Consider the following 72,089-nt stretch of genomic DNA (forward strand, 5'->3'; position numbering starts at 1 on the left):
ATCACACACAAACAAAGACAGACCAGACCCCTGATGAATATAGATGCAAAAATCTTCAACAAAATACTAGGAAGGGAGTTCAGCAACGCATAAAAATGGCTAAGCACCATGACCAAATAGGATTTATCCAAGGAATGTGAAGCCCGTTCATTGTATGAAAATCAATCAAATTACCTCTTTTACAGATTTCTCTCAATCGGGTTTATTTCAGGGGTCATGAAATAACAGCTGGCAACAAAAGACAGGGATCCTGGCAATACTGAAAACTAGAAAATTTTTTTCTACTGAGTCTCTGCCATTGCCTCTGGCAAAACTGGGTCCTGGGTTCTGGGAACATCATTTTGCTTGAAATAACTGCCCTAGGGCTGAGGATTTGCTTATTTTCTAAATTTCATGGGTGTTGGCTATTGCTGTGACAATCTTGTATATCTATTAATTCTTTTGACTCTTGAAAAAAATAAAAAGGTAGGTACATGAGAGCCTTCATGGTGAATTAACACAACTTCTGAGGCCATGAAGGCTTCAGTTTCTGAGGAAAAAAAAACTCTTGATTTATTAACTGAGTAGAATAATAAATCAGAGAGGATAGATTTCAGATTTAATTCCTTTGTAGTTTAACCTCACTGAATTCTCACTTATTAAGGAATTTCATCTTTGGACTTGATTTCTTCTTAAAAGATTAATAACAGAGCAGATTTTTATTTAAATTTGGGGCACCTCTCTGTTGGTGGCACTTTATTATTAGAGCATCCTTATGTAGGTATTTAATTGTATTGTAGAATGTCTATATTGGATAGATGTATGTGGACATAGTTTGAGTGAGGAAATAGAATAAGGAGTGAGATTTCAGCTTAAGGTTATTTTTTAATGTTTATTTTTGAGAGGTAGAGAGACAGAGACAGACACAGACACAGACACAGAGAAAGCAGGGGAGGGGCAGAGAGAAAGGTGGATAGAGGATCCTCAGCAGGCTCTGTACTGACAGCCCAGTGTGGGGCTCAAACTCAGGAACCATGAGATCATGATCTGAGCTAAAGTTGGATGCTTACCCTTATTACCATTTGATGTCATAAATTTAATTTCCAAAATACAGAGTAGACCCTTCTCTGTCTATTCACTTCCTCAGGGAACTCATCTGAATTATCGCTCTAAATTCCATCCTCACAGGGGTGACTCCCAGATCACATCTATTCACATTTCCACATGGACTCCTAAGAAGGATCTCAAGTTCAATATGTCCAGAGTTAAGCTTCTGATTTCCTCTTCCTTTTCTATGCTCACCCCTAAATCAACTCTCATGGCAGTCCTTCTGTGATGGTTCCAATAAACGGCAACTGCCTACTTGTCATTACTCAGGACAGAAGCCTTGGAGTCACCCTTGACTCATCAGGTTCTCTCATACCCCATGTCCACTGCAAGCTCACATCTGTGTTTTGTCTAAATTATTATATCAATGTGGGCACTTCTCACTAACTTCATCTCTAGTATCTTGCTCTAAGCACCATCTCCCTCACATGCACTGTTTTTAAAACCTTCCTATGGCACAAAAACAGAAACATAGACCAATGGCATAGAATAGAAACCCCAGAATTAGACCCACAAAAGTATGCCCAACTAATCTTTGACAAAGCAGGAAAAAATATCCAATGGAAAAAAGACAGTCTCTTTAACAAATGGTGCTGGAGAACTGGACACCAACATGCAGAAGGATGAAACTAGACCACTTTCTTATACCATTCACAAAAAATAAACTCAAAATGGATAAAGGACCTGAATGTGAGACAGGAAACCATCAAAACCCTAGAGGAGAAAGCAGGAAAAAAACCTCTCTGACCTCAGCCACAGCAATTTCTTACTTGACACATCCCCAAAGGGATGGGAATTAAAGGCAAAAATGAACTATTGGGACCTCATGAAGATACAAAGCTTCTGCACTGCAAAGGAAACAATCAACAAAACTAAAAGGCAACCAATGGAATGGGAAAAGATATTTACAAATGGCATATCAGACAAAGGGCTAGTATCCAAAATCTATAAAGAGCTCACCAAACTCCACAACCAAAAAACAAATAATCCAGTGAAGAAATGGGCAGAAGACGTGAATAGATACTTCTCTAAAGAAGACATCCAGATGGCCAACAGGCACATGAAAAGATGCTCAACATCAGTCCTTATCAGGGATATACAAATCAAAACCACACTCAGATATCACCTCACGCCAGTCAGAGTGGCCAAAATGAACAAATCAGGATGGACAAATAGATGCTGGAGAGGATGTGGAGAAACAGGAACCCTCTTGTATTGTTGGTGGGAATGCAAACTGGTGCAGCCGCTCTGGAAAACAGTGTGGAAGTTCCTCAAAAAATTAAAACTAGATCTACCCTATGACCCAGCAATAGCACTGCTAGGAATTTACCCAAGGGATACAGGAGTACTGATGCATAGGGGCACTTGTACCCCAATGTTTATAGCAGCACTCTCAACAATAGCCAAATTATGGAAAGAGCCTAAATGTCCACCAACTGATGAATGGATAAAGAAATTGTGGTTTATATACACAATGGAATACTACGTGGCAATGAGAAAGAATGAAATATGGCCTTTTGTAGCAACGTGGATGGAACTGGAGAGTGTTACACTAAGTGAAATAAGTCATACAGAGAAAGACAGATACCATATGTTTTCATTCTTATGTGGATCCTGAGAAACTTACCAGAAGACCATGGGGGAGGGGAAGGAAAAAAGAAAATAAAAAAAAGAAAGGTTAGATAGGGAGGGAGCCAAAACATAAGAGACACTTAAAAACTGAGAACAAACTGAGGGTTGATGGGGGGTGGGAGGAGGGGGAGGGTGGGTGATGGGTATTGAGGAGGGCACCTGTTGGGATGAGCACTGGGTGTTGTATGGAAACCAATTTGACAATAAATTTCATATTTAAAAAAATAAAAAATAAAAAACCCTCCTAGCTAGTTTCCCTGCCCCCACTTCAGTTTATTCTTTTTTATCTATTCAGTCTATTCTCCACAAAGTGATCCTATTCAAATAGAAATCAGATCCCGTCACTGTTTTTTTAAAATTTTTTTTAGTGTTTATTTTTGAGAGAGAGAGACAGCATGAGCAGGAGAGGGGCAGAGAGAGAGAGAGAGGGAGACAGCACAGAGCCTGACGTGGGGCTTGAACCCACGAACTGTGAGATCATGACCTGAGCTAAAGTTGAACGCTCAACCAACTGAGCCACCCCAGTGCCCCTGGATACTGTCACTTCTTTGCTCCAAACTCTCCAAAGGCTTCTATTTCAACATGAACTCCAAGGTCCTTACATAACCTATCGCATCACTGCTGATCACCCTTGCTCCCTTGCACACTGCAAGAGACACACATAAAAGAGCTTCCTTGTTTCTGAAAGATCCAAGCATGTATCCTTGTCAGGGCCTTTGCAACTTCCCTTAGCCTGGTTTCTCCAAGAGCAGTCTGAGACAAGGCTTTCTTACAGCAGTTTGTGTGGACAGAAAGCAGAAAGGGACGAAACGCAGGAGGGACAGAAGCAGTGTCACAGGAGGAAGGAAGGCAGATATAAAGATGCATGATTGATGGGATCACCTCTGTGGGAGACAGGTACTCAATCCCACAGGATCATCCTTATGAAAGGCTTAGGAAATGCATTTCAACTGTCCACCAGGGAAACAAAAAAAGGAGCAGAATTTATCTATAGGCTCCAGTTTCCTGTTGGTCAAGAGTGGCCCCGTGGGCATAAACCCTCTGGCACAGCTGGGTTTTGCATGCATGACTATTGACTGGGTTTCTGCTAATACCCATGCTATTGCAACACAGAAGCCCCAGGTCAGGAGTCAAAAGTATGGGAATGTATGTGTCTCAGGCCCCAGTGAAGGCACTATCAGATTAGACTTCCATGCAGCTGTTGAAGCCTGAGGGAATGGATACAGCAGCAATAGCTGGAGTAAGTGATAGGAAGAGAGGATTTCAGGCGGCACACAAGCCATGTCCAGTTTGAGCAGGCTCCTTCCTCTGCCTAGAACACCCTACCCCCATATATCCTAATGGGACTCTCCCTCAGGGCTCAAATGTCACCTTATTAGAGAGGCCTTCCCCCAAGCATTCAATTTAAGAGAGTAACACACACACACACACACACACACACACACACACACACACACACACACACCAAGATCCTCCATACTTAAAATTAAAATCATAACTCTGTTACGAATTTAACTGATATTCTAATTCAAAGGAAATGAACAAAGGGAAAATAATAAAAAGATTCCTACACATAGCCTAGAAGATTGTGAATCATTTTGAAGTTTGTGGAAAAAAACAAACAAAACAAAAAACATGGGCATATGGTTGTCTGATAAGACTTTGCTAAATCCTATTTAATATCAGCTTTAACTCTATAAAACCAGAATATTAATCAGACAGCAGAAAACTAAAACTTTCATTATACATAATTTCCTAACCTGAGTGAAGGATTTTATCACTAGGACAAATATAAGAAAAAAAATCTCTTTCCCTGAACCACCTAGGTCCTTTGTAGTTACAGATCTATCTGAAACCACTGAAATATAGTATTTAAAACATAGTAAAATAATTTCTCTTTAAGAAAAAAGTATTTGTAGAACTAATGGTCTGCAAACAGGATATGATGGATTCAGAAATAAAAAAAACAGCATGAAAACTTAGCATATTGATTGTTAGTGAACGCAATCTGTGTAATCACACCTACCACCCCTTCACTGTAAACAGTTGTTACTCAGAAGCCATAAGTGGGAAACAGGTTCAATTCCACTTTTAGGGTCTTAGAAGGAATGCTGAGAGTATCTCTCAATATTTAGAGGTCTCACTTGAGGCAACCTGGCTGGGTAGCCATCTTACTTTAAAGCCTTCTGTAGAAAAAAGGACATTCAAATGCCCCATTTAGGAGGCTGTATCCTTATTGAGAAATAATTCTATTTTATATCTAACTCAACCCTGCCAAAATGCAAGTCCACCATATGCAGACTTAAAAAGCTAACATGCATGTTTACATCACTCAGTAGTTCCCATTTTTTAAATGCTACATGATAATCATTTCTTTCATCCTTTCTTGTAAGATTAATTTCCTCTCTACTGTATCTCTGACTCAAAGTTTCCTATGTCCTTTGGTCTGAGGATTCAAGAAGCTAACCAACATGGACTTCTATAACAGCCCTGATGATTTCTATGTCTGGTATTTCTAAATTCGGTATGGTCTAGCCCCTGGCTACTACTCAAAGTCTGGTTCCCAGACCAGCAGTACCAGTAGCAACTAAGATCTTGTTAGAAACGCAGATTCTTAGACACCCCCCCACCCCAACTACTGACTCAGAATTTGCCTTTTAACAAGATTCCAGGTGATTCCTTGCACACCAAAGTCTCAGAAGCACTGTTCGAGAGAAGTACAACTTGAGAGTGCCAACATCATCCCCAATACCCTCCAAGGACCTGCTGTTTTGACCTCTTACAGTGTTGATTTTTTTCTTATAACCACATTTCTAGCATAAATTAGTAATTTGTCTGTAAAAATTAGTAAAAATACAACACTTTTTTAGAGGCTTGAAAGGATAATAGTCTTGATTTTAGGAGCGCCTGGGTGGTTCAGTCAGTTAAGCATCTGACTTCAGCTCAGGTCATGATCTCACAGTTTGTGAGTTTGAGCCCCACGTCCGGCTCTGTGCTGACAGCTCAGAGCCTGGAGCCTGCTTTGGATTTTGTGTCTCCCTCTCTCTCTATCCCTCCTCGACTAGTGCTCTGTCTCTCTCTGTCTCTCAAAAATAAATAAATGTAAAAAATAAAAATTTTTTAAATAGTCTTGATTTTAATTTAAAAAAAGTTATTTCTTCATGGTGCCATTTACTATTTACCATATGAATAAAGTTCAGAATAAGCTCCTCTGCACTGTTACTTGTTTATGTTGGTTGTTACTGGTTTATGTTACTTGTTTATGTCGGTCTCTCACTCCCTAGATTATAAGCCCTCTGAAGGGCAAAGACTAGGTTTTCTCTCTCGCTGCAGCCCCAAATCAGCATATATTCACATTTTTATAAGCAGTTGTTAATGACTGCAAAAAGAGGGCATTCTCTTGCATCTTTTGTCCTAAACAGTTAATCCATGGATGCCAAAAAGTGGGAGTCAACTGAGAAACTGAGAAACTTCTCAATTTCATTGTGGAGAAACAAAACCAAAATTCTTGTTAAAATCAATACAGATAAAATCTGTCATTTCCTTTTGTCCTACCAACTCCCTTACCTACCACACTGAGAGATAAGATACTCTGAGCATACTTACAACCTGGCTATCACCACCCAGGGCTTCTTCAAACCCATGATGACTTTTTTCCCTAATAGCACACTTTTAAGGGTCATACTTTTTCTGAATTTTGGATCTATTTTTTATTATAGGCAAGTTCTTAATCAGTGGCCCCGCAATCTTAATTAGTGCTTGTACTACAACATGCTGGTGTTCTTAAAGCTCTTAAATATGAGTAACCAAGATCAATTTACTTAATTTTTCAAAAGGCAAATTCCCTTCTTCATTTTGGTTCCTCTTTCTACAGAACTTCCTGCAGGAGTAGAAGATACCATTTTTTTCTAAGGAATTTATCTACATACTATGATATTGCCTTTTTCATGTCTTCTTTTGGAAGTTCCGTCTTAAAAAAGGGGGGACAAAACTCTTTAAAAGCCTTCAAAGTTTATTTGTATTTCTTTATAATCTCCTCAACTGTCCCACTCTTTCTGGCCAACCCATTTGCAAAAACCTTATTAAGTATGTTATGGAAGTATATAGATTTACCTGCCTTCTTTTCTTATTTTTATGTTCCTAACATAATGTAAGCTCCACTTAGCAATACACTATAAATAAGGAAGTGCTAGATTTATTACCACAGCACCTCTCCCTACCACGTACCACCTTCTCTTCGCTGATAAAAAAAATAAAATAACTCCCTGATTGAGTTAGGAAATGTGTCTTCATGCAGGTGATTTTCAAACACCCTAAGATTATAGTAGCACATCGCCATTATACTTCAGGCCACAGATGTCAAATGAACAAGTGCACCGCTGGACAAGATCCCATAAAACCTCAAACCCAGCTGCTCTGTTCTTACTGATATCGCCATAGCTCAGGTCCATGGGACTTAACATGCACCACTGCATGAAATTTCTCACTGTCTTATACTGTGCCCTGATTGTTTCACACGAAACATGCGCATCAGCCTCCCATAAGCCACTTACAGGAAATTACACTCTCTTGAGTGCTTATCACCACCCTGAGCCCCTTACACAAGTCTGTGCACCTAATACAACCTTGATCACTTAAACACTTCTTTGTGGATTGATCCATTGATTGGCTTTTAATCTTTCACTCATAGATAGTCTGTATCAATACAGATAATGTAAAACTGAGGGCTGAGGTAATTACGTGGCTAATTAAAACAAAAGCCAATCATTCTCCCCAGCCTCCATTTTCCTCTCATAATAAAACTTGCAAAATCAGCAGATTGGATGCTCCCAATATGAATCTACACATACTCACTAGAGTTACTTAGCCCTCTGTCAAAATATTTTGTTTAAAAGTTGCCAGATAGCACAGAGTTTTGTATAGCATACGGCTCGAGTCTATAGCTATATTAGATTTTACCAAAAAAACTTTTGCAATACTTGGATGTGTGTATCCACATGGATTTGGAAATTGAGCAATTTATGTATTATTATATTTAATTTATAATCACCTCATCCCCCAAAAGTATTTAAGGCCATATACAGAAATGCAGAACTCCTGTCCACACACTTAGAAGCACACACACATACACACACACACACACACACGCACGCACACACACACACAGATAATGACACCTACTATGAGGCAGCCTAGGCACTACTGAGAATCAGTTTCACAGCAAAATTCAAGCTTTAGTTCCTGTTTGATAATATACATTTCATTAATAATGGAAGGCAGCATATTTAAATTTTTATTATTTATGTTATAGGTTAAACTGTACTTAGCTTCCTTTGGTTAGCTTTGAGGGAATGCAATTGCAGACTTATATTTCAGGAATGTAAGTAACAATATACTGTGTCATTAGTCATCTTCAAAGACTAGGAGTCCTCACACCTTTCTCTCAGTTTCCCTTTGCCAAGACCGAAAAAGGATACTATAAATGTCATGTTGTAAATGATAAATCACATTTTTATGGACTTGGAAGTTAACTTTGCTTGGAAGCATTTTTATGGATTTTGGAAGCTAAAGAATAAAAGCAGCTAGGTTTATAAGATCAAAAACTTTCTTTCCAGGGAGTAGCATTTGTTCTGTGTTCCAGGACATTCACCATTGGTTTCAGTTTTCTCTTGGTATTTTTTCACTACTAAGAGGTATAAGCTGAAAACAATATCTTTAATGAAGGTAGCTGTGCACTCAGCCTCACAACTAAAAGAATTTTTGTTGCTGTTGTTGTGTAGTGTATGGGAAACAATAAGACACTACTGGAAAGTCTTCCCCACTGGCCATTGCCTTTTCTTCCTTGCTGATGAGACCATGATTTTGTTCAGGTATCCACACTCTTCCTAAGTATAGGCCCGGGTCTAAGGGGTGAATTTTGTTTAGTCTGTGGCATTCATAGTAATAAATGATGAGATTAGGAAAAGACACATGTCCTCATTCTGGTCAAGAAGATCCCATTTCTGCCCCTACCGATTGTTGCACCCCAAAGGGACTGTGAAAGTACCCTGGCTATCTTGCTACTGCCAAGGGAAGCTAGGCCACTTGGATGAAAATGGTGGAACAGAAACATGGAACCCGGATCTCTGGCGACACCAGTGAGCCACTGAATTAACCAACTCTGAAGTTGCCCTTCTTCTCTGAATGCTCTGTAATATCAAATAATAAATCACTGATCTTTTAAGCCAATTGAATTAGGAGTTCAAGTTATTTGCCCCTGAAAATTAATATTCTCTCTTCTATCTCATCCTGGATAGAGTAGGGGGAAATTCAAAATGTAGAGAGAACTTGTTGATATTTCACTACACAGGGAGAAAGAAGGAAGATGAATACAGGACCTGAGCATGAGCCCTCCATTTGTGTATTAACTGTCTCATCAATTCCAGTGTTTACTCCCTCATTCCATAGTCTGTCGTAGAACACGACATTCCTTGGCATTCTGCTGGGTACTAAGAATATGGGCATTTAACATACCACAAATCTCACCCTCATAGACCAATGGATGATACAGATGTGTCTACCAAAATGTTTACCTCAGTATGATTGAAGTATGTATATATATCATCTGCCACCAAAACCCAGTGGCACCTAATTTAATCTGGGAAGAATTCCAAAAGAATTTGTTTTTCAAGTTATGAGAAAACCCCATTTTCCTGTAATTTATCCAAACATTTCACATGCATGAAGTCATGTATTTCAGAGTAAATCAAGTAACCCTCAGAGTTGACCCTGAAGAAAGAATCAGCCTTATCCAGGCAGAGTAGAGAAGGAACCATCGAAGAAGGGAACAGTGTGCACAAGGGCACAGAAGAAGGAGAGAGCACAGCTGGGGAACTAAAAGTAACCTAGCATAACAAGGCAAAGACACACCTGGGGAAGTGGTGAGCCATGCCCTGAGAAAAGGGCCAGATCATAAAGGTCTTTATCCTGGGAGGATTGCAAGTGACAGAGAGACATAACCCTCTATGTTTTTTAAGGAAAACCACTCTGGCAGTATGTGGGATGATAAATTTGGGAAGGGAAAAGTTAAGAGACAGGGATAAGACTCTGAAGCTATTGCAGAAATCCACCCCGTAACGGTAAGGACCCGAGCGAAGGCTGGGGCAGTGGGAACACAAAGAGAGGGAATGTGAGGATGATTAAAAGGAATTGATTGATGGAAGAGTGTATGGAGGAAGGGATAAGAGGTGATCTGAGCTGACTCCCAGCAGACTGGATTGGACAATCAGGAGATGACTGTGCCAAGACCAGAGACAGGACCTTCCTGGAGAGGAAAGTGTGGCACTGCATAAGCAGGAGACACTGCCCCAGCCAGTAGCCATGAGAAGGGCTGCCATGTCTCCTCATGACAAATAGTCCACCCCACTGTCACCACAGCAATCTTACTCCAGCTGAACTGAGTGCATCTCAGAAAATATGTCACCTGTAACTGTGAAATTGACGACTATGTCAATGAATTCCTATTCCTCACTCCTTTTGATTCTCAAGTAACAGAATACCTCGGAGGTTAGGTTGATTTGATCGAATATATGGATTTGTTTTATGGTACGTGGATAAAACACAAGGAAATGGAAGAATGTGTTCAATATCTTGCTATGCCTTACAGCATAAATAAGCTCAAAATTAGAGAGAAATATTTGAAAGTGATTTTCCTTTTTTTAAATTTGGCTAGGTGGTCTGTGCCACACTGCAAATGCAACAGTTAATTGATCTTATTTACATTTCTTTATTCATGTATGCTGTATAGGAAATAGGAAATATATAAACACATAGATATTTTTTTTTTTAATTTTTTTCAACGTTTTTTATTTATTTTTGGGACAGAGAGAGACAGAGCATGAACGGGGGAGGGGCAGAGAGAGAGGGAGACACAGAATTGGAAACAGGCTCCAGGCTCTGAGCCATCAGCCCAGAGCCTGACGCGGGGCTCGAACTCACGGACCGCGAGATCGTGACCTGGCTGAAGTCGGACGCTTAACCGACTGCGCCACCCAGGCGCCCCTAAACACATAGATATTTTTAAGGTACCTTCGCATGGTATCCTTAAAGCCACAGTTGTTGCGTATGAATAAATTCACTTGCAGCCTTCAGTGACATTCTATAGGAAAGGGAAATGGGCTTCTACAAATAGGAGAGAAGGTAACCACCCCCCACCCCGCCCCCGCAAAGCAGCTTCTTTTGGCCCAAGGCAGGTGTTGGGAGAGCAGAGTCCTGTTTCTGCCAGCTCCCCCTTAGCCCTGGCTGAGAGTCCTTAGTGCTACATTAATATCACTGTCTGACATATCTGGGTTATATAACAAATAACAGGTTGACTATTCTCCCACTGCTTACCTCAGAAAAATTCTTCTGGCGGGCGCCTGGGTGGTTCAGTCGGTTAAGTATCTAACTTCAGCTCAGGTCATGATCTCACGGTTTGTGAGTTCGAGGCCCACGTTGGGCTCTGTGCTGACAGCTCAGAGCCTGGAGCCTGCTTGGGATTCTGTGTCTCCCCCTCTCTCTGTCCCTCCCCTGCTCGTGCTCTTTCTCTCTCCCTCTCAAAAATAAATAAATGTTAAAAAAAAATAATAACAACAGCCATACTATTAGCATACCTCACAAAATTAACAATAAACCTGGAGCCTGCTTCAGATTCTGTGTCTCCCTTTCTCTCTGCCCCTCCCTCGCTTGTGCTCTCTCTCTCAAAAATAAATAAACTGTAAAAAAAAAAAAGAAAGAAAGAAAAATTCTACTGGCTGTGCAGAAGTGAGGCAGCAAGAGATGTCTATTTGCCTATTAAAAAAAAAATTCATGGAGAACCTACCGTGGGTGAAGTGCCTAAGAAGACATGGTTCCTGCCTTCAAGGGGATGACAACAGTATTACCACCCATAACAAAGGTGGAAAGAATGAACTAGAGCAGCACCAGAAGTTGCAAGGCCTATTGCACAGTCGAATGAGCATTTGAGTGAGCTCTTAAAACTGGGCAAGGTTTTTACCAGGCAGAAACAGGAAGAGAAAAGCATATTCAAAGTCAAAGGAACAACTTGAGCAAAGAAGTGGAATCCAGAAAGAACATAATATATGCATATGCAACAGAGTTAAGTGCATAGTAAATGAGGCATGGCTCACACCTCTCCTGTTTGGTGACTTCCTTCAGGCCGCTGACACCACTCAGGTGCCTCTACAGCACCCACCACCTGTCTTGCAGTTATTTCCTTACAGATGCCTCTCCCCACCTGGAACGCTAACTCCTAGAGAGCTGACAGGTGCTTTTTCATCTTGGCATTTACAGCACGGGATGCCACACCTGGTGCCTAATTGGTATTCAACAACATCTTGCTGAATGAATGCGGTGCGCCGGTGTGCCCCAGTGGAGGCAATCCCAGTTAGCTGGAACCAGGGTGAGTGGGAGTAAATAGGACAGAAGATGAAGTAAGACGGGGAGCTTGGAGCCAGATCATGAAACACTCAAACCCCGTAATTAACGAGTGTAGACTTTATAGAGAATGTGGACTGTTTTCATGAAGGAGTGGCATTGGACAACCAGATAAGAACTATTATGATAGGCAAGAGGCAGCGAAGATCAGAGAATAGGAGAAACCATGTGAGATACAGAGAACTCGGGAGCTCTTTAGAACTCAGGGTTTACCAGGTGCTGGGCATCCAGACACTGCGCCCAGCACTTCGCACATGCTATTTCGTTACGTCTTCACAGCACTCTGAAGCAGGTACCATTATTCCCAATCGAGAGACGATGAATCTGAGGCCAAGGAGGATCCCTATGGAACCTAAGATTCCTTCCCAACCACATCTGACCCTGAGAACAAAGCATTATTTTGAGCAAACAAGTGGGAGGAACCCCAGATGGAAGAAAATTCCAGCACTGATCAAGAAGAAACACAGGCTTCAAACAAGACTGGGGGAAGTCCTTCCCAGGCCTGAATCTCTCAAGGGAAGCCACAGCACGTGTCCACTGGCACAAACATAAAATTATAACTTTGCAATGATTTAACCTTATAAGGAAAAATTTTAGTCACCAATGTGAAAATGTGCAGAGATGGATAGTTTAATTTTGCTTTATTCTATTTAGGTGGCACAAGAGCAGAAATATTTGAAGACCTTTGCCCTGGACTACATTTCTGCATAAATTTTCCATCCAGGTATTTATGCAGGGATATTTGCTCCTTGAAAAGGCATAGACTTGCTCTTATTCATTTTTGTACTTGATTTAACACATTCTGCACATGGTTGGAGTTCTATAACGGATGCTAATCCAACCTCAACTTAATCAGTTGGGAACGAAAGAAGGTATGGCTGGCAAGGTGATCAAGATCAAGTGATAGGCTCAGAATCTGAACGTTTGTGTTATGGGTCATGACTTTTAGGAATATTTATGACAGGAAACATTTGGCAGGTGAAGAAAGAAAAGAGGTGGGGGGGGGGGGGAGTAGAAGAGAGAAAGACCACAGTCTTCACTTTGCAGTATATGGTTATTTTCCTGGAAATAGCCTCTTACGGCAGGTTGCTGTCAGAAGGCAAAATCCTAACTGAGCATGAGTTAAGGTTTATTGCCCTGGTCAAAAAACCAAGGCAAGCATGCAAAAAGTAAAGATCTTTATTGTCTGAAATAAAAGCATGCAGCAGGGAGATGTAGAACAGAGAAGGGATGCCTACATCCTTTTTGAAAGAAAACAAATCCCCAGGCAATAAAAAAAAAAAAAAAAAAAAAAAAGGCCACTAACTTTAACACTTTAGAGAGTGAGGAAATAGGGATTGAATTAGAAGAAACACCGATATGGAAATAAGGAGATGTTTTACAAAGCAGTATTATGATTGTAAAGAAAATAATTAGAAAATACCTTCATCTCTAAAAAGATGTGGATTTACTGATTTTCGGTGTTAAGGAACTTATTGATGACATTAAATAACAACTTAATGAATCTGTGTTCCCAGAACACATTCATATCAAGTGTTCGTCATTTTTAAATTTGTTGCCTTTTTTTTCTTCATTCACCTGAAGAGTCAGCAAAAGTCTCTGAAAACATTAATTTTAAAGAACCAAAATCAATTTCCTGATCCGTTCATTCTTTGTACAAATATTTTTCCTAAACATGTATTAAACATAAGCACTCAATACTAGTGTGCTGTGGGTGATGTGATGATAAATGGGACATTCCAGAATGCAAGGAGTTTTAATCTTGCAGGAGAGGTGACATCTATACAAAGAATAGAATTCAAGGTGTAAGTGTCACAACAGAGATATGAACATATGCCCCTAGGTGTTCATTTCACATCCAGCCGAGGTGATCAGGGATAGCTCCATACATGAGGAAATGAGTAGGTTCCTGAACCTACGAACACCCCCCCATCTGGCTGCAGAATGAGATTTTACCCAATGCCAAATTCTTTGCTTTCCACTCTATGCTTGCTGGTCGACCGGAAGAAGAAATCCCGACCTGCCTTCTTCAGGATTAGGAGGTTCCTACAATAAATACAAAAGCACACAAAAAGTACCCACCGAAAGAATTCCCAAACATGTCCTCAAGTTAGTGCCAATCAATAGAAGCAAAATGGGTAGTTGATACAGTTGCATGTTGTCAGATTACCCTCCCTGCCCTTCCTCTCTGCTTTCCCTCACTCCTACAAGGGAGTTGTTTTCATTCAACCTAGCAACACACCTCAAAAAGAAAAACAAATTATAACAAGCAAACCAACACCCAACAGTACTGACCATAGTGATCTAAACCTTGAATATCAGTGATGATGACACAATGTGTGGTTTTTAACCCCCCGCCCGCTTTTCTGTCTTAGCTAGAAGCCCTCCTGGCAAGGGGAGAGGGAAAGAGGGAAAATATTCCCTCCCTACTCCCTACCTCCAAATATCTGCCTGGCTCTGTCCCTTTGTATTCTTCACTTTTTAGTGGAGTAGGGTATGACAGCTTTCTCATAATGAGAGCATTGCACATAAAAATAACATAGGAAGCTTTTTAATGACAAAGACAAGGTATCTAAATTTTATGTCATCTATATTTTACCACATTAAAAAAAGTAATGGGGGTGCCTGGGTGGCTCAGTCCATTAAGTGTCCAACTCTCGATTTTGGCTCAGGTCATGATCTCACTGTTTGTTAGATCGAGCCCCGCAATGGGCTCTGTGCTAGCAGTGCATATGCTTCTTGGGATTCTCTCTCTCCCTTTCTCTCTCTCTACCCCCTTATCTCTCTCTTTCTAAAAATAAATAAAATTTAAAAAATTTTAAGCAATGTATCTACATATTATCTCTTTTTAAAAAGAAAAAAGACAGAGTTGGGGTGCCTGGGTGGCTCAGTCGGTTAAGCGTCCGACTTCGGCTCAGGTCACGATCTCACGGTTCATGTGTTCAAGCCCCACGTCAGGCTCTGTGCTGACAGCTGAGCCTGGAGCCTGCTTCAGATTCTTGTCTCCCTCTCTCTCTGCCCCTCCCCTGCTCATGCTCTCTCTCTGTCTCTCACAAATAAACATTAAAAAAAATTAAAAGAAAAGAAAAAAGAGAGAGAATCTTAAAAAAGATTCTAAATTTCCCACCATTTTCTAAATCTATTCACTTCCCCCCAGACACCAACGTTCCGTTCAATTTCTGGTATATCGTTTTTTTCATTTTTTTTGTAAGCAATATGTGGTGTCATTTTCTTTGCTTTTTGAATTTCTAAAAATGGTATCACAGTTTTTCAATGTTAATTCATTTTTTGAAAGAGAGCGAGTGAGTGTGAGCTGGGGGGGGGGGGGGGGGGGCGCGGCACAGAGAGCGAGGGAGACACAGAATCCAAAGCAGTTTCCAGGCTCCGAGCTGTCAGCACAGAGCCTGACCCAGGGTTCAAACCCACAGACTGAGATCATGACCTGAGCCAAAGGTGGCTGCTTAACAAACTGAGCCACCATCACATTTTTCATGTCATTCTGCAACTTGCTATCTTTCCTCTTAATATTGTGTTTTTAAGATCTAACCATGTTTGTTTTGCATATAAAATCGGATTCATTATTTTTAAGGCTTTGTATAACTCTCTGGGCCCATTTCCTACTGATGGGCAGTTAGGATGTTTCCTGTTGTTCACTACTGTAGTGCTGCAAAGATCCTCCTCTGTCCCTGTGCAGTGTGAAACAGTGTGACGTTGGTACCACGGCAGCTTGGCTAAGCGAGGACTACATTTCCCAGAATTCCCTCTCTGCACTTCCCCAGGTTAGCATGTGCCACAAGAGGTTTGGGAAGCAAGTGTCAATGGTGGCAGGGCCTGTGGCTCCTCCAGCTCCTCATCTCCTTCAGCCTCTCTGACTCCTGAGCCAGGTGCAGGTTGAGTTCTGAGACAAATGGCACTGGTTTCTCTTGCAGGTCACTCCTGTTGTCAAAGCTGAAAGCTTGGAGGTGATGAGAGACCTATGCAAGTTCCAGTCCATCATCATCAGTTCCACGTTGTCCCTGCTCTTCCCCACATCGTGTCCCTCATTCCTTCTCAACTGTCTGGCCTGTTCTCTTTAGGCTCTAGCACCAGACACAGAAGCCACACCTCACGTAGCCTGTTTGTATCAACTCTGTAATAAAGCCCTTGCTCTATACCAGACCTAGTGGTTCAGCTTCTCCGGATCCAACCCTGCCCGGTGTCTTTAGAAACAGACACCCTAAGCTGCCCTCTCCTGCAATCACCTCACTCTCTCCTGCTTCTCCTGGACATGCAGATGGACAGCAGGCACCTCATATTTAGGAAAGAAAAAGCTGTTCATACTAGAACAAGATTGCCTCCTACCTCCTCTGATAACCTTCTTTCTTCCCTTTTATGGGCGCTGTCTCCTCCTTACTCAGAAATTAACTGATTAGTGGAACATACAATCTCTTCATGCTTTCTTACAAAACTAAACATACTCTTTCCATATGATCTAGCAATCGTGGTCCTTGGTATTTACCCAAAGGTATAGAATACTTATATCCACTAAAACCTGCACACAGATGTTTATAGCAGCTTTATTCATAGTTGCGAAAATTTGGAAGCAAGCAAGGTGTCCTGTAATAGGCGAATGGATAAAGAAATCTATGGTACATCCAGACAATGGAATATTATTCAGAATTTAAAAGAAATGCACTATCTAGCCCTGAGAAGACAAAAACATTTAAGAGCAACCTTAAATGTCTATGACCAAGTGAAAGAAGTCAATCTGAAAGGGCTACCCACTGTATGAGTTCAACTATATCACGTTCTGGCAAAGGCAAAACTATGGGAGACAGTAAAAATATCAGTGGTTGCCAGGGATTGGGGGTGAAGTAGGATGACAATTAAGAGGATTTTTAGGGCAGTGAAACTACTCTACCCTGTATATTATAACAATGGATACATGTCATACGTTTTTCCAAACCCATAGAATGTACAACACCAGGAGTGAACTATTACTTAAACTATGGGCTCTGGGTGATTACGATGTGTCAATGTAGGTTCATCAATTATAAAAAAAAAAAATGTACCACTCTCACGGGGGATGTTGACAATGGGGGAGGCTATGCATGTGTGGGGAAGGGAGTATATAGGAAATCTCTGTACCTTCCACTCAATTTTGCTGTGAACCTAAAACCGATCTTAAAAAATTGTCTTAATAAAAAAAAATAAATTCTTCCTTGCCAAGGACCCATGAAGAAGATAACTGCCTCATTTTTTACTTTTTAAAGGAAATTCACTTTCTGATTTTAAATATGAAACATGTGTCATTTGAGACAAATGAGTAAGTCGACATGGCATTTCACCAGGGGCTTCCCCTTTATTGGGATTTCATCGATATGGAAACAGACGAGGCTTGAGAAGAACAAAACTGTACTTATTTTTTAAAGCTGAAGAGCATAGGTGAGACAGGAAAAAAAAAAAGCCATGGGTAGAAATCCATCACATTCACTTATCCAAAGGAGAAATGGGGGATACCCAACTCTGTTACCCTCTGAGCAGTACTGTTGGCAGGGCTAACTTGAATGTCCTTTTCCAGAGGATGCCACCAGTGCTACCAACAACATAGCAGTGAAGAGAGAATGTGATTATGGAAATTCAATCTCATAAAAGAATGTCTCGCCTCTTCGAGACAACAAGGAGCCGAAAGCTGGGAACTTGAAGAGACTAAAGCACAAGAAAACTGAAACACTCTCTCTGCCACTTGTTTCAGTTACATTACTTCATCCTGACAACACTAACACTTTCCCCTCAAGTTTAGAATTGACTAGGAATTGGGGGTGGGGAGAGTTCATCCTTCATCACTTCTCATCTTGAGAGAAAGAGAGAGAGAGATGAGAAAGAGAGAGAGAGAGAGAGAGAGAACCTCTTGAATAAGTGGGATGCCTCTCTCTCATGTAACTATTATCAAATTGAGGTTATAAAACAGATATGTGAAATCATTTTTTTTAAAGAGCACAAGGTAGGACGAGGTATTTTTGGCAAACTAAGTAGCGGAACAGTAGGTAGTCAGAGTTCTTATTTTACCTAAGACTCTACCTGTTACATGCACTCCTAACGTTCTGCATGTGTCATGGTAAGGACTCTAACTTTCTATATTAATCTACTTTTAGAGTGTAGGGTGAGTGCACTTACAGTATTGCCTAAGTTCATCCACTGTTAAAGACTCAAACCCAAGTTTAAAAAACAAAAAAAAGAGGCTGAAGACAACCATGAGTAACTCTTTGTTTCCAATAGGATGCCTTCATCAGTGAGTAACTGAAGACCCAACTAAAGGTGGATTAAGCTTGGGAAATTTATTTCCTTGCATAACAAAAGTCCAGAAGAAGATCAGTTCCAGACTTCATTAATTCAATGGCTCAGCAACACAGCCACAGACCCAGGGTCTTTCCATCTCCCTGCCTCATTACTGGCATGTCAGCTAGGTTTTCTCATAATCACAGGACAGTTACAGCATCACATCCTCAAACACCAATGTCCAGAGGTCTGTGTCTCATTTTTAGAGCTAAGATGCCTCTCTCAGAAACTCCTTCCCACCTCCTTGTCAAGAACTAGATCATGGGACCGTCCCTGAGGCATTCACTAGGGAGAAGAACGAGACTTCTGTGATCTGCTTAGACCCAGTCGGAGTTGAGAGGAGCCTCTGTGTGGACGTGTGGCAGTCACGGCTTTGGGGTGAGCCACTGACAGTACATGCTATGCTGCTGTGAAGCTGGAGCTTGATTCTACCTCTACATAAGAATAAAATACTTGCTGTCAGGTTCAAAATGGGCAGTTTCTATAAATGCTTTTAGTTTAATATTTTGCCCATTGAGAAGCCTAACGAATAGAATGTTAGCAGGTGCTAACCCTATCTGAAACCTATTTATGCTAGTAGTCTGAGCTTGTTCTGAGAGAGAAATTTGAAGCCACTTTCCAGGTAACAACCCTCCTAAATATCTGCAAATGACCAAACATCTCCTAACTTCCTTATTGAGGAAATACTGTTCTATGAACAAGATAAAAAAAAAAAAAACGGGTGTGTACAAGACAGCCACCTTGTTTTATGTACCCCCCAGTCTTCTTTCTGTTGGAAAATATGAACCCCCACTACCCAGGATTCCTACATGACTCTGGTACACCCGCCAACCACAGTACCCACTGCAGAGGTAGACGTGTGGCCCAGGCCTTGGCATTCAGGGCACTCCAGTACCCTCACCACAGCAATGGACCCTCAACTAGACTCCACCTTAGCCTGGGCAGGCACCACACCAAAAAGTCTTTCCTTCCCTGAGATTTATTAGATGAAAACCAAAAGCATAAGTATCACTTTTTTCTTTTTTTTTTTTCTTTTTTGGATCCTAGGTGTAATAGGAGAAAATGTGGCTGAGAAAACACAAAAAAGAAACAAAGACTAGTGGCCATGAGAGAGAGACAGAAAGAGAGAAAAGGAAATAAAGAGGTGCATCCAGCTGGCCTGAAGCTGTGAACGTCCCAGTGTGACAGATTGCATAATTGACCCTAATTTCTACCCCTCCCTCTATCCACAACTTTTGCCATGAGACTTTGCAGTTCCACTTCCACGGGGAGAGTATATTCCCCCACTCCCTGATTTTGAGCTTGGCCAGGGGATTTACTTTGGCCCATGGGATGTCAGCAGACACATCTTCAACAAGGGTTTTACTATGTCTTTGCCCTCACGAGGCGAAGAACCCACCTCCGCTCACCTGCTGTCCGAGGAAGCTGTGAGAGACACACATGAGCAGAACCACAGCTCAGTATAGCAGCTCCTTACCCTAAATCTGCTGACATAGGAGCAAGCTCAGCAGACATCAGCAGAGCCGTCCAGCCACCCACAGATGTGTGAGCTAAATAAACGCTGGCCGTCACGTGCCGCTGAGATTTGCATGGTTGTTTATTACACAGAAATGGCTGACCAATACCCCAGCTGTGTGAGCCAGTGTATCACCCCATCCTTTCTTCGCCTAATATTTGTCAGTTTGTTTTTAATCACCAAAATGGAGGCTTCCAAAGGGGCTTCTTGCCTGTTTTGTTCTCTGTTTGATCTCCAGTATCAACAAAATGGACTGGCACACTGTAGGCACTCAATAAATATTTGATGAATAAAGAAAGTTTGAGCTGAATTTCTGTCACTTCAAACACAAACCCTGACTAATACAAGCCACACATCAAATGAGATTTTTTTCTCCTCTGATTTTACAACAGATATTTATGTCACAAAAATCACATCGATAGAATTTAGTCTAGTGGCTTTCTCTTATATTAGGAGGATTTTCACTGTTAAACCATGAATGTATCAAGGGGCCAACACAAAAGTACAGACTAGTCCTTAATGAAGTCAATTTGCAATTGTTTCTTGGCAGAGAAACTGTAAGTCATAAAGCGTGAAACTCACCCAGCAAATCCACACTAGGGCATTAGATCACATGTTAATCCTTTGTTATCTACACCTCCACTGATCACTGAGACAATAGTGGCTGGATATTACATGATTGGCATTTGATTTTTCTTGCTTTTTACTTCATACAGGAAAGTTTCAATAGTGCGAAGAACTATATGCCTTTTACCCAGATTCATCAATTCTTAGCATTTTGCTCCATTTGCTTTATCATCTGCTCACTCTCTGTATATTTTCCCCTTAAGCATTTCAGAGTGAAGCATTTCAGAGTTATTGCAGATACAATACCCCTTTATCAATAGATATTTCTGTGTATATTTCCCAAGAAATATGTGGCTTTAACATAACCACAGCACACTTACCAAAATCAACAAAACTTAGTCCTGATATCCAAACTACCATTCATATTCAGATTTTCCAATTGTCCCAATAATGTCATTTATAGCTCTTTTTCTTTCCACTTCTGAGACCCAATCCAGGATCACACAACTCCAATTAATTGTCCTGTCTAATCGAGGATATTTTCTCAGTCCTTTGTTGTTTTCATGATTTTGACATTTTTTAAAAATTTGTAATTGAACCTAAATTTATTTAATGGGATTATGCTTTGCAGAGTATTACACTAAATTGTATATTTAAGTTCTCTAAATCTCTGTCTCCCATTATATGACTAAGTATATAGTAACAAGGAATTTTATTTATCCTAAGATTGTTTAATTGTAGTAAAATGTGTGCTACATAAAATGTATCATCATAACTATTTTAGTTATTATCATGACTATTTAAAAAAATTTTAATGTTTTATTTACTTTTGCCGGGGGGGGGGGGGGGGAAGGGGCATAGACAGAGAGGGAAACATAGACTCTGAAACAGGCTCCAGGCTCTGAGCTGTCAGCACAGAGCCCAACACAGGACTCAAACTCAGGAACGGTGAGATCATGACCTGAGCTGAAGTCAGACGCTTAGCCAACTGAGCCACCCAGATGCCTCAATTTTTTAACATAACTATTTTAAAGTGTACAGTTCAGTAATGTTAAATACTTTCACATTGTTGTACAACCATCACCATCATCCATCTCCAGAACTCTTTTCCTCTTGCAAAACTGAAGTTCTGCGCCTATTAAACAATAACTCCCCCTTTCTCCCTTTCCCCAGACCCTGGCAACAACCATTCTACTTCTGTACCAATGAATTTGACTACTCTAGATTCCTAGTATAAGTGGAATCATTCAGGGTTTGTCTTTTTGTGACTGGCTTATTTCACTTAACATAATGTCTTTGAGGTTCATCCATGTTGTATCACATGAAGGATTTCCTTCCTTTGTAAGGCTGAATAATATGCTGTTGTATGTATATACCACCTTTTGCTTATCTATTCATCCTTCCATAGACATTTGGGTTACTCCCACCTTTTGCTAATAATTCTGCTATGAACATGGGTGTCCAGTATTTCCTGGAGACCTGGTTTCATTTCTTTTGGGGATACACCCACAAGTGGAATTGCTGGATCATATGGTCATTTTATTTTTAGTTTTCTGAGGAGGTGCCATACTGTTTTACATAATGGAAAACATTCCCATCAACAGTGTACAAGAGTTCCAATTTGTGTACATCCTCACCAACACTTGTTATTTTCTGGGGTTTTTTCCCTCTTTTCTTTTCCTTTTTTAAAATATTAGCCACACTGGGTGGCTCACTCGGTTAAGTGTCCAACTGCGGCTCAGGTCATAATCTCACCGTTCCAGAGTTTAAGCCCTGCATTGGACTCTGTGCTGACAGCTCAGAGCCTGGAGCCTATTTCTGATTCTGTGTCTCCTTCTCTCTCTGCCCCTCCCCTGCTCACACTGTGTGTGTGTCTCTCCCTCAAAAATAAGTAAACATCACCAAAAAAAATTTTTTTTAATATTAGCCACACTAATTGGTATAAAATGGTATCTCATCATTTTGAGTTGCATTTTCCTAATGATTAGTGATGTGAAACATCTTTTCATGTGCTTCTTGGATGTTTGTCTATCTTCTTTGGAGAAATGTTTATTCAAGTCTTTTGCCCCTGTTTGAATTGGCTTATTTATTTTCTTATTGATGAGTTATAGGACTTCTTTTTATATTCTGGATATTAACTTATCAGATAATCAATTTACAAATATTTTCTTCCATTCTGTGGGTTTTCTTTTCACTCTGTTGATTATGTCCTTTCATGCACAGATGTTGTTAATTTTGATGTAGTCAAATTTATCTATTTTTTGTTGTGGTTGCCTATGATTTTGGAGTTATAGTCAAGAAGTCATTGTCAGATCTAAGGTCATGAAGGTTTTACATCGTTGATCTGTTGTGAGTTAATTTTTGCATACAATGTAAGGAAAAGGCCCACCTTTATTCTTTTTTGCATGTGGATATCCAGGCTTTCCAGCATCATTTGTTGAACAGACTGTCCTTTCTCCATTGAATGGATGTGGCACCCTTATCAAAAATCATCTGACCACGTATGTGAGGTTTCACTACTGCATTCTCCATTCTATTCCATTGGTCTATAAGTCTATCTTTATGCCAGTACCACACTGTTTTGATTTACTGTAGCTTTGTAATACATTTTGAAATCAGGAAGTGTGGGATATCCAACATTCTTCTTTTTCATATTGTTTTGGCTATTCAGGCCTCTTGAGAATCCATATGAATTTTAGCACGGATTTTTTTAAATTTCTGCAAAATTTTTTTATGCAGCATTTTTTAATTTATGCAAAAATGCACTTGGGATTTTGACATATTGTGTTGAATCTAGAGATCACTTTGGGTAGTTTTGACATCTTTACAATATTAAGGCTTCCAATTCATAAATACAGGATGTCTTTTCATTTATTTGTGTCTTTAATTTCCTTCGGCCACACTTTGTAGTTTTCAGTGTACAAATCATTCACCTACTTGGTTATGTTTATTCCTAGGTATTTTATTCTTTTTTTATGCTATTGTAAATAGGGTTGTCTTCTTAATTCTCTTTTCATATTGTTCATCGTTAATGTATAGAAATACAACTGATTTTTGTGACTTGACTTTGTATCCTGCAATGGTCTAATGGCTTTTTTTGTGGAATTGGGTTTTCTACATAGAAGATTATGAAATAGAGGTAATTTTACTTTTTCCTTTCCAATTTGAATGCTTTTTATTTCTTTTTCTTTCCTAATAGCTCTGACTAGAATTTCCAGTACTGTGTTGAACAAAAGTGGTGAGAGCGGGCACCCTTGTCTGGTTCCAAATCTTAAAGGAAAAGTTTTCTTTTACCACTGAGTGTGATGTTAGCTGTGGGCTTTTCATATACAACTTTTATTATGTTGAGGTAGTTTCCTTCTGTTTCTAGTTTGAGTGTTTTATCAGTGAAAGTTATCGGATTCTGTTACATGCTTTTTATACGTCAGTTGAGAGGGTCATTTGCTTTTCTCCCTTCATTCTGTTGAAAAATAAAGAATAAATAGCCTGTACTTTTGTTCTTTGGTCAAGGAGGTAAAACAAGCTACTCTGACAGAAAAAAAAAAACATATACTGCCCTCAAAGAAAGTTCACATTAATGCATTCATTTAGTCAACAAATACTGAAAAAATGTTCAGTAGGTAGCAAGTGACTTTCTTGGCACTGGAGTTTCAAAGGAAGGAAAACCTAGATCCTTCCTCCACCACTAGCGTCACAATGTACTAAGAGAGGCCAGCCCCTCCCCAGGAGGTCCCTGCGTTCTGTGCACTACTCACAGCAGTTTATCGACTGCATCCTCTGGTTTGCTCCTGAAGTTCCCTCAGACCACGATCCTCTGACTCCCCACCCTTCTTTGCCTGTCAAAATTTGAGACATTTTTCCAGTCCTAGCTCAAATTCCATCTCTTCTGAGAGAGACTTTCTGATCACCTTGCCCAGAATTATTGACTCTGCCATCTCTATTACACCCTACCCATCACCCTAGAATCTAACAGGTAATGAGGAAGCATCAAGCATTTATCCTATCTTTCCTTGTACTATAGTACTTCAAGGGAGCCAGAGAGCAGATGGGAGGAAAATTATTTAAGAAGTATTCCAGGGGCACCTGGGTGGCTCAGTCAATTAAGCCTCTAACTTCAGCTCAGGCCATGATCTCACAGTTTTTGAATCTGAGCCCCACATCAGGCTCTCTGCTGTCAGGGCAGAGCCCACTTCGGATCCTGTCTCCCTCTCTCTCTGTACCTCCCCCACATGTGCATGCACCACCCCCCCACAAAATAAACATTAAAAAATAATAATAAACAAGTATCCCAGTTAATAAATGCAGACGAATGGTAGAATGAGAAAATCACCATTTAAACAAGTTTTTTTAGTGTTTATTTATTTTTGAGAGAAAGAGAGAGCGTGAGAAGGGAGGGACAGAGAGAGGGAGACACAGAATTCAAAGCTGGCTCCAGGATCTGAGCTGTCAGCACAGAGCTAGATGTGGGGCTTGAACTCACCAACCCACAAGATCATGATCTGGGCTGCAGTCAGACACTTAGCTGACTGAGCCACCCAGGCACCCCAATAACAGAACTTCTAAGCAACAATCATCAATGGATCCCAAAATCATTCCATGAAAAGCTGATGGAGAGATTAAGCTGACACCCCATGAAGCACTGGCCGATATTAGCATTACTGAAGTCAGGATAAGCAGACATTATGTGCTTCCAGAAATGACATCAGAGCGAGGACACAATACTTTACAGAAATTCCTGCCAAGAAGAACGAAGCCCGCCTAAATAAGTTGAACCTATACCTAATCAAGCTTCTAGGTCTAATCACCAAGCTGTAGGAAATACATGCTCTAGAGAAACAAGGTGAACACCACACCGTAAGAAAAGCAATCTGCCAAATTCACACATTCCACAAGGAAAAGTGGCCTGGTTTCACCAACAAAACCATTAACAAAAAAGGAGGAGAGACACTTATAGAATAAAAGAGGCTTATAAGCCTGCATAACAATAACATGCAATGTGTGAACCTTATTTGGATGCCAATTCAAATAAACCAACAGCAAAAAAGATATCTTTGAGACTATTAGAGAAACATGAATAAAAAGTATTAGATAGTATGAAGGTTTATTGTTAATTCTGTGAGGTATGCTAATAGCATGGTTGTTATTATTTTTTCAATATTTTTGAGAGAGAGAGAGAGAGACAGAGCATGAGCAGGGGAGGAGCAGAGAGAGAGGGAGACACAGAATCCCAAGCAAGCTCCAGGCTCTGAGCTGTCAGCACAGAAACCAATGTGGGGCTTGAACCCACAAATGCAAGATCATGACCTGAATTGAAGTTGGACACTTAACCAACTGAGCCACCCAGGCACCCCAGTTGTTATAGTTTTTAAAAGGCTTATCACTTAGAGTTGCACACCGAAGTATTTACTGGTGAAACAATATGGATGCTGAAATTTGCTTTAAAATACTCCAGGGGCACCTGGGTGGCTCAGCTGGTTGGGCATCTGACTCTTGATTCCACCTCAGGTGGTGATCCCAGTACCTGGAATCGAGCCCCACATCGGGCTCCTTGCTGTACGTGGAACCTGCTTAAGATTCTCTCTCTCTTTCTCTCTCTCTCTCTCTCTCTCTGCCCCTCTCCCCTGCTCACACCGTCTCTAAAATTAAAAAACCAAAACCAAAACAAAGAAACTCCAGAAAAGAATAAAAATAAAAACAAGGGAAAAGATGAAATAAGAATGGCATAAAGCTAGGCAATATAATATGGAGCTTCAATGTAGATATGGAGGTTCCCTTGCCATCATCTATGGAGGTGTGATACACATTCTATTTTTGTATAACTTGAAAATCTCCATAATAAAAAATAATATAAAACTTAAAACAAACAACATCAAGAAAAACCCTTTGACATGGACAAGCACTAGACCATCAGAAGGTGGGCATCTGCATTAGAGCTCTATATCTGCTATGAACTAGCCAGTCCAGGGCTCTGGTCCTCTGCATAAAGCAAAGAGTTGGATTTGAACTTCTCAAGTCTCTTCCAATTCTAACATATTCTGACTCTTACTCTGAAATCCCCATTTCTGTTTCCTTCTCAAGAATCCTTTCCCAACTAAGTAACTGTAAGCCAGACAGGAGTTTCCTCTAATTCTCCCAAGACTACTTTCTCTGAATGTACGACTTGCATGTCTCACTTTCTATTCTCTCCTGTGTAGAAAGTACCACAACTGACTCCTGTGTATCTAAATCATTCAACACACGCTGCACTCCATATATACATCTGCTTCTGTTATATGTGTGTGTGTGTCAGTGTCGTACATCTGATACCATAAACTAGGACACTGTCAATTCAGCATATGGGTGTTCACTTTCATCATGCTGATGACTTAGCACGTTGTCAGCAAGAGCAAATGTATAATACCATAATACTATAGTGTAAATAGTAAACTCTCTAAGCAATCTGTTGGCAGCTGGCCTGTCTGCAACAGAATACAAAAACCTGCACTTTCTGGCTTAATTTGCTTCTTCTCTCCTGTCCAACATTATGGGTTGGCATTTGGTAGATATTTCCAGGGATAGATGAAGGATCTTTCTTTGTGTCTCATGCAAAACAGTCTTAATCCACAAGGTTTCTCTTTTCTCTAACTCAGGATACATGGCCCCCTTTCTTGTGAGCTGAATATAAACTCCAATTTTGTCTTTTAGATAACTTCCAAAAACTAGGTAGAGACTGCATGAAAGTTTATGTGTTCTTTTTTTTTCTTTTCTTTTTGGCAGTGATGGATGGGTGGGTAGAGGGATGCTTGCTGTGCTTTTGAGCATTTGGCCAATTCCGATTGAGTCATCATATTTTGCCTATATGTAAATTTGCTTATTGTAAATTTTCTCTAATATCCTCTCAACTCCTGGATGACCTGGTCTAAGGATGTTAAACACTGTATATAGCTAAATTTCATACCTGCTGAGGCAGTGTTGGCAAAATCTTAAAAAAAAATGGGACCAGGGTTGCCTGGATGTCTCAGTTGGGTGAGCATCTGACTCTTGATTTCAGCTCAGGTCATGATCCCAGGGTGGTGGGATTGAGCCCCACATCGGCTTGGAGCCTGCTTAAGATTCTCTCTCTCTTTTCCTCTGCCCCTCTTCCCTGAGCTCTCATTCATTCTCTCTCCCAAATAAAATTAATTAAATTTTAAAAAACCTTTTTTTAATTTTTTTTAACACTTATTTATTTTTGAGACAGAGAGAGACAGAGCATGAACAGGGGAGGGGCAGAGAGAGAAGGAGACACAGAATCTGAAACAGGCTCCAAGCTCTGAGCTGTCAGCACAGAGCCCGACGCGGGGCTCGAACTCACGGACCATGAGATCATGACCTGAGCCGAAGCCGGACGCTTAACCGATCGAGCCACCCAGGCGCCCCCCAAAAAAATTTTTTTAATGTGACCATAAATTTCTATCAGTGGTTTCAACAAAAGTAGCCCTTTACTTTTGCAAATGACTTCACAGAACTGAGCTGCTCTGGCTGTACCTGGTTTACTGAATTATGGGGAAACTCTGAATTCAGTTTGCATTCTATACCCAGGGTGAGAAGAGACTGCATTTCAGGAAGCTGTGACCAGGATTAAATGAGATTATGTATACAAAGTGTTTACCATAGCGTGTAGGAACAGCAGGCACACAAGACAGTTCTTTTTAGCACTCCTTGTACCCCCGTACAGTCCCTAGAAAGAGTACATTTTCAGTACACATTTGTTGAATAAATAAGTTGAATCGGCATAATGAGAAAGATAAGTTACTCAGTATCTCTGAACAAATACAGGTTCTCTCAACTGGGTAATATAACTTGTCAAGGATTTTTATAGAGTGTGAATCTATAGAATGCCCCAACATAGAATTTTTAAATCAACTCAATTTTGAAAACTTAATAGGAAGAGTTAATAAAGGAAAGGTCGATTTATTCAGATGAATCAAAGATGAATCTTGAGATGTAATCATGTTTTATTTGTACAGGTCCTTTACCCTAGAATCAAAGCATTCACCACATATCTCATTAACCCTTACAACACCCTCAGGAGGCAGGTAGATGTCTAAGATGATCCCCTTGTTACTGATGGAGAGAGAGCCTGAGGCCCAAGACAGTGAAGGGACTTGTCAGAGGCCACATCAAGTGAGTGAGTAATGAAGCAAGAAACGGAACTAAATTCTAGTCTTTATCCTGGGGCACACTATTATGTTTTACCATGAGGTTGCCAAACATCTCAATTACTTTTTACTCTAAATTCATTTTATTTATTTTATTTTATTTTTTTAAAGTTTATTTGTTTTTGAGAGAGACATACACAGCGAGCAGGGGAGGGGCAGAGAGAGAGAGGGAGAGAGAATCCCAGGCAAGCTCCACAAGGTCGGCGCGGAGCCCGATGTGGGGCTCGAACTCACAAAACTGTGAGATCATGACCTGAGCCGAAACCAAGAGTCAGTCGCTTAACTGACTGAGCCACTCAGGCGCCCCTCTAAATTCATTTTAAAATAAGCACCCCCCCCCTTTTTTTAATCGGCCAAGAGTACAAGATGGCAATAACTAAGACAGAAAGACACAAATCAGTTGGGTTTTTTGTTTAATAGTTCCATGATATCAGCTAACACCGTCTACGGAAGAAAACTGAAGCAAATCTTGGTTCAAAAACAAACTTCTGCATAAGGCAAATTGCTACATTTTAGGGCAATTAATGTGATTTCTAATTTGCAACTGAAAACACGGGGAGGAGGGTTTGAGTTTCCAAACAGAACTGGAGAGACTGAGCATACTTCTCCATTGACTTTCCTGTGATTCTACCTGGGGGTGTGGGTAAACAAATTCTTTTTAATTGACTCACTTGAACAGGGATTACCAGAATTTTCAGGTATTTCAATCTCCAAAATTTCCCAGAAACCCTCAGGATGAGTAGTTATGATTTTAGTATCTTTGGACTAAAAACAACACACATAACCACAAAATGACCCATGGCTCCAATGAATTCGGTGACACTGGCAATGAATCTGTGTTCAATATGCTCTGTATCTCCCTACACTTAAAGTCTGTTGGCGCCGCGAAGGCCCAGTGGGTGGATGGGTTCCCGGGCGCATGCAAGCAGCTCCGGGACAAGAACCCGAATCCGGGGGCGCAGGGCTGGTTTCCACATCCGCTCCATCTCCGCAAGGATTGAGAAAACCCGGCTCACAGAGCGAACTTCTCTGGCTCCAAGTCATTTCCTGGTGTTTTAATCACAGACACAAGGAGACCGCGGAACGAGAGACGCCAGTGCTCTAAGCGCGGAACTCGCGGCGGCCCCTGCGCCTCGCCCTCCTGGGGCCGGTCGCGCGCGTCCCCCGCCCCGGCTTGGGGCCCAACTGCCGGGCGCAGACCCGCGCGCCCCGCCCGGCGCAGTCAGGTTCTGTCTTCCCAGAGTCAGAGTTCCAGTTTCTACTTTCCTTCCCGACATTTCTCCTTCGGGGTCTTCCAAGGATCGGAAGGTGGCGGAGCCCCTGGCCGGGGAAACCCGCGACAGCTCAGGGCTCAATCTGTCGGGACTTTGGTGGCTCATCTACATCCCACTGGCCCCTTATTTCCACGCGGAAAAGTAGAGATGTTTGGCCACCAGCAGGTACTTTGAAGGGAGGGCATTTTTGAAGAGGCTTCTCTGCTTAACCTCCTGGGCACACTGATGGTCGCATGTGAGGCCTCAGGACCCACCCAGCAGCCACAGAAGCTCGGAAGGGACGATTTTGATGGCGGCGACCTCTGGCCTCCTCCTTTCAACCTTAAGACCTCTCTGGTTCCAGGCTTATTGAACCTGATGCTGCGATCAGTCCTCTTCATCTTCTAACCAAAGATGGTTGGGACTCAGGTCCCGGACCCAGACTGTGTGGTTTCTGTCATTAGCTCCCCTATTTATCAGCTGCTGCGTGACCCTGGGCAAGTTACTTAACCTCACTGGTCTTCACTTTCTCTCTTTGTAAAATGGGAATTCTAACAGCACCAACCTGAGTTCTGTTGTGAGAATAATATGAGATAATGCATTTAAAGTGTTCTAGCATAAGGACTGGTTCAATTAATGTCAGGGGCTGCTTGGTGGAATTAAATAAGCTTTGTAGGAGAGCTCATTCAATCAACAAGAATTTATTGACAGTGCCCCTGTATGCCAGGACCTGTCCTAGGAACAAGAAAGAAAGCAGGGAATGTAAGAGACAACAAGTGCTGTCCCCTTGGAGCTCACTTGGGTGGAGGAGGTGGGTGGGGGGGGAGTTACACAGCAAACACAGTGTGTCTCATAGTGAGAAGAGGCATAGGTACCAGTCTAAACAGAGTGGACAGCTGCTGGAGCAAAGGGAGGGAGGAGCCACTGGAGAAGCTGGGCCAGCCAGAGAGAGGTGAGAGCAGGATGGACCTACCGGCCAATTTCCCTTACTAAATCCTATCATCCACCCTCCAACCCCTACCCAGTGAGCTCTCCCTTGGGAGATCTGCCTAAGGAAACAGGTTAGGGACCTGAAGGGAAACACGATTCTAGTCAAGTGCCTCTTCCTCCATTCCACCCCATACGTGGCAGCCTATCCTTTTACACCCTCAGAAGAATTTCCATAATAGAATCATAAAAGGGGATAACTCACATTCTCTCAAGGAATCGAATTTCCCCTTCCTCCTTTCCATGGAAGATGACAGGGATGGTACGTGATGATGCTGATGCAAACTAAGCAAAAGATGGACTTTTCTCCCTCAGCTGTCGGCAGTTAACAGTGACCACACACTTCCAAGGCACTATACAAAGAAATACCCATAACAAATGATTTCAGGATGCTACATTCTAATTTACATAGCACCACTACAAATAGGAAAACTTCTAAATGTCAGTAAGGTAGAATACTGATATATATGCTCACTTACAAGTCTGACTTGCTTACATGCTATAAATATTACATATCAGTAACAATCACTACCACTTACTGTGTTCTTCTGTGTTTAGTGTTCTTTGTGTATTTACTTATTTAACAACATTGGGAACCCTATAAGGAAGTATCTACCATCATTTTACAGATGAGAAAATGGAGTTAAATAATTTGCCCAAGATCATAGAGCTAGTATATGGTGGAGCTACTCCCTTCCTCCCATTTTATTGTGGGTTCATTCATAAACAAATATTTATTGAGTGCCTTCCATGTGCCAGGCACTGTTCTATGCATTTGCGGATACAACTTTTAAAAATCCTTACCCTCATATATGTTATTTACATTCTTGTAGAAGGACAGAAGCAACAAGAGGGGGCAAAGGTAAATGGGAGTATAAAAGTTAGGTACCAGGGAGAAAAATTAAGCAGAGAAAAAGGAAAAGGCAGGGATTGGGTTACAGGGCTAAACAGGTGGGGGGGGGGGGGGGGGGAGGGAACTTTACCCAGAGGATGGTATTCAGCAAAAACTGGAAGAAAACTATGCTAATGGGAGTGGGGCACCGACTGCCCAGTCAGAGGGAACAGCAAAGACTAAGGCAGGACTCACAGTGTGGCTGGATGGGTGTGGGCTTGGGCAAGGAGAAGGGGAGTAGAAGGGTCAGAGGGGGCGGAGTGGTCACTCAGGAGCCTAGACAAAAGGATTTAAACTATGATCCTCAGTAAGGTGGGGAGTGACCGGAAGTTCTGAGTTCTCTGATAGAACAGGATTACTCTGGCTAGAAGAGGATCCGGGATCGAAGAGTACACTAGCAGGGGGCAAAGTAGAAACAAGGAGACTGATTAAGAGGCTGCCATAATAACCTAGGGGAGAAATGATGAGATTGGTGTAGGCCCAAGTAGTAGTACTAGATGCCATAAAGAATGGTCAGATTCTGGATATACACAGAAGCATTTTCTGGTAGGCACCATTTGGAGTGTGCAAGTAAGAGGAGTCAAGGATGGCTCCAAGGTTATTGACCTGAGCACCTCCTGAAAAAAATGGTTTGCTCTTCATGGAAAGGGGAAAGAGGAACGCTATGGATGGAGCAGGTTTGGGGGCAAAGCTTCAAACAAGTTAAATTTCAGCATCTTTTAGACATTCGGCTGGAGACAGATATCCAGTAGGCAGCTGAATAAACAAAACTGGAGGTTGGAGTTTGGAGAAGTTCAGGCTGGAAATACATATATTTTTATGGAGGGGCGGAACACGGGGGAACTTCCAGGCTCTAGCGCGGGTGACTGCAAGAGATCACTTAGGAGGTGAGGGCAGGAGGCGGTAAGAGGTCGCGACCCCGCCCCAGGTGCTCCAACTTTTCCCACTTCATCAGGACTGAAGGAGAGCACAGCCTGGGCACTTGGGTTACTCGTTACTTACACGGTTAAACCGCTGCCCACACTCCTGGGCGGAGGTAAACCTTTTCACCCGAGGAGCTGGGATGAGGCAGAAGTTTGGTGTGCCACGTTTGGCATTAAATGGCCCCAGGGAAGCCATTTGATCTCTCTGTCGTCCCGTAAAATGGGCATACTGGCACCCCCAGTAATCTGTAGCAATCTGGGGTCAGTGAGAGAAAGGAGCCCAGAAAACTAACTCTTTTGCCCCTTCCTGCTTCTTAGAGCTCCCCCCAGCATTTTGCGTCGCATTTACCTCCACACGTTGCCCTGTCTCCACAAATGCTTCCCCAGCGCCACGCTGGTACAAGCTAGGTGTTCAGGGAAGGCGAGACGGAAGCCAAGGATCGGGAGTGGGCTCCCGGGACAGCAGTGAGCCCGGGCAGTCGTCCCGCCAAGGAGTGGAAGGGATGGGGCACGCCCGCTGCCCTGATACCCCCGCCCCGGCCAGCGCGCCGGCTCCTAACCGCGGACGGGGCGGGGAGGGGCCTCGGCCGGCGCTTCCTCGCAGGGGCGAGCGGATGGAGCGGGCCGCCGCGCTCCAAAACGCACGCAGGAAGGCTGGCAGGCGCCGCGCTGCGCTGCGCCTGTGCAGCGGGGACGCGGGCCTCGGCGCTGGGGGGGGGGGGGGGCGAGCAGGGCGCCGCCCGCCGCATAGCGAAGCGTCTGGACCATGGTACAGCCGCCGCGCCCGGCCGGCCTCGGAAACGCTCCGGGGCACGGCGCCCGGACTATTTTTTGTTTGTTTGTTTGTTTCTAAGAGCGATTCCTTTTTCCCTCTACTGTCGTCCTTCAGCTGTCCGAAGGAAAGGGGAATCCAAGGTTCCCGCAGACGGGCCATCCACGGAAGATTGTGTAGGGCCCTCTCGGATCTGGAGAGGGCTGGTTGTTCTGGTGAAGACAAACCGGACGCCCGGAACCTGGCGGCGCCGGGGTCTCCCCGGGACGAGGACGCCCCGCGGAGAACCCAAGCATTGGGACCAATTTCCTATGAACGCAGGTGAAATCCTGAGGGCCCTTGCTGAGGATTTCACAGGTTGTTGTAGAAATTCATTAAACCAAATTTACAAAGCATCTTTTCAATACCTTCCAGCAAACAGGGCCTAGCAAGAATGGAGGAATTAATCTGGATGTTATGGGCAGTGGTTCCTAACCTTGGGGGGGGGAGGGGTGGCGAGGGGTGGGGGTGGGGTCGTCGATCTCTTTAGAATTGAACGCAAGCTATAGACACAGGCCCCCAGCACACACTTTGATGCTTGTTTGACGTTTCGGGAACACACACACCCACACCCACACACGCGCGCGCGCGCGCGCGCACACACACACACACACACACACACACACACACCTTCTCTATTCCACCTGGAGCCCTGAATGAAAAAGGATGCCTGACGAGAATATGCACAAGCTTTGTGATCTCTGAAGGGGAAAAACAAAAACAAAACATCCAGTTAATTTCACAGGGCCTGTTTGGGTGTTTTGTTGTTGTTGTTTTCTCTCTGTGACAAGTGGACCACGGTTAATCAAGTGATCGAGTGAGTTTGGTGGATATGAAAGGATGCAGGCCTCCTGGGAAGGGAAAGATGCAATTAGAATGGAATCATTCCCTTGGGTTGTCCTGGCCTTTCTAAACCACCAACAAAAATGTAATCAGGGCAAAAATGTTTGGGAAGAAAGCTAGCAAACTGGGAAAGGTTTCCTTAAACATAATGATGACAGTTCTGTAATTTTGTTAATTCTGTTCACCAAGAAACTTCTCTGTTTTAAGTCTGAAACTTTTGATGGCCTCAGAGAAGCAGTACATGGCCCTGGGTTTTTTTTGGGGGGAGGGGGCAAGAATGCCATACATACTGTTCTAGGACAGCAGCTCTCCACCATCTAACTGGCCTGCTGGTGGTGGTTTTGTGTAACTCTGGAGGATTACATATCTGTCTTATTTTATTTCACCAGATGGAGTAAATGCAACAATATTTGGGGGGAAAAAACATTTCCTGTCTTTTTGTTCTTAACATAAAAAATACTTTATTGCTATTTTTTTTTTTCAGAATATTTTCTCCTCCTCTGGGACACTTTTTGAAGCCTCTAAGCACATTATTTGCCAGGACCCTTTGGATTCTCACAATCTTCCTAACTCTGTCTATAACCAAGACTTGCTGGACCTGCTCCATTAGGGAAACTTGTGTTTTACAAGCTGTAGAAGATAACTACAATAACTAGGGTTTTCTTTTTCTTTTTCCTTTTCTTTTCTTTTTAGAGAAAATTTCAAACTTAAAACACTTAGTATTTATGGGCAATTGATTTTTCTTTTATTACCCATTTAACCATGGCTTTTCTTTGACGCTCATCCAGAGGGACTCTCATCATCCATGGCTAGATCAGAGAAGCCAAAAGGAAAGGTCTTCATCATCTCTAATCTCCATCTCTCACCTCCCTCCAAAGCAGTTTGCAATAAAGAGAACTCACTCCCACATCCTGATCCCTGTTCTTCTTTGATCTTCCCCATCATTTTCTTATTAAAAACAACTGCTCTGTTGCCACCACCACCAGTTGCAAGTTGTCTGAATAACTATATTCATCCTTAAAATTTTAATTTTGAAAATCAAGTCATATATTAGAGTTATTATGCCAAGTTTATCCCCACTTGAAAAACAAGGGGAAATCTATAGAGAACAACCCATTAATTTTCCATCGGTTTAAAAGCACTAAAATGCTACTTTCTGAGTATGGGTCTCTGGTTTTCCAGCCTGGCTTCTTCCTGTCTCGGTCACACCACCTGTCATGGTTTCCTGGATTATCTCATCCATTGAACAGTAATTAAAAGTGAGCAAATATTAAATTTAATTTCCACGAACGTAATAAAAAAATTTGCATTCTGTAGCAAGTTCCCAAACTCCAGCCAATGATGCAATATACCACCAAGTTCCAATGGAACAAAATAATTTGCATAAGCCCTCAGATTCCATAGTTGTAGAATTTATAGCTGCTAAAACACATTGCATTAACTCTTCACAAACTAATGGGTCAAACAACTTACCAAATAAAAACATTCATACAAAGTTAAAAAGTTTATGCTTTAGGTTTTATACTTAAAGATTGTAATCAAATTTGGGAGAAGGGCATTAACATTAGCCACAGTTGAAAAAAGAATGAATACAACAAAATTCTTCCGGGTTTTGTATAATACCTAGTATCTTATACGAGTCCATAAGGGATTCTTTTATTCACAGCTAAATGTACCTCCGCTTTCTGAATTTCAGTGTCCCTAAGGCCAATGGTACATTCCACTTGGAATTGTCTCCTCCAGGAAATCTGCTCTCATTCTACAGCTTTCTCCAGCCTGGGTGGCTGGGTCAGAAGCTGCTGCTACAGTTCTCTGTGGCACTTTGTCCTTCCTCCATCAGAACACTGCCCTTGCTTAAACAAATTGTGAGTCTTCTCTGCTATAGTATAAACTGCACAAGGGAAGGGACCACATGTTTTGTTCAGTATTGTATTTCAAGTACCTGGCACGCAATAGATACTTATTAAATATTTAATGAATTAGTACATAGACAGTAAAATTGGTCATTTGTTTAAGCTTAGGAATGCCAAATGCAAGAAACAAAACCAGAGATGTATTCCCTCCATCTCTTTCATTCACTCAAGCCAGGAAGCCTCAGGAGTGAAAAGAACACAGTGTAGCAATTGGCCTTAGCTAAAACCTAGCTCAGATATTTACCAGTGTTGGGACTTTGGGTAAGTTACTTAACCTCTCTGAAACTCATTTCCTCTTCTGTAAAGTAAGTATAATAAAGCCCACCGTGTAGGGTTGTCTTAAGAACTTATAAACATATAAAACACCCAACATATATAGCAATCTGTAAACAATTATAATCATTATTTATTCATTAAACGTTTACGTGCCTGCTAATGAGCACTGAGGATACAAAGATAAATAAACCAAAATCCTCCCTCAAGACCTCAGTCTTATAAGTAATACGGCAAATGCAGTAACAGAGACAATCAAAAAGAATTACAAGACCAATTCAGCTGGAGAGAGGGGTACAATCAAAACAGAAGGGAGCATATGATTAGAACACAAGGTCTAAACACTATGGCTTGTGGGGGTGACCACAAGTGGTTGGCTTCCCATTTAACGCAAAGACTCCAACTTACTACAATGGCTGATGAGAACCCATCTAAGAGAGCACTCACACACCCTATTTTCTCTCTGACCTCATCTGCTACTACTCCCTCTGCTCTCTCCTCTTCTTGATGTGCTAAGCACACTCCTACCTTAGGACTTTGCACTGGCTGTTCCCTCCACCTAGATTGTCTTCCTCTGTTTATTCATGTAGCTGCCTTACCTCCTTTCTTGTTTGCTCAAATGTCACCTTTTCAATAGACAACCTTCATCAGACGATCTAAAATTAGACTCTCCACCCAGATCCTATAAAATGTGCTAATTTGTGTTGTTTACTGACACCACCCATCCCTTTCCATATAAGCTCTATGAAGGCAAAGCTAAGAGTTTTGTTTCCCAAGGTATGCTGAGTGCCTAGGACAGTGGCTGGCACTTAGCACTGTCAAACAAATGAATGAATGAAGTGTAGTTGGAATGTGAAGTCAGGGCAGGAAGGGGAGAGAAGCAAAGCTAGTGAGATGTACAGAGGCTTTGAATGCTGTGGTGAAGAGCTTAGATTTTTATCTGATAAGTAAGGGGAAGCCATTAAAGGTGAATGGCATGTCCAGATCTGCTTTTTAGATAAGTCACTCAGGGAAAGGGTTTGAAGGGAATGATAAGGATTTGAAGGCAGAACTTCACAGTTAAGAGGCTGCAGCAGCAAGTAAGCTAGAGAGCAAGACAAGAAAGGCCTAAACCAAAAGAACGGAAATAAGAAAGGAAGGGAGGGGACATATCTGAGGTATAATTAGGAGGTGAAGTCAAGCAGGACTTGATAACTGACTTCAAATGGAAGGAGATAGAAAGAGAAAATGATAGAAAGAAACAGAAGATGATAGAAAGAGAAAACCTGAGTAGGTTTGGAGAATGGGTAACTGGGAGGTTGAACTACGTGAGGTCTAGAATATGGAGACGGAGAGGGGCATGAAGGGATGAATTCAGCTCCATATAAACCCATAAACAGCAGATCCAGTGTCATTTGTGGAAGAGGAAATTTGGAGCTCTGGATGGAGGTTTCGACCAGAGATATTCTTGCTACCTAGTGATAATTACATTAATTTTAAAAGGAAAACTAATTTCAAACGTCCAAATTGACTTCCCCAAAGAGCAGAAATTAAAATGCAGCAACATTTCTTGTAAGATTTTATATATGTGTGTGATTTCCCCCCAGAGAGAATAAAAAAAAAAAAAAGTGTTTCTTTTTTTTTTCCCATTATTTAATTGATTCTTACTCCAGACTTCACTTTTTGTTAGGAGATTTTCAGCTAAACTCTCCAGAGAAAATAATAATCTCTTCCCCGCCCCCCCCACAAAAAAGTGACCATGTTGGGTTGTGAAATAACTAGTGGTAAAGTACAAAGAATATACCCTTTCATTTTGTAAAAGTATAAGGGGGAAGTTAAAGAAATTCAAAGGCAATATTATATATTCAAAACAAATTTGAGGAAATACTTTCAAAATGACATATAATTAGTTAGTGGAAGTTACTATCACAACATAGGATTGAAGCAAATTGCTTTATGAGCTTTCCCTTCTCCCTAATCAAACCTCTATATAAATATAAAGCATGGAAGAATGGACAACACTGTATTGTCACTTAAAATTACAGGTAGGAAGAAGTGTACATTGTTTGACTGCAATAATAATAATAATAATAATAATAATAATAATGCAGCACCAGCCACAGTGCTAGGCAGTTGTCCAAGCCTTACCTGGTTTGCTCTTGACTTTTAAAAGGAACGGATGATACTTTTAAAAGGAACAGATGATAAAACAAAAAACAGGGCTTAGACAAATGAGCAACTTGCTAAAGGTCACTTTGCTATCAAGTGATGCAGACATATTTTAAGAGAAGGGAAATTTTTTTTTTTTTTTTTTTAGAAATCCAATTACTGTAGCAACTTGCCCTGACCTGATGGGCACTATGAGGGCCCAGTATGTGAGACCGTCTGACTGGTTCACAGATTGCTGCTATACCCAGAACCTAGCAGCCTGGGCATTTGGAAATATGTAATATGCATAGTAATTTTTTTTTTTTTAATAAATAAAGACCAAAGGAATGGGCCATTAATTGATCTGAGGACCGTCTCCACAGTGTTAGTAATAACAGTTTTCAATATCCTGAAATATTTTCTTTCTAAAGGTGGACTTATTATTTAGAACTACCGGAGAATGTTTTAAACCCAATAGACAGTAACTGACCATGATAATAATCAGTGAGCGTAGAAGGCAGGTGCCCATTAGCTGGGCCTAGGTTTCACCGACTCACTAGCTCATCCCCTAGTTAGCACAGAGCCCTCTCTTTAACACTTGTGCTGAACTGATTCCAGTCAAGTTACCACGGATTGGAGATGACACGGAAGCCGTCGTCAGTTTTTTCAAACTAGCGCAGTTCCCTAGGTTGCACAACGAGCTAGTTTGGGTGGCCCTTTACCTAAGCTAACGTAATAAACTACGTAGAAGACTTCCCTCCTCGAAGCCAAATGACCAAGTCAGTGCTGAGAAGATGAAGCGCCGACTGCTTTCTACTTTTGATCGCGATTCTAGCTGTTCTTGTAAATCTCAACGTTTTGTGGCTCTGCAAACACAGTTCCACCCTTGTAAAGCGGGAAACGCCTGTTTCCCAGGCCCTCTCCGGAATTCCCGACGAGCAGCCCCCCACCATAAGCAAGCGCAACACTTATTTCTTTAGAATGCCTCTTTTTGTTCCTCAAAATCCTAAAGGAAAAAAAAAAAAACAAAAAACCCACGCCACCGCTCGGCTGTGAATCCCCAGCGCAAAAAGTGAAAGTGGGCGCGGGGCCCGGCCGCCTCTGCGGGGCGCGCGCCAGGGATGGGGGCGGGTCCCCAGGATGTGGCGCGCGTCACGTGACCCGAGGCGGCCCAATCCGAGCCGTGCCGCGCCGAGCGCGCCGCGACTGGGTCTGGGAAGCACTTCTCTGTCAATCAAAGTTGTCATTTGGGCTGATGCCGCTTAAATGCAAAGTAAAAAGGGCTTTTCACCTCCTTTCGCTAAATGTCGCCCCTGCGTGCAGACATCCAGAGTCACACATCCCTCCCTAGGGACTCCTGGGCACTGTGCACAATCACTTTCATCAGCCACTACCTACTTAATGGGCGGGAAAGAGCATTTCCTCTTAGGTGTGTTTCCAGGTGGGCTCGGGAAAGGTCGGGGCCTGTTGTCTCCTGCTAGTTTGCTGGGGAGGGAGCGAGGACTGTTTGCCTCCTTTCTCCAAAGCCGAAGTGCAAAGTGATGGTTAGAGGAAGTCTGAAGCGTTGGGGGCCCAAAGTGCGACCGGCGGACCCCGGCTATCCCCACCTTTCCCACTTTGACAGAGGGGACCCGTGAGCCCCTGAAAACAGGGCACATAGATGCAGACGTCAGCTCTTCTCTTTTACAATATTTCAAATGACTCTAAGTCTTTCCCCCCTTGAGTCTTAATGTTTAATTCAGTATCTTAAACAATTTAAAAGACCCGAGTTCCTACGTTACATAAAGTTCTGCTCTTTCACAGACTTCTGGGAGGCTTAACCGTAGCTCCTCGGTTTTTACCCCCAATATCCACCGCGAAACAAAAGCTAGCTTTCCTAAACTCAATAACAATAGAACTGGTTTAATCCACCTCTAGGTTGGCAACCCCCACCCCGAAGCCCTCCTTCACTCTCCAACCTGCCCCTAGGTATGTTTGTGTAATCAGAGACTGATTGTAGCTGCCTCGCCGTTTCTCCCCGGGAAAGCTTAGTTTGCATTCATTGAAGTTGCTTGTTTTTTAGGTTCACGTAGGCGAGCAGAGAAGATGCCACTCGGGAAAGAGCTGGGTTTCCTGCTCGACGTCTTCAGGAGCGGGCTGAGCTGCGCAGGTGTGCGGGTTATGATGGCAATGAGGAGGGTGACGTTGGAAGGTCTCTAAAACGTTAAGTTTTCGATTTGGGGAAATAAATTTTCAGAGAACCAACACTACGGTGGCAAGAAAAAAAAAATGGGGAGGGAGGCTAGGATTTTAGTGAAGAGATCAAGACCAGGGTTAGGAATAGTAAGAAGAGTGGCGATTTGTGCTCTGCTATTGCTTAAACTGTAAACACTGGCAATGCTGATAGTTATCTCTCCGGCAGTAATTATTCGGTATATTAAAACCGGGGAGAAAGAGGGACGTTAGGACCGGTCATTACGGTTTGTTTGAAGGATAGAATTGCGTGTCACCGACTTGTAAGGGTAAATGAAACGCAGACTCGGATACACCTTATTTTTGGAATGTTAGCTTTATATATTCTCGTAATTCATGAAATGTGAAGGGGACGCAAGGGTGTCTATGTTGGCTGAACAAGGGCAGAAGCATTTATGACTCTCCAGTCACGTAAAAGCTGCGCTCAAAGTTTTAAAAAGCGCTGGGACTGTAGCGAGGGAGGCGAGGGGCGGGAGCGGCTCTGGAGATGCGCCGCTCAGCTGGCCGGTGGGGGACGTCTTTAGGAGTACACGGTCCACTGGAGACGCCGTGGGAGGCCAGGGGGTCGAGGTAAGAGGCCGCTACGGGGGGTCCGGCTCCAGACAGGCTCTCTCCCACCCAAGGTCACTGTTGAAGAAGCAATTCCAACAGCGAATGCCACCGAGGTCTGCGTGCATGCAACTGACGGCTCTCGATTGGACTCCATTAGCCTAAATTGCGTAATTAAAGGAAAAAAAAAACACCAACGACTCTGCTCTGGCGCTTCCGCTGGAAGGCTAGCGGGGACGCGTGACAGAGCGAAGATAGCTTCTCCATTACGCACCTTTTCCTCCGAGCTCCTTTATGTAAAGTCACCCTTAAAAAGGGGGGAGGGGGGAGGAAAATTATCAAAATGTTATGTTCTTTTGGACAAGAGGAGAAGAAAAGAATTGGGGGTCCTGACATCAGGTCGAGGGGATTCTCGAAATAGGTTTAGAGCTCGTCATTGTGTGTTAAGGTCCGCTGGGTTCCAGAAGGGGCTCGTGCAGGGCGAGCTTCCTGGGAAATCTTTTCTCCAACGCTCCTGCGGTCACAAGCACCGTCCTGCTCGTAACTGCCTAATCGCTGCTTTCTCTGAGCAGCCCTGGCGGCACGGGCAGCCGGGGGTAGGAGCTGCGAGACAACCTCCGCGCGCGGGGCTGCGGACGCGGCCCGCAGGGCGCAGGGCTGGCGGCGAGCGAGCCCCGGGGAGTCCGGGTCGCGCCGTCCGCCCCAGTCGGGTGCCAGTGGACGCGTCGCAGAAGCCTCTGCAGACCTTGGAGCATCCCGAAGGCTTGCGCTTTTTTGGCCCCGAGAGAGGAGGGCCCCTTGTAGAGAGGATTAGAGTGCGCTTCTTTTCCCGCCTAGCACACTGCTTAACTCCTGGCAGAAGCGCACTTCCCCTCCCAGGTTTTGAAAACCAGAGAGATGACTCAAACTCGAAAGCGGCGGAATGGCCACCTGAGCTCCTCGCACAGTCTCATCCTCTTTCCTCCCACCTCCCTGCACCACCTTCTTTCAGGTCCTTGGTTCCCGGCTATATAGGTTAGGTTTGGGCGGAAGAGGGTCTGGGCAGGTGCCATCTGGGGGTACTTACCTGGTGTTGTCAAGTTCTCCTTGGGGTCAGGGAGTTACGAACTGCCTCTCCCCCCCCCCCCCCCCCCCCCCATCACCTGGCTGGGCTTATTAACTGGCGGTCTCGGCGCTCCTGGGGACGGTCCCGTAGGGTTTTTGTTTCCTTTTTCCTTTTCTTTTCTAGCGGAGCCTTGGGGGGGGGGGGGATTATTTTTTTTTTTTAAGTTTTAAACATTTTGATGTATATAGAAACGAAAAACAAAATTTCAAAACGGGAGGAGGGACCAAAAGGAGAGAGTCTGACTTGGAGTTGTTCTTAGCAGTCTGCTGAAACCACACCACTGTGCAGGATAGAGAGGAAGAGCGTTTCAAGGGAATTGGTTGAGTAAAACCTTTAGCTGTAACGTTATAAGAAACACAAGTGGCGGAAATAATAAAATGCACAGTAGATACACCATACAGATGATTTGGGAAGCTCTGCTCCCACTGAAAGCCCGGTGGAGAAAAATTATTTGCTTATTCTCACAGTATTACATTTCCCTTCGAATTAAACTATTTTTCCTTCCCATCAGCCAGCTAGACTTGGTTTCTTAATTAGGAAGCACAATGAAGTTTCTCACAGATGTAGTCAGCCACAGACTCTGATCCAAAATAATAAGTATAATTAATTTTAGAGGACATCTTTAGTTTATAAGGCCTGAAATTAAAATATGATGTTTTTTAACATTGTGGTACAAAAACACAGGGAAACATATTTGCTTCACAGTCTTATAGTGACACCATTTCCTTCCTCTGTGTTGAAAAAGGCTTTCAGTCTGATATGGCCCCCATCCCCTCTCACTCCAATGCCTCTTTATTCAAACTCGATTTCTTTCTAATCAAAAAATATCTTAGGAAATTCTACTTTAAAAATATTTCCTGATTTTAAAAAGTCAGCAAGACAGGTTGAAATCATTTAAATACCACATTGTCTTGGACAGATCACACAAATCTTTTTCTTATAATCTCAGTCTTATAAAGAATATACTTAAGCAGCTGTTCATTTAAATACAGTTTTTAAATATGCGTAATTTAACCTGAATAAATATTGCTAAACTTCCGATGCACTGAAATATAAGCACAAAGGTCAACTTCTCTATAATAGCTGTCAAATAATCTCTGGTTCTGCTTGGTGAAGTGAAAGTTATTTAGTGATTGATCATTTCTGAATTGAATACACAACATCAAGACAAATTATTAAGTCAGAAGTCCAAATATACCCACTTCCTAATTCTTATGGTATCATGCCTTTTAAGTTCTCTATGGTAGATTAAAATTTTGTCATTGTAAAGCACTGGAAAGAAGTGTAAACTTAACATGTTTTCTATAGCATTCAACTACTCCACTGACAAAAACCAAAAACAAAACCTATATGGTATGGACTGTATTTTGATGTATGTGATGATTTCGAAATTTGGTTTTGAACAAACTTCAGCCTCTGTGCAAGAATAACTTACCTTTTAGTAGATCTTTATGGCTATCTTAAATAAAAGTTTTTAAAAAGTAAACACGAAGAGGGAATATTACAACATGAAGTCTATCTTCTTGGGAGTCTGTACCCATTAGAGTCTTTGGGCTCATAAGTACATTTTGTTTCATAGTGATAACATCTCTAACGGGCACTTAGGGCTGATATTATCATCTTCTTTCGACAGAGAGGGGACTAGACGCCTCTGCTTCTGACACAAATTAAATGTTGTTTCTGTTAAATAGGCTGTCTCTTGGGTTGGAGTCACATCAGGATTTTGGGTTGCCACATTCAAGTAACTAAGAAAACAAACGCTGGCCTTGCCAATGCTGCTCCTAATTTCTCTGGCTCTTTGATGACTCTATGGTCCCATCTCTTACCTGCATTGTGCTATACGCTCTCATTACACATATATAGGTTGCTGCAGAGTTCTAAGCAGTAAAAATCTTCTTGATGGACAATCTAATTTAAATGACAAATGTGTACTGAACACATACCATAAGGGGTAAGGTAAGAAGAGGAAAATGAGGAACCCAGTCTTTACAAATAAAAATGACTCACAAATAAACGTAAGGTACTGGGATAGGTCACATTACTTTCTTGGCAAATTATTTTAATAGCAGTATTTAAAATTTTGTACCAAGTAACTTCTAACCGTCTAAATGTTTGTGAGTTTTGTCGTATATCATAGAAAGCCTTAAAGTGTGGGCCAGGATTACATATGTTTAAAAATCATTTCTGTCAGTTTATTCTCTCTCTTTTTAATATTAGGTTATTTGCTTAATTGTCAGTATAATTTTAATCCTTTCTAAACAAAATTACTTATTTGCTCTTTGCAGCTAATGACATTTCTTGATTGAACTTGATTAAGAGTCTCATCCTGTTTGGGAAACTGTCTAGTCTTGCCTCCTTAACTGGTTATAGGATATGATACTGCATTTAGGACTAAAGGTTCCCTAAGTACCACTGCCAATCCACTGAGAAGCCTTTTTTAATGGAAGTAGGTTGGAGAGGTTGTCTTTAGAAAGCTTGTCCTCTTAGATTCACAAAAGGGATTTTGAAGTATTTCTTTACCATTGGAAATTCTAAAATAATTCAAGGCAGTACGCATTATTGGACAATACTGGAAAATAAAAGGAGAGGTCTCTGGGCTTTGTAATGTGTATCTAGAGGAGAGCTTCCAGAATATGTAAAAAAAAAAAAAAAGGGGGGGGGGAGGGGGACCCATACTGTCTAATTCAGTAGTACTTCATTGTTCGGCAGTTAAATGTGTTGGTTTCTTGCCCTTTAGAAATGTACCTTAATTCCAAGGAGATTTTTCTTTCAAGATTTTAGCCACTTTTGCTCCTTTAAATAGTTCTGTAAACAAAGTTGCTTGTGTAAGCAATAGAAGGCTTTGTACACCAAGTGGAATGTCTTTCAACAGTTGCCTGAGTAAAATACGTATGGAGTTTTCCCTAATGAAATTTTAAATATGGTTCTATGAATTCTAATACAATCTGTGGATAGTATATGAACAAAAGCATGTGTGTTAAACATTACCACTGCAGAAGAAAAATATTTTCTTTTGACTGGAAAACTTTAAACTTTAGTAATGGTGAGGATCATTGCTTTACAGAAAAGATCACTGCATGTAGTATTTACTCACATCTGACAATGAAAGTCAGTGTTTTGTAACTAATTTACTTAGTAAAATGGTACTGTATACTCAACCAGAATTAAAAAGTAAACTGGTTGTTAGAGTTTAGAAATACTCTATGAGAAAACTATATGCTTTGGTTGATTTCTATTTTACATTAACATATGTAATTATATACCCAAAGAGTTTGAATATATTAATGTTAAGTATTTTCATTGCAAATTTAATTTGCATCTGGTTGTGGTTTTCTAACAAGTTTGTTTTTGCAGATTAACATTGCTGCCTCTCACAGCATTTCACACTTGAAATATCTGTGAATTGTGTTTTGGGTCCATCAAACTGGAAGTGTGTGGTTAAATATTAACCCTTTCTTCATTTTTTAAATTAAAAGTGTTCTTTCAATATAAGAGAAGAGACATACTTAAAGAAATAGAAAACTTTTATTCGATGGTAAATATTTTCTGTTTCAAAAATAAATTAATCTAAAAAGGCAACATTTTGGTTGGTAAGACATTGAGACTGTTAACAAATCCGTGAGTCAAATGGATACGCGGAGCAGTATCCTTCTGTACTTTTGACAGTTAGTTTGATTTCATTTAGATTTTTGACCTCTCCTAGGATTACTGCCTATTAAGTCAAACTCAGGGAAACCAATCCACCTAGTTTAAAATAAAATGACGTTAATTCCCAATTTTTCTAAGAACTTCATTCCTTCTCACATCTTTTCTTTGTCAACCCCAGGACTGTTAGCCAATGCTCATTGAAAGGAAATTTTTATCATTTATGGCTGGCAGTATCTATCTCTCTTTATTGGGTTATAACAAATCAACCTGGCTACAGTTTTGCATTGGGATTTTTTAAAAGATAATACACACGTACTTTTTCATCCAAATTTAGAAATTACATTTGATCAATTAGAACAAAATTTGTAGACAAAGTTGATACCATAATGCTTTTGTTTGCATTAAACTAGAGCAAGACCCCAGCATCCAGAAAGTTTCTGGTCAGTGATAAAGTAGAGCACTGTACCTTGGAACCAGAGAAAATTGATGTCCCAAGTATACAGCAGACCCAAGGCCCTTCCAAACACTTCCCCGTTTGGAATTTTCTCCTCTGGTCTCTCTTCCCAGCTCTGCTCATGAAGGTACTGTCTGTTCCTGACAGTCCCATGTAGACTTGATTCCTAGGGAATCTTTTGTTCAGCCGATGGTAATCCTTCTGTGGACTTTATTACTTATGTTGGCCCTTCTGTTATTTGCCTAGTATTCAGCTCTCTCAAGCTTGAGTGCCATTGTGTAATAGATTCAAGTATACCAAAGCAGGTCTCCAATCCTCTGGCCTCATGTAATATGGCTCAGCCAAGGGCCTTCAGTGCAGTAGCCACAACTTTTATAACCTTTGGAGTTACTTAATTGCAATGCTTTGGTTCCCCTATTGGTTAAATATGGAGAGTTGAAATGAAATTATATTTGAAAAATGTCCAGCTTAAATCTAAGAGTTTCAGAGTATTTTCAGAGTACAGTATTTTGTTTTCACTGATGTCATTTTTAAGGTAAAGTAAAATATGTGAACTCCTTCACTTACATATTTCCACTGTACCAAAAAACAGAGAGAATAATATAACCAACACCTATCTCCAGTGTACTTCTCTCTATGTACCTGTCTCCAAGACACGTCAAAGCTATCTTTGCTTCAGCTTTTAAAAATATGTTTTTATGTTAAAACTTCCTACCCTTCCATCTCTTTCTTTTTCCTCCCTCCATAGCCAAGGTTATTCCCATGCACGAGTTTTAGACTTACTACATTTGTATGTATTCATAGTATTGCTTTGCTTATTTAAAAATCTGTCATAAATAGCATCATTTTTTTTTTTTTTAAGTAAGCTCCACGTCCAATGTTGGGCTTCACTTCACAACCTAGAGATCAAGAGTCACAAGCTCTACTGACTGAGTCAGCCAAGCACCCTGTATGTATTCTTTTTAACTAAAACTTTATGGGTTTTTTTTTTTTAATTTTTTTTTTTCAACGTTTTTTATTTATTTTTGGGACAGAGAGAGACAGAGCATGAACGGGGGAGGGGCAGAGAGAGAGGGAGACACAGAATCGGAAACAGGCTCCAGGCTCCGAGCCATCAGCCCAGAGCCTGACGCGGGGCTCGAACTCACGGACTGCGAGATCGTGACCTGGCTGAAGTCGGACGCTTAACCGACTGCGCCACCCAGGCGCCCCACTTTATGGGTTTTTTGAGATTTACTCACACTAATATATGTTGCTTTGGTCCATTCCATTCCTTTGGTCCAATACTACAATGCTGTAGTATTCCATTAATGGATATACCATCACGAACTTCCTTTTTTTATATTTGCTATTTCAAATGATGCGCTGTGAAACCCTCATACATGTCTCCTTGTGCACAGGCTGTCTCTCTTGAGTACTGCATGGAATTGGAGTTGTGAGATCATAGCTATGCCTATTTCCAGCTTTAATAAATATCACTAAATTGCTCTTTTAAATGGTTACCCCAATTTACACAGGTACTAGCAGTATGTGAGAGTTTCTGTTGCAACTGTATTATCACCAACACTTGATATAGTCAGACTTTCAGATATTTTCCCACTTCACCTGGGTATAAAGTGGGGACTCGTTGTTTTTAAATTAGATTTCCCTGGGGCTCCTGGGTGACTCAGTGGGTTAAGATTCTGACTTTGGCTCAGGTCATGATCTCATGGTTTGTGAATTCTAGCCCACATTGGGCTCTGTGCTAGCAGCTCAGAGCCTGGAGTCTGCTTGGGATTCTATGTCTCCCCCTCTCATGCTCATGCTCTGTTTCTCTCTGTCTCTCAATAATAAACAAATGTTAAAAAAAATTAAATTAGATTTCCCTAACGGCTAGTGAAACTGAACATCTTTTCACTGTTAAATGTCTGACTTTCCTTTTGCTATCAATTGTGTGTCCTTATATTTTGCTTGTTTTTTATTTGGAGTCGCTTGTTTTTCTTACTGATTTATCATTCTTTTTCTGAGTTCTAATTCCTTATCGGTTATGTTTGCTGTAAAAATATTTTCCTGATCTGTGGCTTCGCCAGGCATTGTTTATGGCACCTTTAAAAATGTGTAAGTTTTATTTTGTTTTCTTTAACTGAGATATAATTGACATATAATATTGTATTAGTTTTAAGTGTCCAGCATGATGATTTGATATATGCATATATTTTCAAATGATCACCACAATAAGCTTAGTTAACGTCCATCACCACATATAGTTACAAATTTTTTTTTCTTATGATGAGAACGTCTAAGATTTACTCTCAGCAACTTACAAATATAGAATACAGTATTACTTACAAATATAGAATACAGTATTATTAACTAGAGTCACCATGTTGTACATTACATTACATTTCCAGGACTTACTTATCTTATAATTGGAAGTTTGTACCTTCGACTCCCTTCACACATTTTGCCCAATCCAACCCCCACCCCCGCCGCCAACCACTCTGTTCTCTATATACCCATGAATTTGGATTTTTTCAGATACCCATATAAGCAAGAGTGTTTCTTTTTAATAGAGTGAAAAATGTATTTATCTTTTTCTTTAAAGTTTGTGCTTTTGTCTCTTGTTTAAGAAGTTATTCCTTAGCCTTAAGTCATGGGTATATTTACCAATACTCTCTTTTAAGTTTCATAAAGTTTTTCTTTGTCTTTAATATATCTACAATATATTTTTGTTTTTGGCAAGATGTAGAAATCTATTTTTACTCCCAGATGAATATCTAATTGTCCAAGACCCATTTATTAAATTGCTCATCCTTTCCTTATACTTTTAAAATGCTACCTCCTTCATTTATGAGATCCATAGGTACATCTGTGAGTCTCTTTTCTTTTCATTGGGCTATTCTTGTACCATTGCAATGGAGTGAAATGCTTTATGTCTTGACATCTGGCAGGGTGAGTAGTTTGTAGTCTTCAAAATTGTTTTTGTTATTTTTGGCCTTTTGCTCTTCCATATGGATTTTGATGTCAATATATGTACTCTCTACAAAGTAGAAAAACAGTTTATAAAAAAAATAACTTTTTTGGATGCTAATATCCTCAAATAACTTTTTTTGGAATTTTAAGCTGGAAATATTTATTTGACATTTTCTCTATTTAATCTTTGGGTCTCCGTTGAAATGCATGATGCAATTGATCCTATCCTAACTTCAAATCTGCTGCTGAATTTGGCTGCCCTGAATTTTGGTGCTCAGAGTTAGAAAAGTTAATTTTGTTTTTAAAAAACTCAGTGTCACCAAGCTGAAGAGCGTTCGGTTGCAAAAAATGAGGGTTTGTTTTCTTAAGTAGCATTTGAATTGAGATGTTGAGGTAAGGCCAGGTAATCGCTTTCTTTTCTCCTTTTGTCATTAAGTAGAGTTAGAACAATGGGTGTTATTTGAGAGCTGCCCTTCTAACCTTTACTGCTCTTAAAATGCCTTCAGGTCATCACAAGTTTCTTAGTGGTGTTTTAATTTTTAATTTAATGTTTAACTTCAGAGAGAATTGCTTAGAAACATTTACCTTGTTGAGCTACAGGGAAATGGTTAGATAATGGTGTCTATTGGTGCTGATAAGTATTTATTTTGGGGACTGAGTAAAAAAAATAGGATTGTCAAAGTTTTATGTAATTGGAAATTTACTTTGGATTATTTCATCCTTAAGACATTAAAAAGTAGGAAGATGTCTGGTCCTTTGATTTTTAAAATGTATTCTCCATTATACAAGCTTCCAGAGTACTTCAGTGAATGTGAATTTACATCATAGCTGTTTCATAAATATTTTGAGGGATTTTTTTCTCTTATCTCATTGCCTTTGTCCAATGGGAGAAGAAATGGTACTCAATTCATTCCCTTCTGAGATTTACCATAAATTGGCCCTAGATGCTTCTTTTATACCTAAAGAGTATACAGTTTCTGTTTCAAAGTCCTGATTTTTCTCAGTTTCTCATCCATTTTCTGGGATGAACCTTACTTGGCCAGGTTCCTCAACTGTGTGTGATAGAGAGAGAGAGAGAGAGAGAGAGAGAGAGAGAGAGAGAAATGGAAGTGGAGGGGGGGCTGGCTGGAGGGGTGGGGGTAAGTTAGTCATTCTCCTTTGAAGCATTCAGCAGGATTACTTATTACGGTGTATGAGAGTTTTTCCTTTATTATAAGGCAGTGGTCTTAGACTGGTTGGTTTTTGTTCTTTTTCTTTTTATAGTAGTTGTTTTTCGTCCAAGTTCAGTAAAGACCAAGATATGCCCACTCAGGGAATTCCTCTACAGGTACATGTAGGAACATACAGTTGGAATTGAAGATAGTTGCTTATTTATTCATTCACTCATTATATATATATACACACCCATAGGACAAATAGAGTGACCATAAAATTTATGATCCATAGCAGGACACTTTTGAGAGTGAAATGAGGCTTTAGGAACAAGGAACACAAACCAGGGTCTTCCCTGGTAAGCCATCCAGCCCTGACCACTGTGTGTCACGCTTCCTATAACCAGGAAGTTTTTTAATAACCTAGTTTACTCGTTCAGGCTGCAAAAGGAAGGGAAAGAGTTGATTAGAGGGAAAGAGGAGGCGTCTGTATAGTCACTGCACCCTTTAATAGAAAACAAACACCCAGAGACTGCAGGTTTATTGGGTGCTAAGTGTGCCTGGCTGTAATCTGCTGGTTTCATTGAATTCATATACCCTTTCTTGGTGCTGCTTTTCTAGAAATTGTGTCTCTACTTTGCTTCCTTATTACCCTTAGACATTTTTGGTGTGTGTGGGTGTGGGGGGGGGGGGAGATATAACTAACATATAACATTGTATTAGTTTTAGGTGTACCTTAGATATTTTAAAAAATTGTTACCTTCTGCATTTCTTTTATTTTGGACTGGCAATATTTCTGGCCCTAGTCTTTGTTACTATTTTTCTTATTTTACAGTTACAGTAATTAGATTTCCAGATCATTCTCTAGGCAAAATCGGTTAGCCTTTTTTCTTTTTTTTTTTTGACCATTTGAAAAGAAGGTCTAGTAGCCACGTGCTTTTCATTCCTATCCAATGGCTAAAGTCATAGGTTTTGTAGGTGGGTTTTTGTTTCTGTTTTTGTCTTTTTTTGGATTCAGAAAAGACTCACCTCAGATCCGAACCTTGCTAATTTTTGACACAGCAGAACAGCTTGGTGTGCCTGTATCCCAGCACACTGCAAAGCAGGCTCCAAAGGGAGAAGGAGTGGGGACAGAGGGTGATGGATGGTGGAAGGGAGGAGTGGGGGACGCTTTCCTTGTGTTGGCTGTATGGACTGTTTTGGAAAGAGTCATTTTGTTTTTGTGGGTAATGTCACCCCTCCCCTTTTCTGAAATCTATCCCTAAAAGTACAAAATATGGGAGTGTGTGTTTGCTGATGGTCAGATCAAAGGTTCTCAGGGGGCTGGACTACCTGAAAAGGGAAAGGGGCTAGGGTAGCTCTCTGCAGCCTGACCTCTCCACTCTCTTTGTGAGGGAGTATTTGATGGGCAACTGGAGACAGAGCTGCTGGCATGACCTTCCCAGGTGCTGCTGAGATGGAATGTGTGTATCCGTGTATGGATATGGTCACTTTGAGCTCTTTGAGGTAGAAAAAAGACAGTAACATACATACTAACACAAATATTGAAACAGAGTGTTCATCTTTCATCAGAGCCCCTTGGTTTAGAATCCTTTTGTTCAGCAGCAGTGAATTGTAACTATTAACTAATATTGTTTAAAAGATTGGCATTTGTGGCACAAAGGTAAGTGTAACTTACCTGAGTAACTTCTTCACCCTTTGCAAATATTTACAGGTTGAAGGAATATAGTTTAACAAAAGAGCCAAGTGATTTTGTAGTGTTTTACTTTCTGGTTTTCCTACAGTTCAGAAGATAACTTATCTGGAAAAAAAGGGAAGGTTTTGCTTGTGGAGAGTAATGGATTATTTTAAACCTCATTCCTTTCCCTTAAGGGTTGTTGCTGCATTGTTTTTAAGCTTTTGGAAACACAAAATCTGGATGACTTTTTTTTTTTTTTTGAAGGATGCTGCCGATAATGGTTAATAGCATAACATGTTGTGCTTTTATGAACATATTAAAGCACTTTAAAATATTCTATATGTTCTGGCATTATGATTTAAAAATAATATGGTCTGTATAAAACCTTCTTAGAATAGATGTTTATGTCCTTATGAACTTATGAAAACAACTTTTAGAAATGCTGTGTTTGTGAAAAAGAGAACAGCCTCCCCAAAATAAATGTTTTTATGGAAACAACAAACTCCTTGCTAGATTTCCTCTTCTGGTTTATGGTTCTTCTAATAATGTCATTAGTTAACAACAGGACTGATACCTTTAATTCTCCAGTCCCTTTGTACAGTTAAGTGCTGGCTGGAATCTTCTCCGGGCTGAAAGAATGACACATTCAAGAAGTCTCTGACAGTGTTTAAACACCTCTTATCAAAACTTAATTTCCATGAATGATTGATTTTGGCACTTGATGGAAGGCTGAAGAATGTTCAATTACCCCATTTTCATGTGCTAATGAAGCCGAAAGTGACTTAAGGGGATTTCTTTACACTGTGGCAGCCTGTTTGGATATGCACATGACTTCTTAGGTTTCTCTCCCAGGGTTTGTCTCTACTAAATAGTTGTCTTATTGAGTAACTGTGGCTAATCTGTCTGCTTGGCCACAGGCCTTGGCCTTACTCTGTAGAGCGGACTGTAATTAGCAAAGCTGTCAAACCAGGTGTTTAATTTCAAGAGAACTCATTTTATAAGTCTTCCAGTAACTTGCAGAATCAATGAGGTTTAGGTTTTCTGTTTGTTCACAGGCACTCCTTGGATATTAGGTTTTGAGTAAAATCGATATGGAAAACATTTTAAAGTGGGGGGAAAAAAGCAACTTTCAATTCCAAACTTTGGCTTCAAAAGTTTGACCGTTGAATTCAATTTTTTACACACCGAACTCGAATTTTTTTTTTTTTTTATTAAAACACTCCAACCTTGGCTGGAAATACAAAATTTAAGGATTTCCTGCCCCTTTCTTTTGGGGGGGGAGGGGATTGAATGAGGGAGAAGAAAAATAGGAAAATACTTAAGATTCTCTCTACTAAAACATATGCTGTTTGTGGATTTAAATATTGATGATTATGCTACATGTTCTTTTATAATCATCTTCAATATCATTTTGATAACAGAAACCCCAAAACTTCACCTATACATATCCTTCTGGGTTGAGACTCCGTTGGTGTTTATAATTCTGTGGATTCCAGAGAGGTTACTTCTCTGGCTTCCCAAGACTTCTGAAGACTGAAGTAAGTCACAGGCTGGTTTTGTGACCCCAGATGAGCCACTTCTAGCCTCTTAAGTTCGAAACAACAACAGTCCTCATCCAAACTGCTTATTACTTCCTTACAGGTTCCGCTTCCTTCTAATGAAGGTGTCTGACTCCTTGGAACATGGAAAGTGCTGTGTTCCCCGGAGTTGAGATCCTTGTTTAGATTGAGATGAACGTGCTGTGTGTAAACACTTAAGCCTCTCCTTATGGGTGTGTTCAGGCTCAGCCAAAACCAATGGTGTGACTTCTCTACCCGGTTGGTTACCGACTCCTGGCATAATCTTTACTTTTGTAGGAAGAGGAAAGCATGTCGGGGAAAAGAAGTGGCTTTGCTTCCTCAAAGGACCCCTGCCTAGTGAGCTTGCAGTTAAGAGAATTTCATCAGTTCGCCCTATGTGGCGAGCCTCAACTCTGATGAAACTGAAGCTGGCGATTCTCTGGAAACATCATTTAACTTCAGTGTTGCCTTGTCTTCTCTTCTCCTCCACCCTCACACTAGTTACCTCAGTGCATCTCCCCATGAAAGAGAAAGAGGGAAGAAAATAAGACCATGACCAGGTGTCAGGAAGTATACTCAGGGCCTGGGGGCGGGGGGGGGGGGGGGGGGGCAGCAGGGGACTGCCTAATGGAGAAATTACTCTCCTTTCCTGTCCTGGGAAGCCATGGCATGTCGTGGTCCTGGCGACCCCGTGTTCTCCATCAGCTCCCTGTCTGCTCCCCACTCAGGCACTGTGTGGCAGAGAGGAGAGAGCGTTCAGCTGGAAGACCACAATCCTGCTTGTGCCTTCAGTACTTTGACAACAGAGCGGGGTCCCCTCGTTCCCCGGGCCATGGTGTATCATAGGAAGTTTACCTAACTCCCGTGTTCAGTAATTGCTTATGCCACTTGCATATAATTTGGAAGGCGTACTAACAGATGAAAACACACTACACTCAAATGAATGATTATTTGCATGTTCCCCACTGTATTTCACTGGGGCTTTGTCACAATGGGATCTGACATGTTTTTCTGTTTCTTGGTGTGATTTCTCTGATTGTTTCTAAGTTCATGTCATTGCCATTTGACATGTTCTTTAGGAGTTGGTGAATCAAAACTTATTTGACACAAAAGCAGCCAGTATTTTTGTTACAGTGCTGTTTGAGCAGATCATTCATGTAAAATTAACTACTAATACATCTTCCAAATTACATAGATGAGAGAGGGTTGGGAAATAAAAAGTAAAATTCAAAACTGATTTTCTTGGTACCTTTATTATTATTTTTTAAAGTTTACTAGTAATATAACCTCTTTTTTAGTAATCTCTATGCCCAACGTGGGGCTCAAACTCACAACCCCAGATCAAGTGTTGTATTTTCTTCAGACTGAGCCAGCCAGGCACCCCTGATTTCCTTGGTACTTTTAGATGTTTTCATTTCTTCAGACATTTAAACAAAGGAGGTAACATATATATTCCCCACGTTATCTAGATTTTTCTCTGCTTCTTTATTCCTGAAGACCTCCTACTGTCACTCCTCACTTGAGGATTAGTGAACCCAGGCTTGCCTACCCATTCCATTGCACTGGTCAGCCTTTTTTAGGTTTTCCAATTTTTTTTTAATGTTTATTTATTTTTGAGAGAAAGACAGAGTGCGAGTGGGGGAGGGGCAGAGAGAGAGAGGGAGACACAGAATGGGAAGCAGGCTTCAGGCTCTGAGCTGTCAGCACAGAGCCCAACGCGGGGCTCGAACCCAAGAACCATGAGATCATGACCTGAGCTGAAATCAGACGCTTAACCACTTAACTGTCTGAGCCACCCAGGCACCCCTCTTTACATTTTCCTAAACTCAACTGTTAAATGACTCTCTCCAGCTCCAAGCTCCCAGTGACATGCTTCCTCCACAGTGGTGTCAGCTTAAGCTTCCTGCTGCATCAGATGCTACACCCTAAGAGGGCAGGGGCCAGGCCTGTCCACTTCTCCACTGCACTCTTTTTATTCACTGGGTGTTTCTTCAGTGAAAAATGCACCGTTTTAATGAAATCTCATCTTATCTCCAGACCCTATAGTGGCTTTACATCATGTGCAAACTAAACTTCAAACACCTCAATCCTGCATTCTCGTCAAAGCCTGTTGGGAAATGGCCCCGACGTTTCTCACAGAGCTCATACTAGTGGAAATGCTCTCCTAGGCTTACCTTCCTTCCTGTATTGTTCAGGGCTGGCACCCCTGCCCCCTTACTCCTGTAACTGTGCCCTGCCCTTTCTAAATCACACTGCCTTTTGTTCCTAGTGTCCTCTTTATAACATCAGTGAGCACTGATTATTTACTAAGTGCCTGGTACTGGGGATGCACAAAAAATAAGTCAAGCAGTTCCTGCTGTCTAGGATTTTCCTTCCTTCCCTGACTGGCGGGCAGGAAGGGGTAAGCTCTGTCAGGTAACATCTGAGTGTAGGAGGGAAGGTGGGGGTGTTTGGTGGTACCCTTTCCTGAAGTAAGGGCAGAGGCTAGACACTAGCTATCTATTCATCCCTGTTTCTCTAGGGCTTTGCCTGGCGCTTTTCTTAAAATAGATGTGTGATTACTGATAATCTCTCTCCCATCTTGTTTGCCTTGCCTTCTGCTCCTACCAGTACCTCCCACCTAGAAATCCTCCTCTTCAACTCTGCCTTTCACAAGGCCCAGCTCAAATACACCTTCTCCATAAGGTCATAGCCAGTACATGGCCCAACATTGTCTTTCTCTCCTGAAGACCCCAGGGACCGAGTGTAATTCCTTTGTGGTGGCAGTCACGTTCCACCATGTGTCCAAGTCTATGCCTTTCGCCATGCTACCTTCTCTTGTCTTAATCACTGGCCCCTAGAACACTTGCATGGGGATTGATACACACTTGCTTTTGCTTCTCAGCATAAAGTAAACTCACTTGGGCAAAAGATATTTGAAGCAAGGAAACTGAACAAATTTCAAATGGATGAAATATACTCTTTCTATGTATGTGACAACTAGGTTTTCAAATGTTACTCATATGCTTCAAAGCAGATTCGTTGCAGTTCCATTTTATAGTGTAGCAAACACTAACATGGATTTTTAGGACTGCTTTATTTTTCTTCTGGCCCAGAGAGCTGGATCACACTAAAATAAAGAAAAAATTTAGAAAAGCTATGAATTTACTTGGGTGAGTAATTAGGCATTCTTTAGGCAAAGCATTCCCTGAGGGTTATGTTTTGTTTTGATTTTTCTATGAACTCCACTCATTTCAAAAATTCACACACATTCAGAACTGTAGTAAAGGAGAAAGAGGGTACAGAAAATATATCTGCGTATGTAAGTAGGGAGGAAAGAAAAAACTACAGGTGGAGAATCTAGAATTAATGAATCGGGTGCAAATATGAGAGAAACCACTGAGATAACAGAAGGTGTCAGAGGCCAGAGAAAGTTGCTGAACTTCCGCCCTGAGAGAGTGGTGATGATCTCCTCCCTCCTGAATATCTGACTCACCATTATGGCAGGTCACAGTCAACGGAAGTTCAACAGGCCACTCAGAAAGCGAAGGGGTCCCAAAATGTGCCCAGTCCTCTCTATGGAGGATGGTGAGGCCTGGGGAAGCCCTTTGCAAACTAAGTCAACTTGTATAATTAAGTCTCACAGCTTGAGATACCCAAGAATCTGTCAGCGCACTCTCCTACCAGCACTTCTAATCCTTAATGTCTTTTCATTAAGGAACAGAAGCCCTTTCTCAAAGAAAAGTTTTCTCAAAGAGAAGTTTGCTCAGAATCTAAATCAATAAAACATATGTGATGGCTGGATACCATAAAGAAAATGCATAAGAATATAAACTTATTTTATGTATTTAAATTTAAAGCACTTATTTATTTATTATGAGACAAATCAGTTCAAAAAACTTGTTGAAACCCAACTATGAAATCCATGGTTTTGTCTGATAACTACAGCCTTACATCAGCCTGGGCATCCAGTTAATTTCTCTGTTTAGTGTTCACCTTGTCAAATCAATCTATTTCATGAAAGTATTGCCCAGTTGGGTTCAATTCATCTTAAGGCTAATTAATCTTATTATATCCATCATCAATGGTTGGATTTTTTTTTTTTTTATTTTCTAGTTTTAAGGTCAAAAAAGCACCCAAAACGTACTAGTGCTAAAACAGAGCAACTACACCGTGCTGCTGCTGTGGACCTGTGCTATCACAGCATGCCCTGTCATGTCAGGGGTTCATTTGTTATCGGACGACTCCCTTTTGGCAGAGAATCTGTGTGGGACACTTCCAAGCTCTTTCTGGGATCTCACTGAGCTCAGCCTCTAGGGACTGGAGGTTCATTCAGGTGGCCTAACATGCATAACTTGCTCAGGGCTACATTTTTAAAAAGAACTGTGCAAGGCAAATGGCCTTCTAATCAGTAATGGACACCTGAGAATCTTGGCTGTAGCCACAGAATAACAGCAGACATAGGCTGCAGAGTTCAGTTTGAAAACTATTGCTCTAGTCCATGTGGCTCTATTAATCCCCATAGAGTATAACTTCTCATCTTTCCTGCCCTCTTTCATTGCATCTTTTTTTCTTGGAGTGTTTCTTTTCTGTTTACTTTGTTTAGCTTTCTTATTCTGAAAAATTAAGTTGCGTTGTTACAGATACTACCCAAGATATACAGAGTGCTTAAATTTGTCACTTTTTATAATAGAGAATCCCAGAGGTAAGACTCCAAGAGGAACCTCTGGCACCTGATTTTGGCCTGGCCTGTGAAAGGGAAGTTGGTACCACACCAGGATGTCTTGATGTTGACTATGGTTACCTGAAACCTGGAGAGGCACTTTGGTCCTTTTTTTCCACAAGACCTGAATCCTTCTGTCATTCTCTAGATGGAGAATACAGGACTTGTTTGGGTCTTGCCTTTCTACGATAGAAGTAAGGGGATGGTTTGTGAGTGGACCAAGCCCTGTATGTGTGAGGAATGGGGTACTCTAGGCCCTTGTCCTTGACCAGCAGTGCCCAAGGATACAAGTCAAGAACCCCCTCAGTCTCTCCTGCCTCACAACCCAGATGGGCACTAATCCCTTCATGTGGGCTCCCTCACCCTCATGACCTCATCTAAACCTAATTATCTCCCAAAGGCCCCATCTCCAAATATCATTACATTGGGGTTAGGGCTTCAACATATGACTTTGGGGTGGGAGAGACACAATTCAGACCACAGCAGTAGGGCATCTGCTCTCTATCACAGCTACTCAACTCTGCCATTGTAGCATGAAAGCAAGCAGAAAGAAATGAGTAAATATGCTGAAATTTGAATTTCATGAACTTTCTTGTGAAAACTTGTCACCAATTAGTATTCTTTTGATTTTTTTCTAACCATTCAAAGATATAAAAATGACTTTTAACTCATGGGCCATACAAAAACAAGCAACAGGCCAGATTTGGCCTTTGGGCCATAGTTTGGCAGCCACACCTGTCCAGCCCCTTTTCCTTCTCTGACCTTCTCTCACCACCGTCTTGTCTTCACCTGAGGCCAGCCTCACTGTCCTGTGCATAGGCTCTTTTCCTCTATCCCTAATCTCCAGGGGACTGGTCCTCTCCCTTCACTGGGTTTGGTCACCTCCTCACAGGGGCATTTCCCACTGGTCTAAGAGAGCTTTCTTCTCCATCCTGTTTTCCTGCTTTATCTTGTTATCGCGTAGCTCATGTCACTGTTTAAATGTAAATATCTATTTATTTATGTCTTTATTGTCAGTGTCTCCAGCCAGAATGCTAATAACTCCATGAGGACACAGGATTGATTTGCCTGCCTTGTTCACTGTTGTGTCCCCAGTGTCTAGAATCATTTCTAGGCCATAAAAGATGCTCAATAAAATACTTGAATAAAAAATATTGGATAAATGAATTACTGGAAAGAATGCAGATGCTGACGTAAGATTTTTTTAAAGTCTGAAACCAGATTATTCTAACGTATGTCATCTACCTTTGATATATATATATATATATAATGACTACTATTAGCACATTTCTAAAGTTTGGATTTATCCTGACAAGATAGAAAGTGTTGCTTTTTTTAAAAATAGAAACTTAAAAGGCAACAGTCAGTTTTCTGGTGACAGGTGTTTTTCTCTTGTAATAGCTTAAGTTTTCAATTGAGACCAAGATAGTTTGGGAAGATGATAGACTGGGTTTTCCTTCTTTTGTCTGTCTTTTTGTGAAACGGGATTGGGAAGAGAAGGAGGCCTAGGGATAAATAGGTTCATAGAGTTCAGGACACAGGCTCCTGGGCTGATGAGCGAATTTCCTTACATGTAAAAGAACAGAGCCTTGCCCTTGGAGTCTGAGTAGTGGTCATCTAGAGGCCATCACCCCCCCCACCCCAGTCCCCCACCCCGGCCCCAAGCATTCCCTTTTCTGGGACGGATAACTCAAAGGTGGGGAGGTTTCATTTCTTCCTTTCTTTTACAAGGTGGTAATCTCTTAGCTGCCTATGGAAATAAGGCTGCTTTGAAAGAGGAGCTTTGCACATTGTAAACTTTTCCCCCAGGGCAAGTCAGCCATCCTTAATGCTTCTTGAAATTAAAATTTCTTCTCCCTCTCTCTCTTTCTTTTTAACTTTTGTTAGCAAAGAAGAAAGTGAACTTCTCTGCACTTGTGAAAAAGTGCTGCTTGGGTAAAAAGGAAAAAAAAAAGGTCTGTGTCCTTTTCCCCTACAAATGTGTAAAATCATCAGTTTACATTAAAACATTTCAAACTGCTCAAGGTTTCAATGAAAGGCATGGTGCTCAATGATGAATTTTGTGTAAGAAAGAGGGAAAGACGAGAATATCTATTTGCATTTGCTTCTGTTTGCTACAGAAGGACTGGAAGGATAAAAAACAAAGCAGTCATGATGGTTTGTGGTGGACAGGTGGGAAGTGATGTTGGAGATAGGACCTGAAGTGAGACTCTCCCTGAATATTTTTAAATGTCATCCTGAATTTTGAATCATGTAGTTTTTGGATATTTTCCATCCAAAAATATAAAATGAAAATAAATAAAAATATTTCCCAAATTCCTAACTTGCATCTTATTTTGATCTTTGCATTTACTCTTCTAGGGTTTTCTTTTTTTCTCCCCTTTTTTTTTTGAGGGAGTTGTGATTTTTTAAAAATGTGGTAAAATACACATAATATAAAATTTACCATTTTAACCATTTTAAGAGTGCAAATCAGTGAAATTAAGTACATTCACAATGTTGTGCAACCACCACCAATATCCATTTCCAGAACTTTTTCATTATTCCAAACAGAAGCTCAGTACACATTCAACTGTCTGGCTGTTAAAATTCTATTCTACTTTTGGGGCGCCTGGGTGGCGCAGTCGGTTAAGCGTCCGACTTCATCCAGGTCACGATCTCGCCGTCCGTGAGTTCGAGCCCCGCGTCAGGCTCTGGGCTGATGGCTCGGAGCCTGGAGCCTGTTTCCGATTCTGTGTCTCCCTCTCTCTCTGCCCCTCCCCCGTTCATGCTCTGTCTCTCTCTGTCCCAAAAATAAATAAAAAAAAAAAACGTTGAAAAAAAAAAAAAACTGTTTAAAAAAAATTCTATTCTACTTTCTATTCTATTCTATTCTATTCTATTCTATTCTATTCTATTCTATTCTACTTTCTGTCTCTCTGAATTTGGCTTATTCTAGTTACCTCATTTAAGTGTAATCAACAATATGTGTTCTTTTATGTTTGGTTTCTGTCACTTAGTGTAATGCCTTCAAGGCTCATGTGTGTTGTAGTATGTATAGAATTTCATTCCTTCCTTCTTATGCCTGAATGATATTCCACCATATGTTTCTACCACATTTGGTTGACCCATTCATCTGTTGGTGGACATTTGGGTTGTTCCTACCTTTTGGCTATTATAACTGATTTTTGACTGCTTTCTTAACACCATGGCAAGTATTTATTACTTAAATGGCAAGTAATTCTTTACGTTTTTAACCTCTTCCCCTTCAAGACTAGGAACTTTGAAAGTAAGAGCATTGTCTGAAATATCTCATTCATCTCTGTATCTCCAGCACCACTAGAATAACAAGCAACAGTTTGTTTGTTTATTTATTTATTTATTTATTTATTTATATTAACATATATTTATTTTTTGAGAGTCAGAGAGAGACTGAGCATGAGCAGGGGAGGTGCAGAGAGAGGGAGACACAGAATCGGAAGCAGGCTCCAGGCTCTGAGCTGTCAGCACAGAGCCCGACGCGGGGCTCAAACCCACTAACCATGAGATCATGACCTGAGCCGAAGTCAGTTGCCCAACCAACTGAGCCACAACAAGCAACAGTTTAGTTAGCACTTACTAAATGTCTGCCTGCTGAATGACTAAACGGTGGGTTGAAAATGAGTTTTGAGTTTACTTCATAAAGGACAAGGGAGAATCTAAATGGTTTTTGTTTAGCTCCATCAGCTGTGAAGCAATGTACTTATTTGGAGTTAGTTCTAAGTTAAAGCAATTAAATGATGGGAAGTAGCTGCAGAAATGTAGCCATTTTCCAAACACAACATGGCAGCCAGAAGACAATATTAACAAACATGGGTGAATAGAAAACACTCCTGCACTTTGTGTGTGTGAGGTGGGTATGTGACTCCCCTGTGAACTGACCATGGAGGATGACCCATGCACAAATACCCTAGCCCTGCTGGAGGGTACCATGTAGAAGAAGAAAGCAACTAAGTTTAGAAACAGGCAAAGTGAAGCAGCAATGGGGTTTGGGGTAAGTTCACACAGTTGCTTGGCTAGTCTGACCCTGGGCAGATGTCCCCTCATCTCTCAGTGATGGATGAGGCGCCAGCTTTAACCAAGCTGAACAATCCTGGTGCCAAGGCCAGCTGCTAGAGTTTGTTTTTATTTGTTTGTTTGTTTGGTTAGTTGGCTTTTTTTTTTTTTTTTTTTTTTGCAAAGGGACCCTGAAGGGCTGTTGATTTAGTGACCATCCCTCATAGCTGACTCTGTCAGTCATGGTGATAATGTGGAAGCTGGGGCAGAAGAAAGGCCACCCCCACTTTTGGAATGAGAAATAAAGCCTGCGGTGAGCTGAGGAAGAGGGGAGGGGTGGGAGTGGGAAGGTTCTCTGTTGTTTTGAACGTGTGTGTTTGGCTTTTGGAGAAATGATATTAAACATGTTGGAATTGTAAAGCTGTACAGAACCGTACTGAGGATCTAGCCCAGCTTCTTGGATTTATTGGTGAGGAAATTAACAGATGAGGTTGCTTAAGGGGGTCTTCTGTGACCTTATTACTCAGGACGGTTTGGGAGATGCCATTTTCATCTGAACTGCTACTCAGCCTTTATGAAACAATTTGATCTAATGATGGCTGTTCCTCAAGAGAACACCATTTTTTTTTTTTTTTTTACAAAGCTGGAATGAATACACATTTGGCTCTAGAAAAGTAAGTTTTCTAGTAATGGAATATATAGTTATTAAAATAGTTTTGTTAATGTAATGATTTGTAGTTGTGTTTATTTATTTAGAGCATGAGTGGGGGAGAGGCAAAGGGAGGGATTGAGAGAGAGAGAGAGAGAGAGAGAGAGAGAGAGAGAGAGGGAGAGAGAGAATCTCAAGCAGGCTCCACACTCAGTGCGGAGGATCCCACGCACTGGGATGGATCCCACGACCCTGGGATCATGACCTGAGCTGAAATCAAGAGTCAGACACTTAACTGACTGAGCCATGCAGGCACCCCTATAGTTTTGTGGGGGGGGGGGGCGGTTAGAACAGAATTAGATTTACAGAAAATTGATAAGATAGTATAGGGAGTTTCTTCTGTTATTCACATATTTAGTATGGCTCACTTGTTACAATTAATGAACCCATATTGATATGTTCTATTAACTAAAGCCCATATTTTTGTTTTCAAATTTTCTTAGTTTTACCTAATATCCTTTTTCTATTCCAGGATCCTATCCAGGATATCACATTATGTTTAATATTCATGTCCTCTTAGACTCCTCTGGTCTGGGTTATAGTTTCTCAGATTTCCTTTGTTTTTAATGGCCTTGTCAGTTTTGAGGAGTATTTTGTCACCTATTTTGTGGAATGTCCCTCAATTGGGATTTGCCTAGATTCTTTTCATGATTAGACTGGAGTTCTGGGTTTGGGGGATGACAGCCACAGAGGTAAAAGTACCATTTCATCACATTATGTCAAGGTACATATTACCAACATGACTTATCCCTGTTGATGTTGACCTTGATCACTGGCTGAGGTAGTATTTGTCAGGTTTCTCCACAGTACTCTTCCCCCTACCCCCACCCCTGCCACCTTTCCATACTCTACTTTTTGGAAGGAAGTCATTATGTACAGATAAAACTTAAGAGTAGGGAGTTACGTTCCATCTCTGAGAGCAGAATATCTACATAAATTATTTAGTGTAGTTGTGTTTTATATTCTAAGAAAAGTTTAATTTTACATATGTTATTTACTCATGTAAATTTATTCAGATGGTGTCTCAAAATGACAGGAATAATTGAAATATAGGTAAGTCACAAATACTGAGTTAGTTGATAGATTTTGATTATTTTTCCCCTCTGCACTTAAAAAAATATCATTGAAAACTTGATTAACTCACATTTTCATTCATTTTAGGCAGGAGTAATCTAGCTAAAAATGCAGTGGAGTGCTTGGAGGAACAAATGTTGAGTATTTCAGATATTGCTTATTCAGCCCCTACAAAATAAATGATTTATCACATCCATTGTGGCTTAATTTCTTTTTCTCTGAGTGTCCATTTTATTTTTGAAGTTTTACTTAATGTTGAGAAAGAGAACCAACATTTACTTCTTGTATGCCAGACAGTTTACATTTATGTTAGCGGACAGAAACTCCAGAGCTGATGGGGGAATGATGTAGTGTATGTTTTCCATTTCACAGGTGAGGAAGCTGATACTTGGAGAGTTTAAGCAGTTTACTGAAAGTTTATAAGACTAATCTGGATCCATTCCGAGTCTGCAAAGGCCTTGAGTGCTCTTTGAGGTCTACTGTGTATTTCCATCCCCAACCTTTTGTTCCTATCCTTCGTTGGTGAATTTGATAGAGGGAGACAGAGAATTGACCCGGATTCAGCGAACGTTCTAAGCAATGTTCTTGGCATTACACAAAAACACTTCTCTATGACTTGTATAATTTATAAACTGATTGTTGGCCATTAGTTGCCTGGGCAAATCCCTTTACACTTGAATCTCAGTTTCCAAATGGGTAAAGAGAGAAGTTGAACAGTCACCTTAGCCTTCCCAGAAATCACATCTGTATTTTCTTGAGTCAAACCTCTCCCATTCTTTTTTAGCTTCACATTTAAGTAGAGTTTTAAAAGTAGGCCATTCATAGCAGTAACTTATTAAAGATAGTTTTATTTGGTTTTTGATAATTGAAGAAAAACACAAGTGTGCATACTAAATCAAGCTGGTAAGAGTATGTAATCTGTTGTCAAGCATAAATTGAACAGACTTCAGCCTTACTGACAGCAGACTCTCAGATGCCAGGTGCCCCTGGGTGGCTCAGTCATTGGAGTGTCTGACTTCGGCTTAGGTCATGATCTCACGGTTCGTGAGTTCGGGTACTGTGCTGACATCTCAGATCCTGGAGCCTACTTTGGATTCTGTGTCTCCCTCTCTCTCTGCCCCTCCCTGACTTGTGCGCTCTCTCTGTCTCTCTCTCTCTCTGTCTCTCTATCTCAAAAATAAATAAACATTAAAAATTAAAAAAAAATTAAATATAAAGGGAGTTCCAGTATCTGCCTCCTTATCCAAAAGACTGATACAAAGATAAAATAAAATGAGAGAGAACATAAGAAGTTTAAGATATCCCAGCAGCATAATGGATTTCCATTGAAAGAGCAAGCTATTATGACAGAATTGGAAATATAAAATTCCAGGTAGAGCTTCTAGATAGCGAAGCATGTGCCCTCTTAAGCAATAAATAGGATATCGAACATCATTTTACTTTTTCTTAAAAATTTAAGGTCATCACCATAAATATTGGTTACAGAATTGTTCAGGGTCCCTGGTGTCAAATTTAGAATGGGGGAAGTTATTCTGTAGGCTACTCCGTGGTTATCCAGACAAGGGGAGAGGCACCGCATTCTGTTAGGGGAATATCTATCCACTATTTGTTACTTGTGAGAACAAACAGAAATGTTTACCTTAGTACAAGAAATATTAATAAATAAAAGCAGATATTCACAGACCCCCCCTCCCCCCCCCCCCCCCGGCCTCCCCAGCCAAAAGAATTGTTCAGGATTCTAAGTAACTTCAAGCTGCTGTGATTTTTTTTTGGGGGGGGGGGAGGGGAGTTCTTAATTATTCTGCTTTTCCATTTTTTTTTCTCCCTGAAAGATTGTCAGCTGCCCCTCTTGTGTTATTAATGTGGTTTCCTTCATCCTTTCTGATTGCCTTTTCTGATTTTCTGCTCTGGTGCTTGGAAATGTGGTAATTAATTCATTAGCATTGTCTTTGATATAAAAGTCAATGACCGGCAGTGGGGAATTGCCATGATTTGTGGACACAACCTTTGTTGCCTCTCTATTGGTTATTTGGTCTGTTAAATACCATGGACATTTTTCTTGATTTTCTTTCTTTTCCTCTGCTATAGTGTATTTTATATAATGTTTGTATGATTCTAGCACTTTGCTAAGACTGCATTAGTGTTTAACAGTGGTTTAGATTTTAGTGATTTCAAGTAAGTTCTGATCCGCCCTGAGCTCCTCTAAGAAGCTTTCCTTAAGTAGGCGAGGGAGGTCATTACTTCTTCGTTGACAGGAACTTTGCTTAAATCCTTGTCTTGTCATCTCTGTGAAGTAAGCTGGATCCTTACCTCTTTCTTAGAGTAGAAACCACACCTCTTGCCTGAAAAAGGCTGGGTACTGTTTGCACACTTGTGTCTCAATGTTACAAGTAAGGAAACCGGGGCTGGTTTAAGTGGCACCGGCTGCATGGTTGTGGCAGACAGAGCCAGGACTGGTACTGATCGAATCTGCTGGTGTCTGACTCCAAGTTGTTGGAGTCACATCTCAACTGTGACCTGAATCCTTAACTTTTTCCTCTGACAAAAGATCCAGAAAAATCAAGCCAAGTGACTGCATGTCTGTATAAGTGTTCCTGAAGCCTGTTTGATTCCTTTTTGTGTCCGGCAGGCCATCTCTCCCTGAGCACACACGTTCCTGTGTCTGTCTCACAAACCCCTGAAGTTAGATGCCGGAATCTGTTATGCCTATAATTATCACCAGAGGCTTTTTCAAAGCTTCAGGGATCTTCAGCCCTTAAACAATTGGTATATATTAACATATTATTGTATTTACACCCCAGGTGACACTTTTCCTCCACCAAATTAGTACCGTGTCCCATTCAGAGGATGGCAATACTTCAGACACCTCGTTTTATTTTCATGCTATGACAACGATGACAGATGGCACTTGAAATTTTAAGTTTGTCTCAGACTGCTTGTCTATGAAAGGAAGTGGATGACTTTCTCATAAGCCAGACATGTCACATTTGAAAACGTCATTATACTGTAAATTCAAACTATTATTTTCCGCATTCCTAATCATCTGTCGAGGGGAAGACATCACATTTAGGAGGTGTGGGGCTGTTAGCATTTCACTGACTCTAAGTCTATATTTTTCTATCCAGTAGAGCACGAATGAAGGCATTGGCTTTCCATGGGGGAAGAAAGAGCACTAATGCCGATTAAAAAAATTTTTTAAAATTTTTTTTAACATCTATTTATTTTTGAGAGACAGAGAGAGACAGAGCACAAGCAGGGGAGGGGCAGAGAGAGGGAGACACAGAATACGAAGCAGGCTCCGGGTTCTGAGCTGTCAGCACAGAGACCGACGCGGGGCTCAAACCCACAAACTGTGAGATCATGACCTGAGCCGAAGTCAGACGCTGAACCGACTGAGCCACCCAGGCGCCCCTCACTAATGCTGATTTTTATATACAACTGTATCAGACATAGTGTTTAGCTCATCCTTCCAGGGTTATTCGCCATGCTCCAGGTAGTAAAATCCCTCTTTCTTCTTCACCATCAGCTTTGTAGTTAGAATACATTCACACTCATAAACTAATATATTCACACTCATAAAAAGAAAGGGAAATAAAAATGGTTCTGTGGAGAGGAAGATATTTGAGATCTAGTACCTGGTAGCGAATCTCGTCTCCAGTCTGCCTCATGTTCTATTTCTTACCTCTGCAAGGTGGAGCATCTTTGAGCTCTCCAAGAAAGACAAAGAATACGTAACAGAAATGATTTAACAATAATTTGTGCTGCATGTAGTTGTGATTTTTTTTTTAGACAAGCGCACCAAGTCTGAGCTATCTGGTAAGGTTGAAAATATGTTATCAATCAACTTCTTTCACATTTAAAAGGAGAAAAGAAGGGGAGGAGTGTTGAATATGAAGACCTTATGTTAAGTTTGAAAAGTACTAGAGACCTTCAGTGTTAAAATGCACAATTGCCATTGTGTCATTTAGGCTCTTCCACAGCTGTCTTCCTTTGTGTTGTTGAATGCATTAACTTTTATGCCACATGTGTGACATAATCCACAGCACAAGACAGTCCAGAAGCACAAGAGGACTGAATTTGCCATAGATGATATATCACTTTCAGCTCACTGACATTCTCAGATTTAGGATGCTGGTGATTTTTAAGCTGAAAAACATTTAATTTAAGCTTGAAAGCAATAAATTCAGTAGTTATGACCCATGATGATGGAAGTTAAGAGCTGCGTTTCTTTTTTGAATTTCTTTACCAGTTGAAACGCAGATTTGGAGTATTCAAATCTATCCTACAAGCAACATTTTAGTATGAGGCTAAGAGGCTGCCTCGTTTGTTCAGGTTAAATTGAGAGGAGAGGTATATGTAATGTAATTTTCATTCTCTCCTATGAAATGAAAAAAGAGCAATCTGTATCCTCCTGTAACTAAAGTCTTAGAAGTGTAATAATATGGCATTATTTTACCTCTTCTTACCATCAAATAGATACTCTTTTTGGAGTTAATAAGTTGCCTGTGCAGTTTTCTCACAAAGTTAGCTGGCCTTATAACGCACTAAATTAAGGTCTTTCTAGTGTCTAGTCATGGAGAGTAATACGAACAGTAAACATGACTAAAAGCTGGTAATCTTATATACAGGGGACTTAGGAGTTTTGAAACCGACCTCATGCATTTCGTAAAGTAAATGAAACATTACAAAAGCATTTTTTTATTTTCTCTCATTTGTTTCTCCTTTATTCATTTCCTTCAACAATCTTCCTGAAAATTCTATAACTCATGGGAGCTCTGTTAATAGAGGCATCTATGATGGTTATACTTCACTTTGTGAGCGACATTAAGGACTTACGTAATTAGGCAGCTACTTTGGTAGAAGTTGTTTTCGTTTTTGTCTTAATATAGTTTTCCATACAGGAGGAATCTTATTTGCGTAATTGCACTAAAGAGCAGAAAATTGAACAGTATGTTTTCCTCTGATGCAGCAGAGGGGAGGGAGGAGTGTGAATTTCCTGCTAGTTAGGGACAGTAAAGCAAGCGTGTTCTGAGCAGTGTCTAGGTGTCCGGCCCCGGATGGATATAACCTAATAATTAGCTTCTCACATCTTACTTAGTTCAGCCCTCAGATAGGAGGTCTCTATCTGTCCTATCTTAGGCATTTGTGCACATAGAGACGTACGTTGGTGGAAGGGAGGCTGTGGACTAAGAACGAATGCAGGTCAAGATAGTCATGGATAAGAGGCAAACAGAAAACTCCCCATCTGTGGGAAAACATGGACCAGCAAAACCACAGACAGGAAACGGTGCTAAATCCAAACGAGTCACAGCAGTAAGTTTCAGCAAATGGGAAAGAGAATGTAAGATGTGCTGTTTTTACCAAAGACATGTGTCAGAGTTTGAGCATCGTCTACCGGAAACTTCCACCTTCTCTCCCTCGGCCCCCGCTCCTCCTACACTGTTGAAATTCAGATCCCCACCACCCACCTTACTTTACCGCAATATGTCCTATGTGATCTATTCAGATCTCATTAAACTGATTTACTGGGCCCGCTGGCTCTGTTCACCCTCAGTTTATTCCTACTTTGTTTAAAATTCGGGAAGTGCTGGGGGAGGGGCAGGACATTAATCGCCGCACTTGGTGCAAACGGAGTGCCAGCTGATTTATGGCAAAGGTTATAAAGGAAAAGTATTAAGTGTGCTTCATTCCATTTGGCAAAACCATCCTGCACAATGTCCGCAGAAACCCCAAGAGTCCTGTTTTGCAGAAAGAAGGGGGGAAAAACCCCACCAAAGATGTGCTCTTCTTCTTTTGAGCATTAATTAAGACTGTAAATCACAGGCTACATGAAACAACTGTATACGACAGAACGTGGACGGTCCGGGAATTCTGCGGGGCTCGTGTGATCAGTCTGAATACCTACACCAAAGCTCTAATGGGAGGGCCGACTTCAAAGAGCAGTTTTGGCATGAAGGAGAGGTCTGCTCCAGCACTGCAGGGAGAGAGAGTTGTAAAGTACAGGCTGCGTAGAAAATGGGCGGTGGGGGAGTGGGGAGCGGGGGCGGGGAGGGGATGGTGGAGCCCTCCTGCTTTTTCTGAGGAGTACCAGATACGCACTAAACAGTGTGTTGTTCATCTATCCTGAAACGGTGGTTTTGGTTTCATCATTTGGGGAATATCTTCCACATGAAATAAAACCTCTCTTTGGGGGAGAGAGACAAGTATTGCATATACTCTTTTTTTTTGTTTTACTGATGTGAAATGCCCTTTTGCTGCCTTGTTGACCATTCGCCAACTCTTGCTGCTGGGTTTCGGGCCATTCTGACACGTGGTAGTTGCTTATTACACATGACCACCTGGAGTGGGTTTGCAAAGTAATGAATATACCTGTTTCATTCACCTTCTCCGTGCAAGGCCAGCTTTCAGCACCCACAGAATGGAGATAGTAGCGTCTTCCTTGGGGAGCTCTTCCGCATTCCTCTTCTACCCCAGAATACATATTGAACACCTGCAATATTTTTTTTTCATTCTTCTTTTGAGGCTGATAAAATGTATTCTTTGATTCAGAGATAATGTGGAGGGTCCTCCATTGCATCATGTGTTTCTTTCTCTTCTGGTGGGGCTGCATTTCTGTTGGGTTTTCCTCACCTGGAGCTGCTCCAGTGCCTGTTGGTCTAATTGCATGTATTCTCAGCACAACGGTGGGAGACGAAGGGTAAGCCCAAGTTCATGACTATGGAACAGAATTTTAATGTTGGACCTTTGCTTCCTGAGTGGAATATTCTGACTAACTGAAACAATGCAGCTGAAAATTATGCATGGCCTCTCACTGAAAACAACTGCTGTCTGTGAGTTGTGCACAGCTGAAAGCAACTTCCATATCCAATAACGGGTTTGGTGAAATCAGAATGCGTTCATGTAATAGAATACTAAAACACTGTACAGAAATGCAGGCATTTGTATAGAAATCTGTTTGCATATTAAGTTAAAAATAATAGGTAAGTATAATCCTATGTTTGATTTTGTTTTTTCACTTTATTGAGGTGTAATTGAAGTAAACCAAACTACATATATCTGAAGTGTACAACTCACTAAGTTTTGTTATCTGTGGATACCTGTGAAACCATTACCGTCATCAAGATGATAAACATTGGATCAGCTTCCCCTCCAAAAAAAGTTTCCTTGTGACTCTGAAATCCATGAATGCTTTCCTCCTTCCTTCCACCTCCATCTGCAGACAAACACTGATCTGCTTCCTCTCACCATAAATTAGATTGCATCTTCCAGAATTTTGTATAAATGGAATCATGCAGTATGTGCAAGTTTTTTGGCTTCGTTCACTCAGCATGATTTGGAGATTCACCCATTTTGTGCATGTATCAAGAGTTCATTCCTTTTGTTGTTAAGTAGTAGTCCATTGTGTATTTATCTCTTGTTGGTCATTGCTCTGCTTATAGCTTTTTATAGCTCCCTGGTAGTTTTTCTTTGTTTCATAGACTTATGAAA

The 72,089-nt window shown here is 41.2% G+C and overlaps 1 protein-coding gene and 2 long non-coding RNA genes across 4 annotated transcripts; 2 read left to right on the top strand and 1 right to left on the bottom strand.

Annotated features, from left to right (window-relative positions):
- The first annotated feature begins 9,739 nt into the window (after window positions 1–9,739).
- LOC131513487 (uncharacterized) lies at window positions 9,740–16,305 on the top strand. The gene is made up of 3 exons (XR_009262605.1): window positions 9,740–9,836; window positions 12,826–12,895; window positions 16,101–16,305. It is a non-coding gene; the product is annotated as an uncharacterized LOC131513487 (long non-coding RNA).
- A 13,238-nt stretch (window positions 16,306–29,543) lies between these two features.
- LOC131515464 (uncharacterized) lies at window positions 29,544–35,443 on the top strand. The gene is made up of 4 exons (XM_058736165.1): window positions 29,544–29,742; window positions 29,859–30,191; window positions 33,697–33,900; window positions 34,946–35,443. Exons 1-4 carry the CDS (start codon window positions 29,544–29,546, stop codon window positions 34,975–34,977), a joined length of 768 nt encoding a protein of 255 aa, XP_058592148.1. The 3' UTR covers window positions 34,978–35,443.
- Window positions 35,444–41,303: 5,860 nt separating this feature from the next.
- On the bottom strand, window positions 41,304–42,677 carry LOC131514624 (uncharacterized). 2 transcript variants are annotated; one of them, XR_009263173.1, is made up of 3 exons: window positions 42,622–42,677; window positions 41,830–41,862; window positions 41,304–41,716 (listed from the first exon to the last, which is right to left on the bottom strand). It is a non-coding gene; the product is annotated as an uncharacterized LOC131514624 (long non-coding RNA). The 2 variants fall into 2 exon arrangements; XR_009263174.1 differs by lacking the exon at window positions 41,830–41,862 and having other exon boundaries at window positions 42,622–42,676.
- Between the last annotated feature and the right edge of the window lie 29,412 nt (window positions 42,678–72,089).

The sequence above is a fragment of the Neofelis nebulosa genome, chromosome 6, assembly GCF_028018385.1.
Source record: "Neofelis nebulosa isolate mNeoNeb1 chromosome 6, mNeoNeb1.pri, whole genome shotgun sequence".
Taxonomy (NCBI): Eukaryota; Metazoa; Chordata; class Mammalia; order Carnivora; family Felidae; genus Neofelis; species Neofelis nebulosa.

What these genes read in the sequence shown, in the direction of transcription:
- LOC131515464 (XM_058736165.1), top strand. Translation starts at nt 29,544, where the DNA reads ATGACCCATGGCTCCAATGAATTCGGTGACACTGGCAATGAATCTGTG. An exon ending in AGATGTTTGGCCACCAGCAG is followed by an intron (nt 30,192 to 33,696) that starts GTACTTTGAAGG and finishes GTCGTCCTTCAG; the next exon opens with CTGTCCGAAGGAAAGGGGAA. An exon ending in CCAATTTCCTATGAACGCAG is followed by an intron (nt 33,901 to 34,945) that starts GTGAAATCCTGA and finishes TTTTTTTTTCAG; the next exon opens with AATATTTTCTCCTCCTCTGG.